The sequence below is a fragment of the Chenopodium quinoa genome, unplaced genomic scaffold, assembly GCF_001683475.1.
Source record: "Chenopodium quinoa cultivar QQ74 unplaced genomic scaffold, ASM168347v1, whole genome shotgun sequence".
Classification (NCBI taxonomy): Eukaryota; Viridiplantae; Streptophyta; class Magnoliopsida; order Caryophyllales; family Amaranthaceae; genus Chenopodium; species Chenopodium quinoa.
The window spans coordinates 3,281,588-3,353,035 of NW_018743021.1; the positions used below are offsets into that span (position 1 = coordinate 3,281,588).

Below are 71,448 nucleotides of genomic sequence, written 5' to 3' on the forward strand. Positions count from 1 at the left end.
GAGACGGCCAGGTACATGTAAAGTACTTCTTTGGGCAAAGGGCTGACCAGCCTCGGCAAGGAATGCAAGTGAACTTTCAATTTCTGGAAGGCCGCCTCAGCATCCGACCCCCATTCAAACCTTGCTTTCTTCTTAATTGCCTGGAAAAAGTATAGGCATTTGTCGCCTGATCGGCTTAGAAATCTTTCCAAGGCCGCCAGACAACCTGTTAACTTCTGAACCTCTCGGATGGTACGAGGCGACTGCATGTCGATGACCGCCTGCACCTTCTCAGGGTTCGCCTCTATTCCTCTCTGATTGATAAGAAATCCGAGAAATTTCCCAGACTTAACTCCAAAGACACATTTCTTGGGATTGAGCATGACATGGTGCCGCCTGAGTGTGGCGAAATCTTCTCGGAGGTCCGACAAATGATCTTTCTGCAGTTTAGACTTGACAATCATATCATAAATATATGCCTCGACGTTCCTCCCAGTCTGATCAAAGAACATAGTGTTTATCATTCGCTGGAAGGTGGCCGGGGCATTCTTCAGACCAAACGACATGACCGTGTAACAGTATAACCCTTGATCAGTGACGAAGGCCGTCTTCTCCTGATCTTTCTTCCATAAAGGAATTTGGTGGAAACCAGAGTAAGCGTCCATAAAGCTCATTAGAGCATGACCGGCTGTTGAGTCAACCAGATTATCAATTTTAGGCAGAGGGTAACTGTCCTTGGGGCACGCCTTGTTCAAGTCTGTGTAGTCTACACACATTCGCCAGGTACCATTCGGCTTTTTAACAAGCACTACATTTGCAACCCAGTCTGGGAAGTAACATTGCCGAATGAACCCTGCGTCAAGTAATTTCTTAACTTCGGCGGATGCTGCCTGACTTCTTTCTTCGCCATGGTTCCGCTTCTTCTGTCTTACCGGCTTCTTTTTCGGATCCACGACCAGTTTATGTACCGCCAGATCAGGACTAATGCTTGGAATTTCATGGACTTCGAATGAAAAGATGTCCTTGTATTATTTCAATAGTTTGTGAAAGTCGTCACCCAGGACCCTTAGAGCAGTCGTCCCAACTTTGACTGTTCTGTCAGGTCGCGAGTCATCTAAGATCAGGTCCGTATGCTCACCAGCTGGCTGAGGGCGGAATTCATCCGACCTCTCCTCTGCCAATGATTGCTATTTTATGTCTTTTCTTGCGGCCCCCGTCTGGGATGCCTTTCTCTTTTTGCCGCCTTCTTCTTGAGCAGGCGCACTCTCCTTGACATTGTCGAGGTCTATTTTTCCACCACTCGATCCAGCGGCCATAACAGTGGGCTTGACATCCGAGAGATAACACTCTCGGGCCATCCTCTGATCTCCCCTTAGGGACCCGACTGTTCCATTATCCCTCTCAAACTTGAGCAACATAAGAGATGGGATTATAACAGCCTTGGAATTATTCAGGGTTGGTCGTCCCAGAATCATGTTGTAGGCCGAGAGTTCTTCTACTACCAGGAACCGGACTACCATGTGTCGTCCTTCCCCTTTTTCACCCAGGCGGATGGGTAAATCCACTCGTCCCACTGGGTGGACTCCTCCTCCTCCAAACCCTACTAAAGGGTGGGATGCCGGATGTATGCAATCAGTCTGATATTTTAGTTTCGACAGACATTTGCTACTGATGAGATCTGAGGAGCTTCCGGTATCTATGAGGATTCGGCCAACTCTCTGGTTGGCCACTTTACATTCAATAACGATAAGGTCGTCATGCGGCCCTCTTACCCCTCCTAGATCTTCTTCAGTGATGACAATCTTAGGAAATGAATATTTGGAGGGCCGTTCTTGGTGAACGGAATTTACATCTAGCCGTCTGATATTGTCTTTGTTGCCCCTAATAGTGGGGACGCCTCCTGAGAAGCTGCCTGCAATGGTGTAGACGACTGCATCATCTGTATCAGAGCTGTCGACCTGTTGACTCTTTTTGGCCGACTGCTTTTTCGAGGAAGAGTTCCCCGTGGATTTCTTGACATAAGAGTCAAGATCACCTTGCTCAGCCAGGCGGTCCAGATACCGCATAAGACTGATGCATTCGTTGGTGTGATGACCAACATCTTCATGATAATCACATAATTTTTCTTGGTTCCTGTTGCTTACAGAACCCTTCATGGGGACCGGCTTCTCAATTGAGATCTGTCCCTTGATTTCCTTTAGGATAGCTTGGCTGTCCTTGCTAAACACATACTTTGGGGAGTATGGTTTGAATTCTTTTTTCTTCTTCTGGGCCGACTGTTTAGAGGAATCAGCCGCCCAGACCTCTTTTCTTTTCTTCTCATCCTTGTTCGACAACTGTTTCTGTCGCCCTTCTTTTTTGTCGAACCTTTTCCCGTCCGACTGTTTTGTACTGCAAAGATCAGTCGCCTGTATATAGGCTTATGCTTCAATCAAGGCCTCTTGAAGAGTCGCCACCCTCTTTCGGACCAAATCAAATTTGAATGTCGATCCGTCTTTGAGGCCTCTGAAAAAGTCAGTATAGGCTACCTCATCCGGTAACCCTTGAATCTGTATTCTCATCAGGTTAAACCGCCTGATGTAAGACCGAAGCCCCTCCTTCTCGCCCTGCTGAATTGTTCCTAAATCAAGGGTCGTCTTTTTTGCAGGGATGTTCATGGCAAAGTTGGAGGTGAATAAGTAAGCAAGCGTCCTGAAGTTATTCACACAACCAGTCGGCAGGTTTCCGAACCATTGTTGTGCGATTCCTTTGAGAGTCGCTGGGAAACACTTGCACCAAGTGGGATCATCCAACCCTTGAAGGTACATCAGGTTGGTGAATGCCATCAAATGGTCTTCTGGGTTAGTAGTGCCGTCATAGGCGCCTACTAATACATTTTTCACTTTGGCCGGCTGAGCGGCTTCAGCAATTTCCTTGGAGAAGGCCGACGGCTGTTCCCCAAGTCTAAGCAACCGTAGCTTCCAGTCCATAGGTTGGACATTCTTTGCTGCATGCCCACCAAAAAGAGGTGGCTGCAAAAAATATTGTTGTTGCGGTACAAATGGTAAGTTTGGTACCGCCTGGTCACTATGAAAGCCGGACTGACGGGAGGTACCGCCTGACTGACTCTCATGATGCGACTGAGTATGTCTCATCGAGGTATTGCGCAGACTGTCTTGGAAGTTTGAAGTAGAGGCCGACTCAGATAATCGGTCGTTCTTCTTCTGTTCTAGCAATAACCGAGCATCTGTGTATGTTTTCTTCGACCCGTCCGCCTGAATATGACGAACAGGTTTCCTCTTTCCTGGAGTAGGAAAACGGTATTTTGTGAAATCAAGGGCAGGCGGCTCCCACCTCCTAGAGTTAGGATGAGGGGTCGCCTCTCGCCCTTGAACTGGCTTCCTCTTCCCTGAAGTGGAAGGTTTCTTAGGCGACTGTTCCTTGGCCAGAGCAGGCTTCTTGTTGATCAACTCTTGAATTTCTCCCTTGAAGTCCCTCATGAAGGTCATGAGTTCGTTCCTTGTGATGGGAGCAGACCCATCAGTCGGTTGCTGCCGAACAGGCAGTGCGCCTGCTGGCTCACTTCCAGTTTGAAGATGTTCCCGTTCCCTCCTTTCGGTATAACGGGTACGTCGGGCCCTTAGGGTCCCGTCTAAGGCTGTGTGAGCTTCAACTTCAAATTCATTCTCAGTATCGTGGTCCGACTGCACTAGAGGGTCGTCCAGGGGACGTCTCTCTTCAGGAGCCGGTACAAACGTGGATGCCATCTCAGAAGTACTCTCCCCACAGACGGCGCCAAAATGTTTCGGGGTTTTCTGATGTCCTGCGGGAGAGTTACAATTCCGAGACTGGAACCAGACGCCTGTACCTGCAAAACAAACGGATGCTCCGGATGACTGGAGATCCGCCTCCGACGGTCAAGTTAGTACTTGCTTAAGGAGTAATTAATGCGGAAATTAAAGTGATTGAGTCTCTTTAGGTGAGAGTGTTTAATGTGAGAGTATTTATAACCTCGGGAAACGTGCCAATCCTAGGTTTAGGTTAACCTTGGGCTGATTGGGCTTCCCTCGGAAGTTGAGCCTAGGTGGCCGGCTTCTCCATTAGGCATGGAGTATGCCACGTGTCATGACATAATAGGTCCAGGGTGGACGAATAAGCGTGTGCCACGTGGCAGGCCCTGAGAGGTCCAACTGGGGGACACTTGGCAGGACCTGATTGGCCCATGTGGCGCATTCCGATTGGTGGGAGCAAAATCCCCTAATCAATATCCATGTGATTGACCGAGCCTCACTATGCTCTTATAGCCCATGAAACTGCGCTATCCAATCAATCTTACATGCTAGTCCATTATTAGAAATCATTTATGTCCAATTTAATGATTATGAACTAGGAACTTTAAATAATATATGGATTTCGTTCACCTGTGGGGTTTCATTCACCAGGTCATCAACCTGATGAGCCCATCAATCCATAATTATTTTGGACATTTTATTTAATATTGAAAACCATCATTAAATAAGAGAAATAATAAAATTTCTGATTTAACATAATTCTGCAAATGAGTGTATTACATATGTAACTTATTTTTCTCCAAAAATAAATACAACTTCTAATTACATCATTTGCCTCAATCCAGATTCACTAGCATGTTTCTCATGCTTTGGAAGTGGAAGGGGTTTAGTAAGTGGATCAACAATGTTCTCATCCGTATGAATTTTTCACATATTGACATCTCCTCTGTCAACGATCTCTCGAATGAGGTAATATTTCCTCTCTACATGTTTGGATTTGAAGTGTGACCTAGGCTCCTTTGACTGAGCAATGGCGCCATTATTATCACAATACAACTCGATTCCCTTTTGAGCACTTGGTATGATATCCAGCTCAGTTAGGAACTTCTTAATCCAAACTGCTTCCTTAGTTGCTTCAACAGCAGCTAAATATTCTGATTCTGTTGTAGAGTCTGCGACAATGCTTTGCTTCGAACTCTTCCAGCTCACTGCTCCTCCATTCAGACAGAAAATGTATCCAGATTGTGATCTGAAATCATCTCTATCTGTTTGGAAACTCGCATTAGTATAACCTTTGACAACCAACTCATATTCGCCACCATATACTAGAAACATTACTTTAGTCCTTCTCAAGTACTTAAGGATGTTCTTGGAAGCTGTTCAGTGTGCTTCTCCTGGATTTTCCTGAAACCTGCTACACATACTCAGAGCATATGCAACATTCGGCCTCGTACATATCATGGCATACATGATTGACCCTATTGCCGAAGCATAAGGTTTATCAACAATACGTCTCATCTCTTCTGGCGTGTTAGGGCATTAAGATTTACTGAGCGTAATGCCATGAGACATGGGGAGAAATCCTCTCTTAGAGTCTTTCATGGAATACCTATCAAGAACCTTATCAATATAAGTTTCTTGACTTAATCCAATCATCCTTCGAGATCTGTCTCGATGTATCTTGATCCCCAATATGTATTCAGCCTCTCCTAAGTCCTTCATGGAAAAACAACTCTTCAACCATTCCTTGACTGACTCAAGCATTGGTATGTCATTTCCCATGAGTAGTATGTCATCTACATACAAGACTAAGAAAACAATGCTGCTCCCACTAGACTTCTTGTATACACAAGGTTCCTCTTCACTTTTGACAAAATCAAACTGTTTGATTGCTTTATCAAAATGAAGATTCCAACTCCTGGATGCTTGCTTTAATCCATAAATGGATTTCTGAAGTTTGCATACCTTTCTAGGATTTTCTGGATCTTCAAAACCCTCAGGTTGTATCATATACACTTCCTCCGTCAAGAATCCATTCAAGAAGTCGGTTTTGACATCCATCTGCCAAATTTTGTAATAAAAAAAATGCAGCAATCGCTAGAAGAATCCAAATGGACTTAAGCATGGCTACTGGGGAAAAGGTTTCATCATAGTCAATACCATGAATCTGTCTGTATCCTTTTGCAACCAGTCTTGCTTTATGGATGTAGGCATTTCCATCCTTGTCTGTTTTAATTTAATTTTTAAACCCATTTGCAACCAATAGGTTTTACCCCATCAGGCAAGTCAACTAGGGTCGGCACTTCATTTTCAGACATTGATTCCATTTCGGACTTCATGGACTCAAGCCATTTATCTGAGTTGGGGCTCGCCAAAGATTGCTTGTAGGTTGTGGGTTCTTCATTCTCCAATAAGAAGATTTCAGATCCTCAGTTATCAGAACCTCAACAAACTGTTTGTTTCTGATTCTGGCAGACCTACGTGGGGTAGGAGCAACAATAGAAATATTCTCTCCAACTCCTTGAAGATTTTCGCATGAACTAGGTTCAAGTGGGACGATAGGAGTCTCGCTAGTCGAATTAGCTTGCTCCGACGCATGATTAATCGACTCATGCGCCCTCGCCTCTGATGTGGTGTTATCCACATCCATTTGTTGCTCGTCTCGAATTTATTCGAGAACCACTTTACTCCCACTTGTCTTTCTAGATAGGAATTCCTTTTCTAGAAAGACACCATCGCGAGCAACAAACACTTTGTTATCTTCGCGATTGTAGAAGTAATACCCTTTTGTTTCTTTTGGATAGCCCACAAAGAAACACTTGTCTGATTTAGGTTGTAGTTTATCACCTTGTAAACGTTTTACATAGGCTTCACATCCCCAAATCTTGAGAAAAGACAACTTTGGAGCTCTTCCATTCCACATCTCATATGGAGTCTTTTCAACTGCTTTGGACGGGCTTCTGTTTAGTATTCTAGTAGCTGCTTCTAATGCATACCCCCAAAATGATATGTGAAGATCAGTAAAGCTCATCATGGACCTCACCATATCAAGTAAAGTCCTGTTCCTCCTTTCTGACACACCATTCAACTATGGCGTTCCTGGAGGAGTTAACTGTGAAAGTATTCCACAATTAATCAGATGTTCATCAAATTCTTGGGTTAAATATTCACCACCATGATCTGATCGTAATGCTTTAATCGTTTTCCCAAGTTGGTTTTGTACCTCATTCTGGAATTCTTTGAACTTTTCAAAGGATTCCGATTTGTTCTTCATTAAGTAGACATAACCATATCTACTTAAATCATCAGTAAAAGTAATGAAGTAGTTAAACCCACCCCTTGCTTTTGAACTCATTGGTCCACACACATCCGTATGTATGAGTCCCAAAAGGTCATTAGCTCTTTCACCTATACCCGTGAAGGGTGACTTAGTCATTTTCCCAAGCAAGCATGACTCACAATTTTCAAATGATTCATAATCAAATGAAGAGAGAAGTCCATCCTTATGTAATTTCTGGATGCACTTTTAGTTGATGTGACCAAGCCTACAATGTCATAGGTAAGTTGGGTTTGAACCATCTGTTTTTGGCCTTTTATGATCAATATTGTAGACATGGGTTGTATATTCTAATACATACAAACCGTTAATTAATTTGGCGTTAGCATATAACATATTTTCTTTCGAAATAAAACAACACTTGTCTCTTATTTCAAATGAAAATCCTTTAGAATCTAAAACAGGAACTGAAATAATGTTTTTGGTTATTGGTGGTACATAATAACAGTTATTAAGCACCAAAATAAGTCCAGAGGGAAGTCTTAAATGATAGCTTCCAATAGCAAGTGCAGCAACTTTTGCTCCATTTCCTACTCGAAGCGTTACTTCCCCTTTTGCTAACTTCTTACTTTCTTTCAAGCCCTGCACGTTATTAACGATATGAGCACCACATCCGGTATCAAATACCCAAGTGGAAGATGAAGTAAGATTAATTTCTACAACGAAAACATCAAGTAACTCTTTACCTTCTGTTTTCATTGGTGTATAGTGGGGACACCCTGGTGTATGGCATGGCCAACTACCGCAAAATAAGCATTTGCTTCCTCTCCTCTTCAGGAACTCTTCAGCATGGTTAAGCAACAGATTGATCAATGTCACCGAAGATCCCTCATCATTATGAGTGAGCTTGACAATGTCAAAATCATCATGGAGTGAGAACAAAATAATATCATGAGCAGAGTCATCATCGATCGGTTTCCCAAGGACATCCATTTGATTGAACATTCCAATCAATTCCCTTACATGGGCCCTTACTGACTGACCAGACATGAGTCTTTTAGCCATTATCTTACAATGAACATTGTAAGCCTCATACCTGACACTGTCAGTCCAGGAATAGTAAATCTGAGGGATCGAGTTAACGACCTCTCTTACATTTTGATCATTTATGCCTCCACTTCCTAATGCTCCAATGCCACCTTGACAGATGGCACGAAGACATTTGTACAATATGGTTAGCTCATAGTGCCTGAATCTTCTTTTCCAACAAGTTGGAATAGATTCTAAAATGAGCTCTCTGATTTTCTCTACAGCTGAAACAATTTTATCATGCCTTTCAGCTCCATACTTTTCTGTGTATTTGCTCTCAACAGGAATGTATAAACGAGATTCAAGCCCATGGCTTGTGAGAACATTTATCAACTCCTTTTCCCATTCCCTGAAGTTTCTGAGATTCAGCCTTAAGTTAAGTTTCTTTGGTAAAATTGTGTTGTTGTATAAGTTATTCATCTACAAACAAAAACAAACGAGGCAAAATTCAATAATTATGTTTAATAAACTTTTAAAGTACCATTAGCGATTATAAAACTGGTAACTTTAAAACATTCATTCAATCTTTAATTGATCCCTCTATTGAATAGAATGATTCCAAGATCCTTTATTTGTGCAATAATTGACCGGACTGAGGCCCTACCATCAAACATTGCATTTTCAAGGTGAGTAAACTCTTTACTGATTAAAACTCTTTGTAATTCTTGGTTGAATAATTACCCATCACATGTTTAATTATTACCCTTAGCTTCAAGGTTCTAAACTCTTTAGGTAACCTTGTTGAGTATAACCAATTAAAAGTGTAAAACGTGATTTACCCCCACTCCCCTAAGATATAGAATGACACCCAGCTGAGGCATGATCTGCCATAAATATCGAAGGTTTCATCGGGTTTTTAATTGGAAAAAACAACCTCAATATTACTAGGACCTAGATTCATTATGTTGTGATTATTTAGTGAACACTAGCGCATCATAAAACAACATAAATAAAATCTAACATGCATAATCTACTAATGCATAAATAAAGCATGACATAGTATGGCCCCTTAATCCTAAGAAAACTAATAAAGCAAAAGCTCCCACTTGAACCTTCATAGATCTCATCCATCTTGCTCCTTTGGGCCTCCACTCCATGGATTCTTGGATTAACTGCAACCTGTAATACTATTCTATTCTATCTACTACTTAAATAAAATAAAATAAATTACAAAAATACTTAACGGTACGCAGACCGTATTTAGATTACAAAAATACGAAACGATGCGCAGATCGTATTTAGAATCTATGGGCTATACTAGTCTATATAGCAATATATAACATCATATATTATAAAATTCCATATAATAAATCACTCATCATGCTTTCCTAAACTACAACATCGAATGTTCACAGTAAAGGAAACATGGCTCCTAAAATATCTCATATTTTAATTAATTACTGTAATTAGATAATATCATATATTATTCATAACCAATTATAAAATATCATATATTTTAATTTAGGTATGAGATAGAATCAAATCTTATTTTAATTATGGAAGATAAATCATATTTATTTTCCACGATTATCCTAACTTTTAGGAGATTCTATCCTAATTACTTGCCAATCACATATTTTAAATCAATTAATATCCTAAAATAATTATGGGATAATCACATTATTTAATCAATTATTATCCAAATAGAATCTTTTGCTCCATAATTATCCTATCTAAACAAAATTAACAACTTTAACTTTGTTAATTATCTTTTCAAAATCAAAACTTATCTTTTAATTTTTAATTTTGAAAACTGATTTTATTCAAAATAAAATAATTTTTTTTTTTGAAAAACCCGCGTCAGCCACCGAGGCGTGTCCAGCCGAAGCCGGCCACGGTGGCCGCACACCTTGCGGTGTGCGCTGCCCCTGAAGTGACGCGCGGGCAGCAGCAGCAGCACACACATCGGGGTGGTGCACTGCTGCGCTGCCCCTGTCTGACCCGTGCCCAGCCCACCCTCCCTCCTGGACCACCGCCGGTGCGACAGTCGCCGTGGCTTCGCCACCCAGCCGCGGCTGCCGCACCTTAATCCCTTCCTTTTCCTTTTTTTTTGATTGATTTTTAATTTAAAACAAAACATTTTTTTATTAAAATTAAAATTAATGTGGTCCATCTAATTTTAAAATTAAATCATATTCAATTTTAAAATTAGGGTTCTTCATGAATTTAATCCCAATTCAATTTAACTTTTAAATTAAATAGGTTGATCATGAAAAATTCATAATTTATCATGAAATCAATTAGATTAAATTTTTAAACATAAAACTTTCGAATTAAATCAAAATCAAAAACACAATTTCATAAATTGGGGTTAATGATTTCGAAAATTTCGAAATATTAAGGGGAGGGGTTTGAATTTTTCGAATATTATAGGGCTATTTCCGGATCAATTTAGGGCTAATATGGAGCAAATTAAACAACTTTAATGATTCTATATTGTTAAATCACATTTAATATAATAATTGACCCATAATTAAATTATTCTCCCTCCTAATTGAATTAAAATTTTGGATTAACAAAGGTTTAATACTCAATATATGTAATTGCAAGAGGCTAACTGATACCACTGTAGGGGATTATAGGTACTACGCGGCGGAAATAATCATGAATCATATTCATATAGCACCTAACCAAGGATCTCATGCATAACACATAAAGAGTAAGAATAATACCTTTGAAGCGTGATTCCACAAGTGATCGAGCAAGAACAATAAGGAGAACAAGAACCCCACGTGTGATTCCTCTACTTAGTCCACGAGCACGGATTAAACCTCCACTAATACTAGTTAGTTGTGACTGAACGCTTCAATCAACCTTCAACGGAGATCCGAGCCACGAACACACCACACCACCACCCATGCTCCACCACATGCGCCGCCCACAAGGGAGAGTCGTACGGACAGGGAGGAGAGAGAGAGAGGGCCGAGTAGAGAGAGAGAGAATTAGGGTTTTGGGATACTTGGTTGCTTGTGTGACAATTTACTGTATGTCAATTGTTATATCATGCAACCCTAGGCATGGTTTATATTTATAGATCATATCTAGAAATAAAACCATGTCAAGTCCAAAACCCATTAGACTCTTCCAACTATCCAAGCCCAATCATCAACATGGTATGCCATGAACTCATGAGGCCCAATGATATGAATTTTGATGGATATAACCTTCAATCGCAGTTGAAAGGTTTGGAATCTTGAGTCTCGGTCAAGAAACGCTAAGCAACACGAGCTTAAAACCTAAACTAGGCCAAGAATACACAAGCACAAGCTTACGTAAACCTTTATAAATTTCAATTTGACAAAAACTTGTTTTTATTAAGAGCCTAAATGCCATTATATAGGCTACAAATAAGTACTAAGATTTCTAATTACATTAGAAGTCCTAGATAAAATCAACTAGTCAAATTCCTAAACACACTTCTAATAAAGATAGAACTATTTAAAAGATAAAATTTCCTAAACTTAATCTTAAACTTAAAAACTAATCAAAATAAAAGATTAAAATAAGGAAATAAATCCTAACCGCTTAAAACAAGAAAAACCCTTTCAAGTGAAAGGTAAAAACTTGTAAGCAAAATCTAAAATAACAATTAAGCTACTAAATTACGAAGGTTCCAAGAGAGGTAGGATTTTTTCACTATTATTTCATATCATACTCCCCCTCTTGAAAAGAAACTTGACCTCAAGTTTCATCCTCAAAGCAAGGTACCAAATCGGACGAAGGAAGAGTAGCACAAACTTCATTCCCTAGAAGAACCTTGAATGTTTCATAGCCAACCTTCTCAACAATGTCAAACGGTCCCTCATCCATTGGTTCACCATTCTTGTGATCAATATGCATACGTTGAGCATTTAAGGACAACCACACTTTCGATCCCTCTTGCAGATTAGTTCCTTTGCGCATTTGGAGCAATTTGTCCCTTCGTTCTCTCTTATCGTTTGAACAATCAAGCACCTCCTGATGGCACGAGCTAAAACACACATGAGCAACGCCTCCTTTTTGTTCTTTAGGCATAGGTGGACGTATAGGAGGTAAGGGATGCAAGGCTAAACGCTTGTCTCCAATTAGAACCGAATAGACATTAGTCTTGCCATTGTGAAAAACGTGTCTATCACTTTGCCAAGGTCGTCCAAGAAGCAAAGAACATGCGGTCATTGGCACGGCATCGCACCAAATTTGATCCACATAGTCACCTACTTTAAAACCAATCAAAGCTTGTTTTTTAACCCACATACCATTGTCATCATTAAACCAACTCAATTTGTATGACTGAGGGTGCTTTCTTGTAGGTAATTGAAGCGAATCCACCATAGACAAAGCACAAGAATTTGTACAAGAGCCACTATCAATTATAAAAGAGCAAACTTTACCATTAATTAGGCACTTAGAATGGAAAAGATTAGACCTTTGCTCATCTTCTTTCTCATCAAGCGTGGCTAATAAAGACCTCCTTATAATCAAGCTCTTAGGCTCATTTTCTGCATAGCAAACCTGTTGATTTTCCCAAAAATAAGAATCCGTCACATCTTGCGATTTGTCTTTAACTAAGGCTTGTTGGTGTTGTTGTTCAAGCACATCCGATTCATCCACGTTTTGAGATAAAAATGTGTAGTATTCCTCCTTAGTAATAAGTGCCTTGTTTGGACATTGCTTAGCAAGATGCCCCATGCCCTGACACTTAAAACAAACAATTTGTTTCATCTTTTGTTGACTTTGAGGCAGAGAAGATTGCCCTTGCTTTAAGTGTGACACAAGTTTGTCATGCTTAGACGTGGCATCTAATGAACTTGGAGCAATATCATAATTTTCGGTTTGCGGCTTAATAGAAGGGTATGGTTTCTTTTGCTTCTCTAACTTGCAAGCAATCATACAAACATCATCAAAAGTAGTCAAGGGTAGTACTTCGACCTGATTACGTAGAGAAGTATTCAAACCAATCACAAATTTTGCAATCTTTTGTTCCTCTTCATCCTTGCAATCACAAGCAATATAAAGTCTTTCGAATTCTTTGATATAATTAGCAACCGACATATATCCTTGTGTCAAAGAATTTAATTTCAAATACAAGTCTTGCTTATAAGATCATGGAACAAATCGTTTTTTCATCTTAGTCTTTAAATCTGTCCAAGTAGAGAGTTGTGGCTTACCTTCTCTTTCACGGTTATTTTGCATGGAATCAAACCAAAGGGAAGCATACCTTGTGATCTTGAGGATAGCGTGATTGAAACGTTTGTGATCGTCCAGATTTTTGTGTGCAAATATACGTTCCATTCTCCTCTCCCAATCCAAGTATAAGTCTGGATCACCATCACCGTCAAAGCTAGGCAAATCAGCAAGCTTTATCTCCTCAACTGTGTGATTGCGTATGAGCGGAGGTGGTTCACGGTTATGTAGTTCTTGCTGGAGTAAAGCAGTAACTTCTTCCGACTTATCCAAACGAGCATTAATCTTCTTGAGCTCATCCAACAATGCCGCAAATTCAGCTTGATTCACCATGTTTAAGTTAATGATTAAACACACAAAACCAGTCCAGAAATTGATCGAAAGTACGAGGACCAAAACCCAATGAAAACACCTCGAAAAATTCTGAAATTTTGTATACTGCTAGCCCTATCTGTCTAAAATACTCGACCAAAAATTCAGAAAAAAAATCCCAGCCAAGTAATCGCAGTTTATTTTTTTCTCAACAATGGCAGATTAATTTGATTTTTGACCAGGTGTAAAGAACGAACCCAGTTTAATAGCTATGCTTCTCGAAAAATTCTCAAATTTTGCAGGTGAAAACTAGACAAAAAATTAACCAATTTGAAAAAAAAGAATCACCTCAAAATCTTTAGAAACGAAGGAGAACCGAGTCAATCAATATGACATTCGAAACTGAGTTTTCTGACACAAATTGTCAAACTCGTCCCTCGTCATCCCAGCAACCACACCAATTTGATATGAATTTTGATGGATATAACCTTCAATCGCAGTTGAAAGGTTTAGAATCTTGAGTCTCGGTCAAGAAACGCTAAGCAACACGAGCTTAAAACCTAAACTAGGCCAAGAATACACAAGCACAAGCTTACGTAAACCTTTATAAATTTCAATTTGACAAAAACTTGTTTTTATTAAGAGCCTAAATGCCATTATATAGGCTACAAATAAGTACTAAGATTTCTAATTACATTAGAAGTCCTAGATAAAATCAACTAGTCAAATTCCTAAACACACTTCTAATAAAGATAGAACTATTTAAAAGATAAAATTTCCTAAACTTAATCTTAAACTTAAAAACTAATCAAAATAAAAGATTAAAATAAGGAAATAAATCCTAACCGCTTAAAACAAGAAAATCCCTTTCAAGTGAAAGGTAAAAACTTGTAAGCAAAATCTAAAATAACAATTAAGCTACTGAATTACGAAGGTTCCAAGAGAGGTAGGATTTTTTCACTATTATTTCATATCACCCAATAATGGGCCTCTAACTTGTTTAACCCAATACTCTTATGTGTGACCTTGTAGGATCCATTCTATAAGGCTTTGGGCCATTAAGATAGCCCAAAGATCAATTGTCATATCTAGCACCAAACATTGATGACCCTATAGAATGAATTTATTATCTCCATAATAGTGATCCTTGATATATCTAGTAATTGCACTTATCGAAGACATAACTCCTTCAATACCGTCCGAGAGTCCCATTGGGTGGGTGGAACCATCCAATTTTCATTTAAACGACCAATTTACCGGGTTACAACTTCCACCTATTTATTAATTAAGTCAAGCCTACCACGAACATTTATGACAACAAATAATGATCGTATATGGTTCCAAGCGGCATTATATGACCCCGAGATGTATCCCATAGAATTTTAAGACTTTTCGACACCGGGCCTTGAAACCTCGAAAATTTCTCAAAAGCGTGGATATTATTAGTCTTTAATTTTGGAATTTTTTGACTTTTTTTTCGCCTGGAAATAAAAATTACCGAAATGTTTACTATGGTCTCTTATATCCTCTGGGAGTCTAATAGGGTGGTTAGAACTATCCTATTTGCCTTTAAACGACCATTTTACCAGTTTATAACTTTGCACCGATTTAATTAACTCAAGCCTACCACGAACATTTATGCCATCAAATAATTATCATATATGATTTCAAACGACATTATATGACCCTTAGATGTATTCCCCTAGAATCTCGCAGGCTTTTCGATACCAGGCCCCGAAACCTCCAAAATTTCTCAAAAAGCGTGGATATTAGCCTTTATTTTTGGAATTTTTAGACTTTTTTCACCTGAAATAATAATTGTTGAAATGTTTACCATGATCCCTAATACCCTCGGGAGTTCAATTGGGTAGGTGGAACCATCCAATTTGCCTTTAAACGGTCTATTTACCGATTTATAACTTGCACTGATTTCATTAAATCAAGCCTACCACGAACATTTATGACAACATATAATGATCATATATGGTTCTAAACGTCATTATATGACCCCAGGATGTATTCCCTAACATCTCAAGGCTTTTCAACGCCGCGCCCGGAAACCTCCAAAATTTCTCAAAAAGCGTGGATATAAGCCTTCAATTTTGGAATTTTTTGACTTTTTTTCGCCAAAAATAAAAATTGTAGAAATTTTTACCATGGTCCCTAATACCCTCTTGAAGTCCAATTGGGTGGGTTGAACTATCCAATTTTCCTTTAAACGACCAATTTACGAATTTACAACTTGTACCAATTTCATTAAATCAAGCCTACCACGAACATTTATGACAATATATAATGATCATAAATGGCTCCAAACGACATTATATGACCCCGAGATGTATCCCCTAGGATTTCAAGACTTTTCGACACCAGGCTCGAATCCTCCAAAATTTTTCAAAAAGCGTGGATATTTAATTTTGTAATTTTGACTTTTTTTTACCCGAAAATAAAAATTGCCAAAATGTTTACCATGATCCCTAATACCGTCCGAAATTCCCATTGAGTAGGTGGAACCATCCAATTTGCATTTAAATGACCAATTTACTGGTTTACAACTTGCACTGATTTCATTAGCTCAAGCCTACCACGAACTTTTATGACAACAAATAGTGATCATATATGGTTCCAAACGGCATTATATGACCCCGAGATGTATCCTCTAGAATTTCAAGACTTTTCGACACTGGGCCCCGAAACCTCGAAAATTTCTCAAAGTGGATATTAGTATTCAATTTTGGAATTTTTTTACTTTTCTTCGCCCGAAAATAAAAATTGCCGAAATATTTACCATGGTCTCTAATACATTCCGGGAGTCCAGTTGAGTGTGTGGAACCATCCAATTTGTTGTTAAACGACCAATTTACCGGTTTACAACTTGTAGTGATTTCATCAATTCAAACCTACCACGAACATTTATGACAACAAATAATGATCATATATGGTTCCAAATGAAATTATATGACCTTGAGATGTATCCCATAAAATTTCAAGACTTTTTGATATCGGGTCCCGAAACCTCCAAAATTTCTCAAAAAGTGTGGATATTAGCCTTTAATTTTGGAATTTTTTTGACTTTTTTTTTTGCCCGGAAATAAAAATTGCCGAAATAATTACCATGGTCCTTAATATCCTACGGGAGTCCAATTGGGTGTGTGGAACCATCTAATTTGCTGTTAAACGATCAATTTACCGGTTTACAACTTGCACCGAGTTACCGGTTTACAACGACCAATTTAATTGACTTGCACCGAATTCGACTTGAACCGAAATTGAACCAAACCCGTAATAACCCGTCAAAACTCGAATTTAACCCGTCTTGTTACTAACCTAACCTGAATTCAACCCGACTCGTTCTTAACCCGACCCAAATTTAACTCAACCCGTTACAACGCGACTCGAAATCAACCCGACTTGTTATTGACCTGACCCAAATTCAACCTGACTTGTTATTGACCCGATCCAAATTTTACTAGACCTATTACTTACCCAACCCAAAAATTCAACCCGATCTGTTACTAACCCAACTCGAAATCAAAACGACTTGTTATTGACCCGACCTAAATTCAACCAAAATTGTTCCTGACCCGATTTCAAATCACGTTAAATGCAATTTAGATCACCTTATTATTGTTGATCAAAGCATTTTGTCTAGGGGAGACCAAGTCGGTCCAAGCCAGCAAAAGAAAGGAGCATCATCCTCAAATTTAAGAGTTAAATATAGTATATATTTGTTGTATGGTCAAAGGAGATAATTATCTTCCTAAATTATAGACTATAGTTCCTTAGTATATTGTCATATATATTATAGTCAAAGGAAATAATTAGTTTGATAAAATTGATAATTATCTATTTATAATTAGTTGAACCCGAATACGACCTGACTTGGAAATGACCCGACCTGATTATAACATGGAAATTATTGACTTGAACATAACCCTACTTGAATCCGAGAATGACCCGACTTGAAAATGACCCAACCTGATTATAACCCGTAAATTATTGACTTGAACCGAACCCGACTTGAACCCGAGAATGACCCGACTTGAAAATGACCCGACTTGATTATAATCTGCAAATTATTAACTTAAACCATACCCGACTCAAACCCGAGAATGTCCCGACCTGATTCTAACCCGCAAATTATTGACTTGAACCCGAGAATGACCCGACTTGAACCCGAGAATGACCCGACTTGAAAATGACCCGACCTGATTATAATCTGCAAATTATTAACTTAAACCATACCCGGCTCAAACCCGAGAATGTCCCGACCTGATTCTAACCCGCAAATTATTGACTTGAACCGAACCCGAGAATTAACCTAACCCGTTTTAACTAGTGAAAATCCGAATTAAACTCGGCATGTTGTTCACCCGACCCGAATGTAACCCGACTTGATATTAACCCGACCCAAACCCGATAAGAAGTATGACCCGACGTGACCCGACTCAAGCATGACCCAATCCAAACCCAACCCGCATAGGTTATGGAATTAATCCGAATTGACTCGATCCGAGTCGACCCAGCCCGCTCTTTTCCGACCCAAACCCGAACCGTTTACCTGAATTGACAGTTCTATATCCAATTATCCGCTGATATATCTGTTGGCGGTAAAACGAATATATCTGATTAAATTTGAAGGGTCTTTTTTTTCATTTTATCCAAAGATTAATTTCTACCTTTCTTTGATTCTGGAAAAGATTAATGTCTACCTCCTAATTAATGTAGTGGACAGATTTTTTTTTTTTGTTTTATTTAACCATCTAATTAATTAATTGAATTTAATTTATTAATGTATTAGTCAGATATTCAATTTTTTTGAGGAAAAATTTCAAAGTATAAGGGCCTGTTCTCTTCCGTTGAAATTCAGTTCAGTTCAATTCAGTTCAGCTCTGCTCAGCTCAGCTCAGCTCAGTTCAGTTCAGCTCAGCTCAGCTCAGTTCAGTTCAATTCAGTTCAGCTCTTAATTTACGTCTAATGATATTGCTAATGATATAAAACCAAATTTTATTCTTTTAAGCTCTTATTACAACAACGACAACAACAACAACAACAACAACAATAACAACAACAACAACAACAACAACAACAATAATAATAATAATAATAATAATATAATCAATAAGTAATAAATAATAATAATAATAATAATCATCAATAAATATTAATAATAATAATAATTATTATTATCAATAAATAATAATAATAATAATCATCAATAATAATAATAATAATAATAATAATTATTATTATTATTATGTACATTTGTATATACACATATGTATAGTAATAAATAATCAATAAATAATCAAAGATCACTAATTCGTAGTTAAAAATCACTAATTAATAAGTTCAGTTCAGTTCAGTTCAGTTCAGCTCAGTTCAGCTGAGTTCAGTCAATCGGAACAGGCCCTAACTTTTAAGTGTATTCGATGTTAAAATATCTTAAAAAAATAGAAATAAATAAAAAAAATAAAATTACAACTGTTTATTTGTCAATTCAGATAACAACAATAAATGATAAATGTGGTAAATAATAAGTTCTCAAATGTGCACCAATACTCTTATAGGGTTATATACATTTTTTTTTAATTATCTTGTGTAGTAATTATCCGGGATTTTTTCAATGATTAAGAAAATATAAATAGAGTTACATATATATAAAGTACTATAATTATATCTTTAAATCAGCTAAAAATTATTTTAATAAGGAGTGGTAAATATGGGGGAAGAAGATGACGTAATTGCCTCACACTCTCAACTTCATGTTAAACCCTTCTCCGATCTTGTTTCAGGTTTTGTTTCTCAACTATATATTTATAATTCTTTTGTTTCTATGTGTTATTCTATGATGATATTATTATGTATTTACGTAGTACTGTACTAATTTATTAGGGACTTTTGTTTTTAATAAGTGACACTTTTTTTTTGGTGTATTTCTTTAGGCCTGTTTTTTTCAAAAGTATTGTTTAATGAAGTTATAATTTACATTGATCATCAAATGAGCATAAATTTTAATTTCGGCTTATTTTGAGTTAATCTTATTCTCCATTTCTCCTTATGCGTTGTTTACAAAGGTGATTGTATCATTTAACGCAGAAATAAGATGATTCTATAGTGGCTGGCAGTTTTGGTACTAAATCACAACAATACGAGTTCATATGAAAAATTATACTTAAAATTACTAGGTTAAAACCAATGTATAATGCCTGAATAGTAAAGATATTCTAAAATCGTTTTAATTTAAGGATGTATGACGAGAAAAACACGCAATCGGTGTAATCAAGCTTATCTATTCCAAATCTTTTTTAGCATTTACCTACATTAGGATATGGGATGGGGCTGTATATGTTGTGGTCAAATTTCGAAAAACGGATAAATTTTTGTATATGCATTCTAGCTCAATTAGGTAATGTATTATTTTTGAATGTATGGCTTTAAAAACATGTATGAGTACTCTAATATGGGTTATATACATTTTGGTCAAACAACAAGATATCAAATGCTAAAAAAAAACATGCATCAATAAAAAATGTGGGTTACATACATTTTTCTATCTTGTGCTGTAATTGGTAAATATAGATTGGTTACAAATTTTTTAATACTACGTATATTTAAATCAGCTAATTAGTAGTATAGAGTTTTATTACGGATTAATCAGGAGTTTAGAGAGAAAATATGGGGGAAGAACACTCTCATTCTCATGATAAACCTTTCTCTGATCCTGTTTCTGGTATTATTTTTAGGAAAATTTGTTAGAAACTACCTTATAAATGACATTTTTTGTCAGAAACTACCTTATAATTTTTTTTTTTTGTGAGAACATACCATTTTAACAAAAATTTTTGCAAGAACATACCAGTCACCGGATTTTCAAGTTTGACCTCAAAAACACGGCGTTGACCAGTCATGTGTCGGGCACGTGACTTCATTAAACCCATTTCTTTTCTCTTTTCCTATTCTTTTCCCTCATCTTTCTCACGACTTAATAAGATGCTTGGTTCCCCCATATTTTCTTTTCTTCTTCAATCTTCTCAATTTCCTCACAAAGCCTTGTTCACCTGTGCGAATTGGCCACAAGTATTAACATACAGAAATCCCCAATTAGACCCTAATATAGTTAATTAGTTACACATTTATCAACCAACAACTACACTTACATTTTCAAAAACCAAAGTAACATACATACTCGAATAACCTGATATTTAGACTTGTTGTTTGTAATTTCTACAAAGATACAATTTCTGGAAGAAAGTTTAAGGTGAATGCTTTATTAAGAGGAGAGATAAATTGAGGAGAGAGAAGAAATTGGGTATCATAAAGGGGTAAGTCGTGAGAAAGATGAGGGAAAAAAATAGGAAAAGAGAAAAGAAATGGGTTTAATGAAGTCACGTGTCCGGCACATGACTGTTCAACGCCGTGTTTTTGAGGTCAACTTGAAAATCCGGTGACTGGTATGTCCTTGCAAAAAATGTTGTTAAAATGGTATGTTCTCACAAAAAAAAATTTATAAGGTAGTTTCTGACAAAAAAAAGTCATTTATAAGGTAATTTCTGACAAAAAAAGTCATTTATAAGGTAGTTTCTAACAAATTTTCCCTTATTGTTATACCATTAATTTTTACTTCTTCATGTTTTTCTATGATGTTATTAGAGATTAAATATCTTTTATGTTTTTCATATGATAATACTATTAAGGATTATACAGTATGTGTTTAATATTTTTAATTAGTGTTTAAAAAAGTTATGATTGTTAGAGATTATAAGTGCTCAAAGTTTTTCACATGACAATATTATTAAGGATATGCGTTTAATATTTTCTTTTTATTCAACCCAATATATAAAAAAGCAAGTATCTGAACATTTTAACCAACAAAGCTAGTTATCGACTGATATGGTTGTTATCAATCGAATGTTGTAGGAGAAGAAATCAATGACAGCCCGATAGAAGAGGTGAGGCTAACAGTCCCAATAACAGACGATACAACATTACCATGCTTAACATTCAGAACATGGGTACTTGGTATAGCCTCCTGCATCATCCTGTCATACGCGAACAAATTCTTCGGCTTCAGGGCAAATCCTCTATTTGTATCTTCAGTCACAGCTCAAATTGCCGTGGTACCAATAGGGAAATTAATGGCTGCAACATTACCTACAAGACAATACACCGTACCCTTCACAAGTTGGTCTTTTACGTTAAACCCGGGCCCTTTTAACCTAAAAGAAAATGTGTTGATAACTATGTTTGCGAGTTGTGGTTCTGGTGGTGTTTATGCTGATCATATCATCATTTCCGTTAAAGCTTATTATCATCAAGGTTTAAAGTTCGCTGCTGCCTTTTTCCTTGTTCTAACTGTTTGGGTCCAATTTAGTCCAATTGGGCCTAGGCATTAAATGATCCAATTAAAAGCCCAAGGTCAAGGTTCAACTCTCCAATTGTGCTAAAGTCAAAGGTTAGCCCTCAAAGCAAGCCAATTGGGCTAAAGCCCAACCTCTCCATGTATGAAGAGGTATAAAAGCCACCAATATTCATACATTCAGGTATTGATTCATTAATTCACAGATTCACATATTATTCATACATTCTCATATATTCTCATATATTCAAGCAAAGCCTCAAGCATCTAATTCTCTTGCATAGTGTTCTCTTTCTACACATTGTACTGACTTTAGCATCGGAGGGGCCTTCCTCGGCAACACCCCCGAGGCTAGTTTACGTGTGTTTACTGTGCAGGAAACCTTCGGCCCAACATAACTTGGACCGAATCCAGTCTTCTCCGTTTCAGCGGACCTTCGGCAAGGTCCCATTGTTTTCACCCGAAACAATTTGGCGCCGTCTGTGGGGAAGATTTTTAAAAATCTTTAAGCCAAATTTCTAACCGAGATCATCTTGCAATTATCTTAGTAGCAATGGCTAAGAACCGCATGAGCAAAAGCCTCCGTCAAGGAGCGGGCGAAAAGCCTAAAACCCCTACACCATCACCCTCGCCGGACCGGAACTCTCCCAAGGGTGCCAGCTCGGGGGGAGGATCATACAAGGAGGATTCCCTTTCTCCCGTAATTCATGACTCTCATTATAGGCCGAGTCACTCTCGGTCTAGCAGGGGTGAGTCCGATCATAGGACACATTCAGTGCCCCAAAGCCAACCATCGGCTGCGCGCCCTCATTCCCATACTCGGCCGAGGACCCCTTTGACGGGGCCCATCTCGGAAGAGGTGGCGAGAGCGCTGGCAGTGCTCATGGAGGCGATGAGGGCACAAAATATGCCACCACCTCGTGATCGAACTCCTCCGCATACCCGGCATCAGCGGAGGAAGTTAGACCATGATGGTGGGAAGCTTCCTTCCTTCCGGGAACTGGAAGAGTGGGAAGAGGATTCCTGGAAAAATGAAAAAGAGAGGAAAAAGAACCCTCAATTTTTAAAAGGATCCTCATCCTCAAGACCAGAAGCGCATAAGAGCAGCAGCTCAGCTTCTCGGCCAGAATCTACTCACCGAGAACCTGAGACTGTTCGCCGAAGCGTCCTTGACCGACTCGGCGGCAAGGAACCGAGCGTGCGCAGTCGCCTCTCGTTCCCTGCAGCCGAGGCCCAGACTTCCCAGCCAGGGACGAAAACCACTCCTACCTCTCTAAGAGGGCGGAGCGCGGTCCCTTCGGCCAGGAACAAGGGCAAGGCCGTTATGCTACCCGCCAGTTCACCATTCGAGCAATGGATACTGGAAGAGCGCGTACCCACGGTTAAAATACCGTCGCACATCACATATGACGGGACCTCGGATCCGAAGGATCACGTGGCCTCGTATGAGACTCATATGCATCTTTGCCCCAAATCCGAGGCGACTTGGTGCAAATATTTCCCAACCACTCTCAAGGGGGTCGCGCAATCGTGGATCTCCAAGGGAGTAAGGCAAGGCTCCATAACAGGGTGGGATGATCTGTCCTCCAAGTTCAGGAGCAAGTTTTCCACGGCAAACCGTCGAGAGAAGACTACTGCAGAGCTCATGAGTCTACAACAGGGGGAAACCGAAAGCCTCCGAGACTATCTGACCCGTTTCAGTAACGAGTCATCCAGCGTCTCTCAGCTGGACCAGGGGCTAGCAGTTTTTGCAATGCAGAATGGCCTTCAGCCCAGAAAGTTCCTAGACTTCATGGTCATGCATACCCCGCAGACCTTGGAGGAAGCTCTGAATGCCTCGGATAAGTTCATCCGAGCCGAAGAATGGAACAAAGCGAAAACCCAACCTCAATTTGGGGGAGGGAAACAAAGGCAAATACCCTTTTCTGAAGGCCAAGGCCATAAGGCAAAGGGAAAGTCAAAGGCCTCGGAGCAATCTTTGGCCAGCGACCCAAAGAAGGAAAGATATGCCTCATACACAGGCAGATACGAGTCCTACACTCCGCTCTCTCTTCCACGCGCCAAAATTTACAGCGTGACGAAGGAGGAGCAGAGTTACCGAAAGCCGAGACCACTCCCAGAGTGGTATCAGCGAAAAAATAAAAATCAGTGGTGCGAGTTCCACGAGTCTTCGGGACACAACACTGAGGAGTGTATCCAACTGAAGGACCAGATAGAGGACATGGTCCGGAAGGGATACTTGAAAAAATACATCGCGGATCACCGCGAGAAAAAAGAATCCGAGAAGTCAGCAAAGGACTCTCGGCAAGACCTCGACTTCCCCCGGAAAAACAGTAAAAAGCCGGAGGGGAAATTCCCTCCGATCAATGTTATCTCGGGAGGAATATACTCTCGGAGGGAGCACAAGCGACACCTTAGAGCTTTGACTCACCAGGTGAACAACGCTGACAATCAATCTCCCCAGTCGCCGGTGCCGAACATGACGTTCACAGCCGCCGACTGCCGGGGGATTACGTTCCCTCACGAGGATCCGTTGGTGATCATCGCCACGGTGGCCAACCACGACGTCAGTAAGGTCCTTGTTGACGGTGGCAGCGGAGCAAACATTCTGTTCCGAAAGGCCTACAATCAAATCAAGTTGAAGCCCAAGCATCTTACGCCGGTACCCTACCCGGTATCCGGGTTCAACGGGGCTTCAACTTATCCAGATAGGAAGGTGACACTTCCTGTCACCATCGGCTGCGATGAGGCAGCCAGGAACGTCATGATTGAATTTTTGGTAATTGACGCTCCTTCAGTGTACAACGTGATTTTGGGGAGACCTATAATTCACGAGATCCAAGGGGTCGTCTCAACTTATCATCAGCTGATGATTTACGTCTCAGACGCCGGCTTCCCCGAAAGGATACAGGGCAACCAAAAGGACGACCGAAGGTGCAACTACCTCAAACCATCCAATAGTCGCCCAGATGACAAGGATGAGGAGGAAAAAGAAAAAGAAAGAGAGCCGAGCACAAAAAAGCCGAAAGGCCTAAGTGCTTCGGCCCAAGGATCTGTACCCAGAGGTAAAGGGCCCGAAAGGGAAAAGGCTAGCTCTTCAGCTGAGCCGCAAGACTCAGAGAGCCAGCCGAAGAACAAAAAGACTGGGACACCTGCTGACATTGGCAGCAGGCCAGATTATGAAGAGTCCAGTCCATCAGCAATGGACATGGACCAACAGACTGAAACAGTTGAGTTGGCCGAAGGAGACGTTGAGAAATGTGTAACAATCGGGATGGACCTTGATCCGAACACCCGTTGTGAACTTATTCAGCTCCTTCGGGACAACAGAGATGTGTTTGCTTTCTCGGCAGCTGATATGCCCGGGATAAGTTCAGACCTCATCTCCCATAAGCTTAATGTTGACCCGACGTGTCGACCAGTTAAGCAAAAGAAGCGGAATTACTCCGCCAATAAGAACCGAGACATCGCAGCCGAGGTCAAAAAATTGTTGGAGGCAGGATTCATCGAACCTTGCCAATATCCAGAATGGCTGGCAAATGTGGTGATGGTTCAGAAGCCCAATGGTACCTGGAGGATGTGCGTTGACTTCACGGACCTAAATAAGGCTTGTCCAAAGGATTTCTACCCCTTGCCGAGGATCGATCAGCTAGTCGATTCGACAAGTGGCCATGCCTTGCTTAGTTTCATGGACGCATTCTCGGGGTATCATCAGATCTTTATGCACCCCGACGATCGAGCAAAGACAGCATTCGTCACGAACGCTGGGGTGTACAATTACAAAATGATGCCCTTCGGATTGAAAAATGCGGGGGCAACCTATCAAAGGCTGGTGGATCAAGTTTTTGCCGATCAAAAGGGCCGAAACATGGAAGTCTATGTTGACGATTCGATCGTCAAAAGCAAAAAACCAGAGGACCATGTAAAGGACCTGGCTGAAACTTTCGCCACCTTGAGAAAGCATCAAATGAAGCTGAATCCGAAGAAGTGTGTCTTCGGCGTGAATTCAGGGAAATTCCTTGGGTTCATAGTCAGCAAAAGGGGGATTGATGCCAATCCCTCTAAAGTCAAAGCGGCGCTCGACCTTCCTGAGCCGAAAACGAAGCGGGATGTTCAGCGGCTCACCGGAAGAATGACAACCCTCTCGAGGTTCATTTCCAGAGCTTCGGATAAGGGGTTACCTTTCTTCAAAGCCCTGAAACTCCCGAAAACAAAAGAGCTCGTTTGGGAGGAAGAGCAAAAAGATGCCTTTAAACAGCTTCGGGAGCATCTGGCTCAACTCCCAACGCTGGCTAGCCCAGCTGAAGGAGAAACTTTGTACCTATATGTGGCCGTTAGCCCAGCCACCATCAGTGCAGTATTGCTGAAGGAAGAAAGTAAAAGTCAGCAACCGATCTACTTCGTCAGTCATACACTGACGGATGCCGAGACTCGCTATCCTCTACTAGAGAAAGTCGCTTTCGCGGTAGTAGTAGCTGCTCGGAAGCTGAGGCCTTATTTTGATTGCCATCAGATAGTGGTCTTAACTGATCAGCCGTTGGAAAAAGTTCTCGGCAAGGTTGAAAAATCTGGTAGGCTAGCCAAGTGGGCTTTTGAGCTCACCGAATTCAGCATCAACTACCGTCCGAGGGCTGCCATTAAGGCTCAAGCTCTAGCGGATTTCTTGGCCGAATGCTCATACCAAGAAGCGCTAGACAGTGAAAAGAAAGTTTGGACCGTGTTTACGGATGGATCTTCCACCGAAAACGGTTCGGGGGCAGGAGTAGTGATAACTTCTCCCGAAGGCAAATCCTTTGAGTATGCACTAAAGTTTTCTTTTAAGGCCTCGAACAATGAAGCCGAGTATGAGGCAGCAATCGCCGGCCTAGAATGGTGCATCTCCCTGGAAGCCGATCATGTCTGCCTAAAAACAGACTCTCAGCTAGTTGCATATCAGATCAGTGGCAGCTACGAGGCCAAAGAGCCCTCCATGATAGCTTATCTTGCCAAGATCAAATCAGTCATTGCAGAGCTGAAAACTTTTGAGGTTCAGCTGATCCCAAGGGGTCAGAATACTCAAGCCAATGCACTCTCCAAACTTGCCAGTTCATCTCTTACTGAGCTGAACAGATCTGTATATGTAGAAGTGCGTCGAGAGAGAAGTGTCGACGAAGCACCTGAAGTGTGCTGCGCTGACCCAGAGCCTAGTTGGATGGACCCCATCCTAGCTTTCAAGCTTCGGGGAGAAACTCCCGAAGATAAAGCTTTGGCCTCCAAGATGAAGAGAACCAGCTCTAGGTTCATTGTCTTCAGGGGGGAACTTCTGAAAAAGTCCTTCTCAGCCCCATTGCTGAAATGCGTGGGACCAACAGATGCAGATTATATCCTACGGGAGATTCACCTCGGCATCTGTGGGAACCACATTGGGGGAAGAACCTTAGCCCACAAGGCATTGAGGGCTGGATATTACTGGCCCACCATGATCGCAGATGCTAAGGAGCTGGTTCGGAAATGCGAAAAATGTCAAAAATACGCTCCAGTTATCCATCAGCCAGCAAGGGATCTTCAGCCGATCCTTAATCCACTCCCGTTTGCCCAATGAGGACTGGATATACTGGGACCATTTCCAGAGGCTGTGTACCAGAAAAAATGGCTGATAGTTGGTGTCGACTACTTCAGTAAATTGATCGAGGCCGAAGCAGCCTCGAACATTACAGAGCAAACTGTCAGAAAATTTATCTGGCAGAATATCATCACTCGATTTGGCATCCCGAGAGTATTTGTCTTCGATCATGGGAGGCAATTTGATAACTTACTGCTGAAGCGGTATACAGATCAGTTCGGCATCAAACTGGCATATTCAGCGGTATGCCACCCGCAAAGTAACGGACAAGCCGAAGCTGCAAATAAACAGATCTTAAATGCCCTCAAGAAGAGGGTGGAAGATCAAAAGTCCAAGTGGCTGGAGGAGCTCCCTGGAACCCTTTGGTCCCTTCGGACAACTGAAAAAGAGGCAACGGGCCACTCACCTTTTGAACTGGTGTATGGTGCCGAAGCCGTCCTTCCAGTGGAAATTGGCTTTGAGAGCCTTCGAGTGCACCACTTCTCGGCTGAGAATGAGCGACTGATGAGGGAATCTCTCGATTTCCTCGACGAAGTAAGAGACTCAGCCCGAGACAGAATGGCCGCCTATAAGCAGAGAATCAGCAAATTTTATAACCGAAGGGTCCATGCAAGGCCTCTCAAAATTGGAGACCTTGTCCTTCGGAATGCTGCTGCAGTTCAGAAAAGCCGAATCCATGGGAAACTCTCAGCTGCATGGGAAGGACCTTATGAAATCTATGATGAGCTTCAGCCAGGGACATACCGACTTCGGCAGTTGGATGGAACTGAGTTGAAAAATCACTGGAACGCTGATGTACTGAAAAAATATCATGTGTAAACCCTTCGGGGCAGAACAATCTTTGTAAGTACATTTTGAACTAATAAAAGGCCTTGGAGCCGCCATTTATATAAATGTTTACAACTTTTTATCCTTTCAAAATTTTCTTTGTTCTATCTACTCTTTAAGGGTTTTTTATTCAGCCTCGTCTGAAACCTTCGCCTTCGGGTAACTGGGTTTCAGATTGCTGACAAAACTCGTCTTTTTAAAGAACACTGGTCTTTCAGCTGAAGTCAAACTTCAGTAAGACTTGTTCTCCAAAGACATGAGTCCATGGACAATTCTGGGATATTGCCTTAACTGAGCCTTGTATCCCAGAGAGCCATTATCCGAAACATTGCCTTAAGTTGGCCCTGTGTTTCGGGTATCCATTTTTCAAAGATAGACAAAAAATCAAGGATAACAGCAACAATTGAAAATTGTTTAATCAGCCTCGTCTAAAACCTTCGCTTTCGGGTAACTGGGTTTCAGATTGCTGACAAAACTCGTCTTTTTAAAGAACACTGGTCTTTCAGCTGAAGTCTAACTTCAGTAAGACTTGTTCTCCAAAGATGAGTCCATGGACAATTCTGGGATATTGCCTTAACTGAGCCTTGTATCCCAGAAAGTCATTATCCGAAACATTGCCTTCAGTTGGCCCTGCGTTTCGGATATCCGTCTTTTTAAAGAACACTGGCCTTTCAGCTGAAATCCAACTTCAGTAAGACTTGTTCTCCAAAGACATGAGTCCATGGACAATTCTGGGATATTGCCTTAATTGAGCCTTGTATCCCAGAAAGCCATTATCCGAAGCATTGCCTTCAGTTGGCCCTGTGTTTCGGATATGCGACTTTTAAAGAACACAGGTCTTTCGGCTGAAGTCCAACTTCAGTAAGATTTGCTCTCCAAAGTCATGAGTCCATGGACAATTCTGGGATATTGCCTTAACTGAGCCTTGTATCCCAGAAAGCTATTATCCGAAGCATTGCCTTCAGTTGGCCCTGTGTTTCAGCTGAAGTCAATCTTCAGTAATACTTGTATTCCAGAAGCACTGCCTTCAGTTGGCCCTGTGTTTCGGATTCCCATTTTAAAGAAGTGAAGAAATTGTTTATTCAGCTGAAGCCATACTTCAATTTCTGGGAGGGCAAGAAGCACTATCAGTGCAAGTTTATGTTCGGCAGAATGAAAGAAACAGTAAAGCATTCAAAAACAAAGCAGCTGAAGAAAAGAGCATCAAATTAATAATTTATGCTCAGAAATTGAGCTACAAGTTCAATTAAACTGTATCGGCAGCCGCCCACAAGCGGAAAATAACAGCTGCCGAAATACGTACATAAGCAAAAAAATAAACTGTTGTACGACAAGGCAAGCTGAAGCAAAAAAAAACAAGGCAAAAAATTCAGAAAGCGGCAAGTCTAAAGTTAAGCGCATGATGAACCGCAAGATTCTGAAGACGACTGCCCGAGTTCCTATGCTTCAGCCCGAGGATCAGACTGATCAGCGTTGTTGAGCCCCATGGTGGCCTCAGCCCCAGCAGCAGAAGAAGCAGGCTTTGCACTCTGCCGAGCCTCCCTTTCCCTCTGTTCAGCCTCCAACTCCATTCTCTCAGCTTCCTCTTCGGCTTCCTCAGCCTTAAGAATTTCAGCTTCGACTGGAGTTGCATACTTCATATGAGGGTCTTCGGGATTCTGGACCCATTCAGCACATTTGGACCAGTCCAGCTTCGGCTCAGCATGAAGGCAGACTCTTCGGCATACTCTGAACCCGTTTCTGAAACCCATTTCATATTCTTCCTGGGTATAGACACGGACTTTGAGTAGAGCCTCAGCATCAGCCAGCTTCTTCTGGGTCTCCTCCAAGTCTTCCTTGGATTTCTTCAGCTCATCGGCGAGCTTGGAGGAGGAACCTTTCAGCTCATTCAGCTCCTGCTGAACTTGGGAAGCCTTTGTCTGAGCCTGGGCCACTTCAACTTTTTTGGCCATCAGTTGATCCTCAGCCTCATGGAGTTTAGCTCTCTAAGCTTCAGCAGCAGCAGCAGCCTCTGAGAGTTGGACATCCCTGGCCTGGAGCAGCTCTTCAGCAGCCATTCGGCTGGCTTCAAGAGCTTCTAGTCGTTGCTGCACTTCAGCTTGTGCAGCAGCTCCTTCCTGAATACGGCTCTCAACGGCAGCCTTGAATTTGGAGACGTCCACTCCCATGTGCTCCTGGAGGAATTTTTCCCCTTCCATCAGTGGGGGAAAAACTTCCTTCTCCATAGCGTCGCAGAAAGTTTTGAGGGCTTCAGCAGCTTTTTTCTCGTACTCCTCACCCTTCTGTTGCTTCTCTTCAGCTGCTGCTTGCTTCAGCTTAGCAAGCTTTAATTCATCCTCAGCTACCTTCTTGTCGTGCTCGGCAGCATCTACCCTATCTTGTAGGGTATCTATCAGCTCTACAGTGAGAGTCTGATTGTGCACGAACTGAAAACAGGAGCACGAGTGTTAAAAAAATAAAAGTAAATAAAAATAGAGCTGAATTTTAGAGGAAATAAAGGCAAGGAAAATCACCTGCATCATCAGCAGTTGGTTAGACCTGGCTGGGTCAGGAACTGATCTGCTGGATTCGCCCATCCCAGCAGTGGCCTTCAGCGACCAGATTCTTGCCCTATCTACTTCGGACATGCCAGCAAAATCGTCGAAGTAGGCTGCAGCACCTTCACGGTTCTGACCCCATATGAGGTCCCAGATGTGATATGGGATTGGAATTCGGGGGGCCGAGAAACCCATTTCTCCAGATTGCAGAGTCTGGAAAGAAGGAAAGGATGACGATGGAGCTTCTTTAGCTTTGGATGGCTCAGCATCATCCTTCTCAGAAGAGTCAATTACTATGACCTCTTCTTCTTCAGGGGTGAGGACGAAAGCCTCAACCTCTCTTGCAATGTCTGCCGTGAAACCCTCAGCACTGGGCATCACGGCATCCTTATTTTTGTGCTCAACAGCACTCTCCTGAATTTCTTCTTGGACCCCTCCCTTAGATTCGGGAGTTCTCTGATCCACCTCCATCTCAAGAGGTGGCGGAGGGGTCTTTTGAGGTGATTGGGGTGGTGGCCGGGGAACCCTCGGCGATCCATTGCCTTCCTCGGGTTCCCTTATTTCAACGCCGATGGTCATCGGCCTCCGCTGAAAGTCGTGAGGGTCGATGATGGCCATTCTTCGGCGCCTTTTCTGAAGAGGCTGCTCGTCCATGTCTGAGTCTGAAGACTCTTCTTGTATTTGGTCTTCGGGACGAACAGGGGCTTTCCCTTCTCTGTGTCTGTTACTCTCTTCAGACTGTAACAGACAGGGGGGAGGAAGAATGTGAGTAAAAAAAAAAAAAAAAAAGCAGAAAGACAAAGTTAAGTCTGAAAGCTCACCGAGGTCTTCAGCAAAGCCTCGTCTTCTTCAGCTGCCCTAGCTGCAGCTTCTTCTTCAGCAGCTCTGGAGGACCCTTCTCCTCCTTCGCAAGCTTCGAGAACCCGTGCAACCTCTTCGGCTGTACGGGCAGCTTCAGCTTCTTCGTCCAGCAGCTGAAACCAGGGGTCTCTCTTCTTCCACCAAGGCTACTGCCTCTGATACAGAGCAACAACCTCAATTTGGAAGTGGGAAGAGTCTAGATGAACTTCCCTATGCCTCGGTTCAGTGATAGACGGGGCCCGATCAGTTACAACTCGTTCTCGGTTGACACCAAGACGAGCGTAGTTAATGCCAACGTTGGTCTCGTCCCGCTCTGAAAAAGAAAAGGGGAAAGGTCAGTTCAGATAGGTTGGCACAGCATAAAAAAAGCGAAGTGAGAGAAGAAAAAGAGATAATTAAAAAGCCTCGGCCCCAGCCGAAGAAGCTTACCATCCTTAAAATTTCGGCTGAGGCCAACAACTGCTAGCATGTTCTCTTGGAAAACATAATGCGTATCGGGGAGCCAAGTCTCCGGGATATGCTGCATTCGGCCGCTGCCCCCCCGGTTCGGCAGCTTGCCGAAGATATGTTGTTGATCAAGGTTCGGATCCGGCCCGTTATCTGCGGGGGGACCTAGACTTCCCATGTCGGGATCAGGCTCAGCAAGGTACCGGGGAGCGCTGAAGACGCAAGGGTGGCCCGGATCTGTGGGTGCCCTAACCCAAATCCATTGACCTCTCCAGTCCTTGTCTGAAGAGTCGTTCGGCCACATGGTTAGGTACTGGGGCCGGGACTCAATCCGGTACCACCCAGAACCATGGCTTCCGTGCCCACTTTGAATATTTGGCACTAGCCGATGAAGCTTTTTGAAGCAGTGCAGGTTCGGCACATACTTGAAGAACTTGCAGACCCATAAAGTATGTCATCACCCTTCGGATGCTGGTGGGAGTTAACTGACATAAGGAGATATTGTAATGGATCAGCAAGTCTCGGACGAATACGTCCAAAGGGAACCTCAGCCCGTACTGAAGCTGTCTTGTGTACACCCCCACATACCCCGGGGGTGGACGATGGATTCTATCGGATGCCGCGGGCATTCGGCACCAATACCCATCAGCTTCAAAAATGCCGTAATGCAACTCAATTTGCTCGGAAAACCGATATTGTTCGGCATTCTCCACCCACCATGAGTAGGGGCGGTTCTTTATCATGGCCGAAGCTACTTCGGCATTCTCCCACTCTGAAAACCCGGGAGGATATCCCAAAGGACAGCGGGAACTTCATCGTCCCGTCCAGAAGCGCTCGGCCCCTCCGTTCTCTGAGGAGGAGCCGAGGAAATTGGAGTCGCCCTAATCCCTTCAGCAGGGTCAGACTCTGGCCTTTGTCCATTCCAGGTCCCAATCCTGTTCCTAGGATCGGGAATTGGCCTTGCTCTTCTTGGAGCACGGGCTCTACCTCTAACTCCTCTTGCCATTGATTATTTCGAAGAAAAAAGCTCGAAAAAAAAGGGAAGGAGTTCGAATTCGAAGAAAAATAAACTGAAATCAAAGGAATTTACCTTAATCTGAAGCGAAAGTTGCCGATTTACGAGTTCGTAGTGGCAAGTCTCAGTTTCTAAGCTTAATGCTCGGGGAATTTGCGAAGTTTTGATGCGGGTTCTTGGTTTCTCTCGAGAATTCTGGGTTTGTGTTGGTGAATAAGTGAGGAGAGATGACGCGCCTCTGTTTATATCTCCAGGAATGGGATACGAGGAGTCCGCGTTTCAATTTCTCTTAAATACCCCACTAAGTAACCGTTAAACACACGACCTTGCGATTAAACTGCCCATTATCCGTCCAACTTCCACCATCATCCGCCTTAACCGTTGTTATCTCATTAATTACGGTTTAAATTCAAATTTTTGGATTAATTAAATCATTTACTTCCCTCCTTTTCTGAATTAAATCAAACCCGACCCGTCATCCTTCCAAATCGGGTCTGGGGGGCAAGTTGTTTGGGTCCAATTTAGTCCAATTGGGCCTAGGCATTAAATGATCCAATTAAAAGCCCAAGATCAAGGTTCAACTCTCCAATTGTGCTAAAGTCAAAGGTCAGCCCACAAAGCAAGCCAATTGGGCTAAGGCCCAACCTCTCCATGTATGAAGAGGTATAAAAGCCATCAATATTCATACATTCAGATTCATTCACAAATTTACATATTCACTCATAGATTCTCATATATTCTCATATATTCAATCAAAGCCTCAAGCAATTAATTCTCTTGCATAGTGTTCTCTTTCTACACATTGTACTGACTTTAGCATCGGAGGGGCCTTCCTCGGCAACACCCCCGAGGCTAGTTTACGTGTGTTTACTGTGCAGGAAACCTTCGGCCCAACATAACTTGGACCGAATCCAGTCTTCTCCGTTTCAGCGGACCTTCGGCAAGGTCCTATTGTTTTCACCCGAAACAATGACTATTCTCATAACATAAGGAATTTTGGAATACTTTTTATACGGAGTAGAATTTATGCTTTCTTGCACCCAAATTAAAATAAAATAACATTAAATAAAATGTTTGTTCCTAGGGAAACATTAAAATAAAGGATTTGAGGAAGAAGAATCGGTGCTTATTAGATTTAACATTAAACAAATTTAAGTTCATGATCACGTTGCATCTCAAAATATATATAATTAAGTATAAATAAAATCGATAATGGATAGGAATAAATGGAATCATTTTCTGTAAAAATTAGATTAAATCAATCCTAATTAATTAATACATCATCTGTTTATTTCTATTGTTACACTTTGATTTTCATGGCGTCTAATGCATATTTATAACCACGAATATATACTCGGTATGATTTGATTAAAATTTTTACAGACAAATCCAATAACACTATTTCTCATGATATGATGATTTGATCTTCATAGTAGTGTATTTGTCTAAGTTATAAAATGTTGCCCATCAAACTTAAGATGTAACCATAGAAATTAAGGAAACGGAGGGGGTAACTCATTATTATAAGTAGTCATGTATTGTAGTTTATCATCTAATTGGATCATTCGTATTAAATTGAATTACTTTAAACTTATTTGAAAATTTATTAAACACATTTATAAAGTAATATATTCAAATTTGGCACCATACCATTTACAAAACCTTCTGGATAATTGTTGTTTTGTAATTTATATTTCAGTAAATAGATAGTATGTACTTGTTAAATTTGTCTTAATTATTATTTATTTTTGAAGTATCAACTTTCTAACAATATCACACTATTTACATTTTCTTATATTAATCACATTTTTTTCTTACATTCATCTATTTTCTTAATATTTTTGCAATAGTAAATGTAAGATTAAATTGGGGGGAAAAAAAAAATACTCCATATTACATCTAATCATCTATTTTCTTAATATTTATGCAAATAGTTAAAGTAGGTGATTTCTTCATACAACATGTGTTCTATAGACCTCTCGCTCGTGGTCCTTGAGGTGCCCCTTTTTGGTTCATAAGCTCGTTCCTCGTGGATCTTGCTTTTGGATTACTTATTTAATTTTTTTGGTTTATCATTATTATTATTTTTATTAAGTAAAGTATTTCTTTTCCCTTGTAATTTATTACAATTTTATTATAAGTACATTTTAAAGAATATAATATGGCCTTCTATCAAATAATAATAATAATAATAATAATAATATGGCCATATGGGGCAATATTTAGAATTTTCATGTGCTTTATGTGTTTGACACATTAACCCAATCGACAAATATCTATGCATTACTTAACACTTGTAAATAATTAATTCAAAAGATCGGTGATCGCAATTCTAAAATCATAGAGATTCCAATTCGATCCGAATCTATATTTATTCAAAACAGCCAATTTTGAGATTCTATTTGATCTCATATTAAACATTAAGCACATATTTTTACTATTGAAACTTTATTAAAACATATTTTTCCTAAACTTATATTGATAAAAAATAAGTAAAAATAAGATGATAAATAGAACATTTGCTAACCAAATGGATAAAAATAATTATGTAAATTTATTTATTACTGTAAAAAATAATGTTAAATTATAAAAATCTAAAAGTAAAAATTTCTCTATATAGGTTGTACTCCATAATAAGTAGTAAAACTCATGCAGTCATGCCCTTTAAGCCAATTTAAGGCAATGGGTTCAATTCACCTCATCATCTAATATCTACTTTGATCTATTTTTTTATATTTGACCATAGTTTGACCTTTTTTTGTACATTAAATTCTAAGGTAGGTAGATTCCTTATGATAATTTTATCATCAAATAAAATGTAGGTAGATTCCTTATGATAACTTTATCATCAAATTATAGATATCTAACTATTAATAGAGGAAATAAAAGAATAAGATTTAATTTGATTTAATCTGATTATTTCTTAAATAAGTAAATTTGAATCAATTTAAATGAGTTAAAATGAACATAGCACATTTTGCTTAGATGATTCAAGAAATCAAAATATTGGCTTGATTAGTCATAAACTCATAAGCATAGTCCCTAATCTTATCCATTGTATTGTCCAAAAGAATTCCAAATGTAGGAATTGAATATTGGCTAAGACAACAGACAATCAAACGTGGCTCACTGTCATCTCACCCAAATCTACCCTTCCTATTGTAATTATAACCGACGTCGTTATGACATGCAACCAACACCGTCAAACTCCCCATCTTCCCAACTCACACTTCTTTAACGGAAAATATCTTCTTCATCCTTTTTTTTTAATTTTTAATTTTTAATTTTTTTTATTTATGTAATCAACTTAACATAAATACAAAGTGAATTCTTAATCAATTACTAAATTTAAAAAAATCGTACATATATTTTTTAATCTAAATTTTTTTACTTTTGATGAATTACGGGTAAGGTCATTCACCTTTCTAATTTATAGTGAACTAAAATTATATTTATTGGTTAAAATATTATTTTTCACTTGATTTTTATAAGTAACTAGTGTGTACGTGGTTCGAGCATTACATTGCGTTGCTACTTTTATTAAACCCGGTGATAATATGTATTTAAAGATTAATATTTATGGTGTTATTTTTTTTAATCAGATCTTGTGATTTGCAAAAATGTACATTTATTTTTATGTTTAATACATAGTTGATGATTGGTTTAGATGATTAACCTGTATTTAAATAACCATTCACGTCCAGTTCACTTCACCTTAAAAAAATTAATATTAAGTAAAAATAATTTCTGTTCAGTAATATTCAGTAACTATATAGAAGAAATATAATAGAAAACTAGTAAAAATAATTTCACTTTAGCAAAAATGAGGTAAAGTGAACGTGACCTAGGATTGAGTAGGTGATGTGGCGTTATAAAAGGAGGACTACGCCACACATAAATAATTTTAGAAATGCCTATTTGAAGTTTTGAACACAACACGACCCATGCCCAACTCTAGTATTGTTTGTCCGAAATGGCAACACATAATAACACCTCCGTTATCCATCCACCGTTAATCTTAACTGTATCCAAACTTGTTTTTTTTTATGAAAAAAGGTTGAACGTAGTACTAGTGCAACCCAAAACGTACGGGGGTAGGTGGGAACCAAGGCAACACCCTTTACACTCACTCTTTCTCTCTCTATCTCTCTATCTTATTCCAATCAAATCCTTTTATTTCTTTTATTTTCCGTACCAATTCATCTTTTCTGGGTCTATATAAACCCCTGTTTAGTTTCACCCTAAAATAACAGATTAACATATCTTTCCATTTCTCTCATATATATTTTCAGTTCAAATTCTCTCTATTTTTTCCAGAAATTAAACTTGATTTTATGGCCGCTAATTCGAGTTGCCGTGGAGTTACCACCTTTGGAAAACGATTCCTCACTCAAATCGTTTCTCACCCAACTCGCCCCCTTTCTGCTGCTGCTCCTGCTTCTAGGTATATTTTTATATTCTTTTCATATCAATTTTATACTGTCATTGTTTAATTTTCATCCTTTTTCGTTTCTTTTTCCATGATCACTCTGTTTTTTTGTGGGATTTTGATTTTTTGTACATTGGTTTTGATGAGCATATTGTTTTTAAAAACTCTTTTTTATGACTATTTTTGAACTCCTTGCATAAAATGACCATTTTTAAACTAATTTTTATTTTGGGTGTATCATTGTTGAAGGTTGAGGATGTAATGATGAATGTATTATGTATGATCATTTTTTTTTCAATAATTTTGTGGAATTTTCTCTATATTTTGGGTTTTTTTTGGAAAAAAATAAAATAAAGTTACGTGGTAGTTTTATTTTTTGTAAAATGTTATGATGTTGGTAAGTGATTGTTGCCTTGCTGCCAAAAAAAAAAATAAATAAAATTTGTTGCCTTCTTGGGTTAAAATATGGTCATTTGTGTTATCTTATGTTTTCTGTCCATTTCTTCGGGGTTAATGGTAATATGTGTGAAAATGACCTATATTGTTAGATTATCACTTTTATCATTATTCCCTCCGTCCTCAAATAATTATCCTGTTAAGCTCCAATACACGAGCAAGCATATTAATAAACCAAAATAGGGATTATAGGCTTTCCTTATTGTCCTGTAATTTGTTGATTTCGGTTAATACATAAATATTCCGTACTATTATAAATGTCAATTAGCTTAGTTGAGTAACCTAAAACATAAAATTGAATTTGTTTGCGTAGTTGCCTTTTGACCTTTTGTGACTCACTATACACGGAAAATACATACTTGAACTAGTAATATTGAGATGCCTATAATTATGTAAGTTTCCGGGTTTCTGACACTAGGAAAGTTTTCTAAGAATAAGCAACTGTCAGTGGTAAGTTTATTTTAGATGTTTTTATAGATTTTTTGGGAAATTACTTCAGCTTCAATTCATGGTCATATTTAGAAAATTCACTGCATAAAGTGTTGTCTTGTTTCAAAAATTACTGGTGGAAAATAAAGTACTAGTATCAAATATTGGTAATTTTGTGAATGGTTAATAATTTACTATTTCTAGAATAAGTTAATCAAGTTGTATAATATAGAAAGGAATCCTAATTCTAGTCTTTTTTTTCTAAAATAATATGGAGTTTAATTGAATTATTGACAATAAACATGTTGACAAATGCATGATACCTTAAAATCGGTGGGCAGATTTATGAGAATATACCTGATTTAGAAATTAGATTAACTAAACAAATTGTTTTGAATTGACTTTTCTTGTAGCTGTTTTGGTCTTAATTTGTAATATAAAAAGAGGAGGTTTGATCATAATAGTCCGTACATGCTAATGTCATGAACAATTGTAGTCATGTGGATGGTTCGTGCGCGAAAATTAGCCATAATTTAAGCTTTTATGTCATTTTCATGATTCTAGTGTTGCATTTTAGTGGTCAAGCCTAACTATATTGGATTCTTCTTTAATTTGGAGATTTAGTGTGGGTTAAAATATATTATCGTCTTTTTGAACGAGTTGCGAGGATAGGTAAGGTGTTGCTATATGCTTACCTTAAAGAAGCAAGGTGATAGCAATATTTGGTTGCAACTAATTGCAATTGTGTGTTTAACACGTATTTAGATGGGCCAAATGACCAACTAATTTGTGTGTTGGATGATACCGAGAAATTTGTAGCATGTTATTCACAAATTTGGTGTGAATAGGTAGTATACGGCTTGTCATTAAGTTAGTTGGTTGGTTTCTTTCGTAGGTGGTTCATTAATTTTGAAGCCTTTAGCTTAATACTCGTAATATAATCATCCTTCTTTAAAATTTATCTTTGCAAATAATTTGCGTATTGATCATGGAAAAGGATATGGCGGATTACCCTTGACTAAGCTAGTTGCAAATACCCGAAGAACTACAGTATTGGACATGAAGCTTCATTAGGTTACAATAAGTTAATAGCGGTACATTTTTTCTTTGTAAAGTCATTAGATAAAAAGGTTGATTATCTTACCTAGAATCCAGCACAATTGCGTTGATGTCAAGATCAGATATATGTGGGTCTTGTCTGTTTTCTGTAAAAACAAAGTAATGCTTAAGCATGAAATATGCCAAATGAATAATTAATTGCCAAAGTAGTTGGCCGGTTGATTGTCAATTTCCTTAGATGTGTGTGCAGTGTGCCCATCATCAGTCATAGTGCATCTTGCATAGTTGCTCTTGCTCATCATATTTTATTCGAAGTTGGTTATTCTCTATGTCATAGACACATGGGTCGTCTCAGCTGCTGTTGCGGTCTCTGTATCTTGTTACATACGATGTACGTTGTAATTAGTATGCCTCTCGTTCAAGTTAATTAATTATGAGTACTAAATAGTGTGTTGTGGTTTGTATGTGATCTCAAATTTGATTTACTCGTGAAAATTAGGTTGTTTACTTGCTATGGCCTGTTATGTGTCCTTGACTATCATATACAAGGAGGGATTGAGAGGATATTCCGTTGATGTGCTTGCTCAAGTTTTTTCTTGTCAAATTCGGATGTGTCAATGAGTTGGTGATGGGTAGGAGACTAGGAAAACATATTAGTTTAGTTCAATCAGGGAAGAAGATTATATCACATTGACCGTCAAATGATTACGTGTTGATGAGTTCATGGAGTAAGACTAGGAACAGGAAAACATAATTTCATAATTTGTCCTCTAAAAGATTGATTGGCTATTTTGTTCAATTTTATTGACATTACAATTGTTTTAGTTGGCCACTTGGTTGATTAAAGTTGTGACAGAAACGTTTATGCTCAACATAACGTATGATTTAATTTGCAGGAGGTCTCTTCATGCTTCAGTGTATGACAAGAACGTCGATGATCATGTCCGCCCAGCTGTGGTGCCAGATGATATGATTCAGCCTCAATCAGATAAGTACTGGTCTCCAAATCCTAGCACCGGGGTTTTTGGACCTGCTGCTGAGAATAACGCAGCTGCAGACCGTGGTTTCCACTCTTCGCCCTCAAATGCTGGCTACGAGTCTGTGCTGGAGCAGAAGACCTTTTTCCGTCCTCTTGAGGACCTGGAGAAACCCCAGCATCCTTGATACCTTAAAGAAGATTAAGCCGCCCTAGTTAATTACTACATATACATACATAAGTGAAACTAGAGGCAGGCTAGTAGTTATAATATAATTGAGTCGTAGTTTATGCTAGTAAAAAAAAACTCTGCTCTATAATAATTACTCGATCGTGTTCATAGAGTTCGTGGGCGATTAGTCGCTTGGAAGATCAGTGCTTAAAAGTTGTGATATGCTATCCTGCTCTGATGATTTTGTATTTTGGTTACGGGTGTGATGTATTTTGTTCAGATACAGTATCATCTTACTTGTATGAATATCAGAGCGTTTATGTATACAAAAATATCTTCTTTGTAATTTATTTAGGCGAAATTTTCTTTTTGAAATCTAAATGCTAAGTAAACAAATAAGCCAAATGAGATAATGATAAGAATCTTTATCACATGACTGTCCTTTTCTATTAGGTTCTTCTTGAGTATTGTAAGATTGATACAAGGAGAGGGAGCGATGTGATGTGCGATACACTATGTACATGATTAAAGTCATTTAAGATATCACTTAACTATATTCTTCGTTATCCTATTTTACTCGGGTTTTATTTTATACGGAGTTGAGGGCCGGGATATAATCCTGACTCGAAATCCATCGCTACATACATGTAGTTTCTCTTTGTGGAGACATCTAATCATGAACAAACAAGGGATAGCAATATTGAACAAACATAAAATGATTTTGTGGGCAAGGTAGGATATACAGGCCTACAGCTAACAAATGTCCCACTAAAGAGATAATTTTGTGGTACCAAAAGGGTTTTTGGACCGTCTTCTATGCTGGAAGATAGTGAATTAATACTATTATTGATGATGAGTAGTCAATTTTTATTGGCTCTTCCAAATTTTATGGATAAGCAATTCATAATGTTTCAAGTTAGGAGTAAAACTATTTATGTCTGATATGAACTGACATGACTTAATTAAATTAAATTATGTTTCTTATGAATTAATTTTATTTTTTCCCCATTTTCCAATGATAAAATCAGCTTAGCTATCATCAATACAAATGAATCATAGGTTTACAAGTTACAACATGGGTGTAATAGTGTATATATTGGCCTGGTTATGAAGTGCCTTGGATTTGGATTACGTCGTCGAACTATAATATCGTTCATTCTTGCAAGTTGCAACATTATTTGACTTTGATATTAGAATTGAGATATGTGAATACTGAATACTACCTCCCTTCCTTAATACTACGTACTTACTTCTTTCTTTAATGATGGCCGTAATATTTAGTTTAGTGTAGAATTGTCAATAGTGTAATCAACATTACTCCGTATTAATAAATAAAGGTATTAAGGGTTTGTTTTGTCCAGTTTAATTTAGTTTTAATAAGTTCCATTAATTTCCTTCTTTTAAAAACAATTCATTTCAGCTCTATTCAGTTCAGTTCAGCCTCAATCATTTCAGTTCAGTAAATCAAAACAGATCTTAATTAATTACGATATCCAAAATATCTTGCAATACACTTGTACGCTTGCTAAAAATTGTAAGCAAAAAGTAACAGTTGGCATGATCTGAGCTCCCTAGTCAGACTGTTATCCAATTCTCAGACTTTAGGGTACAGTATTTTTTATTTTTTTAAGTACATGAAAATTACGAGGACAATATTACTGTGGATAAGATAAACTTTTTTAGACCCACATTCAAAAAGATCCGAATCTTTATTAATTATTCCAACCTCTTTTTTGGACTTTATATCTTTTTACTGTTTTGGAAATATTTGTTTAAGGATAAATTAATGATTTTTATTTGGTACTCGTATATCGGTGGATCCGTGGATGTGTCTAGAAAATATATACGAAGTATATATATACATAGTATACTAGTATACTGTATAAGATTGTGAATCTTGAAATAAGATTAATTTCATCGGATAATTCTATAATAAGGATATGTTTTTTTCAGTTTAATTTCAGTTCAATTCAGCTCAATAAATTTTTTAATTTTCTTCTCTCGTAAACAATTCAATTTAGTTCAGTTCAACTCAGCTCAATTCAGTAAATGAGAACAAACCCTAAGTGTTGGTTTGTTTCACCTTACTTGATTCCATTCAGAGAAAATAAGTTCAATAAATTCATTTAAGTTTATAAAAAATAAGTTGCAATACAGTTACTTAAAAATCTCATGCAACAAATTTATCATCAAAATATCAAATAAGTGTAACTTTTAAAAAGAATTCCAATTGAAAGTCCAAAACCTTCTTTATGCCATCTAGCTCAATTAATAATAATCTATTAACTAACTAACTAACTCATTCAAAAACTTAAGCGGATGGTTGAGTCTCAAAAATATGTTTTTCATTCAAAAATTTAAGCGGATGGTTGAGTCTCAAAAATATGTTTTTTACTCCAGCTATTATTATCATTTTATGTCTTACTTACGCACAGCATGCTCCATTGCAGCGTTATCCTAATCTAAAAGGGCTTCCCATACAGTTGGAAAGGAATCTCGAACTCATTTTTTGGTCTTAGCATTTCATTCATTCATACTGTATTCTTCTGAAGAGACAAGGATGTACAAGTTGCTCCAAGTTGAAGTGTGGAACTTATTCTCAATCAATATAGTGGTAAACAGCGTACTTTCTTTGTTTCTAAAATATGCCTCAATTTTCTTTTACTTAGTCCATTTAGACTTGCAGTATAGTATTAGTGACTAGGGGTGACAATTCAGGTCAACAGGTTAGGCTTGGGTCGATTTCGGATTATGCAGAGAAACTATTAAAAATAGTGTAAAACTTAGGGCATGTTTTCTTCCGTTGAAATTCAATTCAGTTCAGTTCAGTTCAACTCTTAATTTACGTCTAATGATATTGCTAATGATATAAAGCCAAATTTCATTCTTTTAAGCTCTTATTATAACGACGACAACAACAACAAAAACAACAATAATAATAATAATAAAAATATTAATAATAATAATAATAATAATAATAATAATAAGTAATAAATAATAATAATAATAATAATAATAATAATAATAATAATAATAATAATCAATAAATAATAATAATAATAATAATAATAATAATAATAATAACAATAATAATTGAAATAATAATACTAATAATAATAATCAATAAATAATAATAATAATAATCATCAATAAATAATAATAATAATAATAATAATAATAATAATAATAATAATAATAACAATAATAATAATAATAATACTAATAATAATAATCAATAAATAATAATAATAATAATAATCAATATTAATAATAATAATAATAATATTAATAATAATAATATGTACATTTGTATATACACACATGTATAGTAATAAATAATCAATAAATAATCAAAGATCACTAATCCGTAGTTAAAAATAACTAATTAATAAGTTCAGTTCAACTCAGCTCACTTCAGTTCAGTTCAGTTCAACTGAGTTCAGTCAATCGGAACAGGCCCTTAATATTAGTATGAAATATGACATTTGAGTCAAATCGGGTCGAATTTGGGTTCGATTCGGGTCGGATTCGAGTCGTGTTATTGATTCGAGTCAGGGATTGCCAACCCTATTAGTGACTAGTGACTTAGGGCCTATTCTCATTGACTGAACTGAACTGAACTGAACTGAATTGAGCTGAACTGAATATTTTATAAGAGAAGGAAATTAGGAGCTGAACTGAACTGAACTGAGCTGAGCTGAACTGCACTGAACTAAGCTAAACTGAATTGAATTGAATTTCAACGTAAGAGAACAGACCCTTAATGAGTATACCTTATTCGCTAACTTTTCATTGCGTTCTTAGCATAGCGCATCCCATATACGAATTATCCACGACTTTTTGAATTTTGAAAGGTATATATGAATACGAGTACTAGATTTACAAATTATTTTATACGAATTCTTCATGATTTCTTTTTCAAATTATGTAAGCACCAAGCTCGTTATCACAAGTTATAGTAGTTGTCAATGGAAAGTGCAAGGAAATTGCAGATTTGTTAACTGGTAAATGCTGTTGTCTTTAATTGAAGATTGGTCCATTTTAGTAGTGTAAAGAAATAATACATTCCATTCATTAGTTGAATTTGAATGGTTATAAATGGGAAAATATGGGACTGTCTTTAATTAATTGTTACCTTCTTAATACGGAGTATAATTCTACAGCATCATTTATTTATTTTTATAATGGTAAAAAAAAGTAAACATTAGAAAACTCTTCTAACAAGGGAAATTTCTAATGCCTTGGAAGAAAGGATGGAAAATAAAGAAGATTTGTTACATAAAAACTATATTATACTATCACTAATTAAATGACCAACATTTTGCTATTCAGTCCGCTGCTTGATTTGCCTCCTAAAAGATATGACGAATGCTCTGGTTATCAAAATTGCTAAGAGAACAAATGTCTTTAACAAAATTGCTAACAATATAATTCTCCAGCATGATGCCAACATTTTAGACATGATCTTGAAACGTTGAAATTGTTCCTCATGAATCACGACTTAACTTTATTTATAAAGCACTGTAGATAATTGGGGAATAGATTGTCTGCCACTCGTTGACCATCAAAAATAAAATTGGCCAAATCAATATACTTTTCCTTGTAAAAATAATCCTATTTGCGAATAATTTTGTCATAAATTCCAAATTTAATTCTATTTTTAAATGAAAATGATGGATTTAAAGTTTAAACAACTGACAAATTGTTCACAAATCCCTGGTATTTGGGCCACTCAGGCAAGGTGGGCTACTAGGCTTTGATCTCCCAAATCGAGGACCACATATATTTTCCCAATATAAAGTTTCTTTTAGTCCTTTTTTTTTTGGGTGAAAGAGAGGGGCAAGCCCCAAAACAAAGGAACAAGCTAAAACAAAAATAAAAGCAAAACCAAAACAACTAGAACAAAGCACACATCCTAAGGCACTCTACCAGCCGGAACCATCCTTGCCTGCATCATCCCACTCAATCCTCCAATAACACGGCAAAAAATCCTTCGAGACCGCTTCAAAGTGAACAAACTTCTCATTCAACGTCACGCCATAGTTTGCTAACCAATCTGCCGCTCGATTAGCTTCCCTATAACAGTGAGAGATGGTAACCTTCCATTCCCTTTCGAAAACAAGAGCTTGAGGAAACTATACAATCTTGGGTGACGTGCACAAAATAGTCCTTTGAGTCTAGGCTGAAAACGTTGGCAGTAAATAATCCTTCAGCCAACACGGAGTTTGAGGAAACTAGGAAAGGCATCAGAGGATTGTACACGATCTAATCTATACCTATTTCCAAGAGGCTGTTTCTGCAAATATATTCCGTCAAGCACCATCATTCTAAGGTGATCATACAATTACAGTGATGAGCACCATAGTGTCCCCGTAAACTCCTAAAGCAACTGCAATTCTGAAACATAACATGCACATAACACATTGAAAACAAATTAAGGGCAGAAATGTCACGCATAGTCGAATACTATTTCCTAGTTGGTAAAGACATTGAGAGCAAGCATCACCAATTTACCTGAATCGCCATCCGAATGCCCCTTTGTTACATCTGCGAGTCAACAGGAAGGCCAGGAACGCATGGTTGATTCAAGTAATGTTCCATCTGCAAGTCAGCTAGGCTTCAGATGGGTAAGATTAAAAACCAAATTATGCAATCAGCATGATTTGCCTGAGTAAGATTAGAAACTAGAATGAGTACAATTATGAATTCATAATTCTACAGATATTGTTGTAAAGGAAGAAGAACAACTGATCACATACAAAAATAAAAGAAATCACGAAAAAAGGTACCTTGAAATAAGCAAGTGGGGTTGGGGATTGAATAGTTGATGTTAAGGCTTGCCTGGCCTAATTTATCACTGTGCCTGTGATTTGTTTCTTCTGCATTTTGGGACTTATAATGGGGTTGGGGATTGAATAGTTGATGTTAGGTTAATTTTTGGATCAAGTGAGGCCGTACAGTTATAAAGATAGTCATGCGGAGTTTCTCCTCAACAGGCTTCAGAATCGGAATCTAAAATCATCAGAGCATCATATTGGTTGAAGGTGCATCAGTGCAATCTGCAACATCTCCCTGGACTTCCTATCAGGAGTACATCCAGTCAACTCCATTTGTTCATACAGTTCAGGAACCTGATTCAGAAATCACGTCATTAGATCAATTAAACAATAAACAAGAAATAAAAAATGTAACTTTAATGTGAGAGTGAAGTAAATCTTTGTAAAGAAATGTATAATATATTTTCCAATGAACCCTCTTTTGTCCAAAACAACCACAATATCTGCTCAAGTATCTTACCATGTGAGCAAGTTAACAAATTGAGATTTACAAGCATAGAAAAACTTTAGGGTGTCTGAAGAACACGTGATTGGAGATTCTCAATAGTACAACTGTACAAGTACATATGGATTAGGTTTCCACTTTACAACAGTAATAAGTTACATCTTGATCTTTCTCATATTCACTTAATGATACGATTATTAAAAATTCCACAAAAAGATTACACTGATATGGTGAATATGCAAAAGATACATGGATTTTTAAGGTGCATTAGCAACATCCCTTGATGATGACCCCCAGTCAAATGAGGCCTATAATTTAGAAATGGAGGGAGTGTGATAAAAGAATAAGGTTGTCAATCAAACTCAAAACATACCCTGTTGAACTTTTTAGCCCTGATCAAAGCTTTCATTAGAGTGGTGTATGAAACGACATCAGGATTAATGCCCTGCGATAAAGACATATATTGAAAATTCAGTTGTGAAATGCATGGCAAGGCAAGGTGAAAGAGCTTAATTCTTCAGTAGCATATTTTCCAGTATGAAGTAATGTCACTTACACTTTCAATGATATGGTCATATACAGAGAGTGCCTCAAGATATCTTCCAGCAATACCAAATGCGTTGATCAAAATATTGAGCATGATTAGGTTCGGTTCAATACCTTCAGCTTCCATGATTTGCAGAACCTTCACAGTCTCTTCACATAATCCCTAAGACATATAAATAAGAAATAAACCCTCTCAACCAATATTAGTGATGTCAAGTCGTGCAACCATTTTTTCAAACAGGAAAAAGTGACAAAAACATGCAGCACTTTCACCAGATCACTAAACAAGGGATGAGAGTCATTCACATAGCAATATAAACTCTAATTTCATGACTATGCAACCAATTTGATCTCATTCAAACTCTTGTGAAGACATCTTTCCAAGAATCAACAATTACAACTGGCAATATGTACAAACATGAAAATAAAGGGAGGCTAAAGTAATATACATGTGCAAATTGGCACTGCTTAGTGATTCACACTCACACCCTACCTATCAAAACATAACATCTTGAGCTATTGATGTCTTCCACGACTTAGTTAAGAATCTCTAGAGAAATGCTGTGATTTCCCAGACAGATTTCCTTACTGCTCTTTGCTTAAACCCACCACTTATGAATTTTCAAAAGGCCATAAAATTTGTAGCCAACCAAACTGATGGAATACCTATTTTCCCCCTGGTTATATAATCTTCAGTTCCCCACAGCCAATGTAAAGCCATCTAATTGCTATAAGTTGTTTTCCCTTGTAGCATATAGTTCTCCCACTTCCATCCCATTAGGACTTCCTCTCCATTTACTAATCATACCCTTTCCATCCTCCGACTTTCTCCAATTTTTCCTCTGAGGGTACATAGTGTTCCAAGAAAAATTTCTACAGCATTATACTAGGGAAATACAAGGAATTCATCTTATTTTTACATTCAACATTGGAATAATATTATTTAATACGAGTATAAAAGATAGGATTAAGGACAGAATTTCTTTACCACCTTTTAATGAAGTTGTATCAGTTACAAGAACCAAGAAGAATATGCCTTTAAATCCCAAAAGAACGCCACAAGACCGTACAATACATGCATCAATATATCAGACAATAAGAAAAATTGAGATGTTAATGCAAGTAGTTATACCTGTTGAGCATATGCATTAGCCATAACAGAATAAATATTTGATGACATCTGAACACCTTCAGCTCTCAAAGCAGATATGCATTCTTCTGCACCCTGATACCTCCCGTACTGTCCATATATGTCAACTAGAACGGCATATACAGCTCCACTCTTTTTGTAACCTCGACGGTTCATTTTCTCAAGATTTTCCTTCAACAAATCCCACTTTCCGTGATCTCCTAGCTGACTGATCAAAATAGTAAATATCTTAGGATCAGGATACAGTCCTTGATTTTGCATATCAGTAAACAAACTAAGTGCCTTCATATAATCCCCAGCCTTGCAATGCCATTTGATCAAAGAATTCCACGTCATTATATCCGGCACTACTCCTTCCCTAAGCATCTTTCCGAACACTTCCATGGCTTCATCTAGCTCACCATACTTCCCAAATGTATCAATAATGCTATTATACATCCGCCTATCCACAGGCACACCCATCTCACTTATCTCCCCTACGATTTCCATTGCCTTCTTCCACATCCCATTATCTCTATACAACTCAATTACCCTACTATACACAAACGAATTCAATCGATAACCCCTCTTCTTCATATCCCCAATAATCCTCCAAGTATCAGTCAACCTCCTAGCACTAACGTAATAATCCAACAAAATCTCAAACGTCTCTTGATTTCGACGAATACCCAACTCCTCCATTACCCTTAAAGCTCTATTAGCAAGCTCATACAACCCTTTTCTCAAAAACCCTTTAATCAAAACATTGAAAACCCCAACACCAGGTTTGAACCCAAGATATATCATTTCTTGGAAAATCATTTCAACTTCAAGGGTTCTACCAACACTTCCTAAAGCCTCAATTAAACATGAATAGCAAAAAAGATTAGGGTACATACCCATTGCTTGCATTTCAGAAATACATGACATAGCCTTATCTACACACCCAATTTTACAATAATTACTGATTTTTTCACTGTACAACTCTAAAGATTGTTCTTTTACAACTGGGTATTTCATAATTGAATTGTTATCACTATTGGACAAGTTACTATTTGAGGTTTTCATGGTTTCAGTATGATAAATTGAAAAGCAAGAACAAGTGTATATGTTTCGTTTGTTGGAGTTGTAAAGGGAATTTGGATAAAACGAAGAAATGAGATATGAAATGGGATACCTGGTGATTATTATAGGGATCGTTGAGAAGGCTATGCAACAGCTCCATTGTTTATGAACAAATTAATCCCAACTTCAATCTTCTTCAAGTCCGCAACTTCAATTTCGGAGTAAGCTTAACCAGAAGTCGCCCCGGGAGATATTACTGATTTTTTTTGTTTTTTTTGGTCATTTTCTTATGGACCATGTTGTCCATGTATTACATGACCCTGAGAATACACCAATAACACCCTACCTTCAATTCAATTTTGTATTTTTTTTAAAATGGGTTTGAAAGCGTGGGTTGTGAGTTGTGAACTTTAAGTTTGAATAAATTTATCATTTTATATCTAAAAAGGAAATTTTTGTTTCAATTTTTAGAAAGTTTTTCAAAATTAGCACCAAACTCTTGGATTGTTATCTTTATTTTAAAATGATTTTCTATTTCCACACCCAAAATAAGTGTTTGAAGGGAAGAGGGTGAGGGTGAGGGTGAGGGTGAGGGTGGGGTTGGGGTGAAGGGATGAAACAGAATTACATATAATTTAAGTCATTTGTATTGGATTTAACTTGCCATTCGCTAAAAATTATACCTCAAAAGTCAAAACAGCTTGCACCTTGCGGTGCATCTAGGCATCTAACGCATGGGCATAGCCTACGTCATGTGCTTCTTAGAGTAAGAAGCCCCTACTATACGACGGCGGGCATATGCCTCATCTCTGGCAAGATTCTAACTCAAAGAGACAAAGATACCAATCAATTTGATCATGTGACATATAAAAAAGATAAAATAATTTTCAAGTCGAGTCAATTACTCAATTCTGATAATTTGATCACGGGCCTTTACTACTTTAATCTGGGCTCCAAAGAATTTCCATAGCCCAACTAAAACCAAAGAGAAAAAAAAAAGTGGGAAAAAAGAAAATGAAATGTAAAGAGGAAGGAGAAAGTAGGGTTTGTGAGAGGCAGAACATAAAACCCGAGTTTTGCTTCCTCCCCCAAATTTTTGCAGAGAGAGACGACTACACCACCATTTTCATCACTATCAATCGTCGGATCTCTCTCTCAGGTACTCCTTTTTTATTTATTTGGAAATAATCACTCTTAATTTCTTGATGTTTTGATTTGATTTATTAATTACTGCACTTACCTTTCTTTTTAATTAATAATTATTCTGTATTCTTTTTTAAAATTAGTGGAATTTTCATGCTGTATCTAGTATATATAACCAGTTATTAGGGATCTGGGCTTTTAATTTGGTTGATTCTAATTCGGAAATGTGAGTTGGGTATTAGGTTGAAGAAATTAGAGGATTTTTGTTGATTTTATACCTCAAAATGTTAATTTTTGTGGTAATTGTGAGTATTATTTTTAAATTAGAGGAAATTAATCGAATTAGGGTATTCAAGTAGAGATTTTGGTGGGTTTTAATGGGTTGATGCTGTTTTTATTGATATTGGGTTCTTTATGGTATTAATTGAAATGAGGGTGCTGTTCTACTTTGATGATAGATGAGTGAGATTACCATCACCATTGATGCTTGATGGTCCAATTTGCTCTCTATTGATGTTGGGGGGCGGGAACGAGGTTGAGGATGTTCTGGTTAGTGCTATTTGAGTGTGCTCATATTGTTAGTTTGTGTAGTTGATGCCGCTTAATGAATTTGATTCAAATGTAGTATCTTTCCTTACTTTTTTGTACCCTTTAAGGAATTAAGAGAAAATAATGTTTGGGATAAGTGATAATCTTTGTACATTCAATGAAAAATAGTTGTTTTAGCTTTTGCCCTGTTTGCTACTCAATTGGCTTGTATGTGTAGTGGGGTTTTGATGTGAATATGGTCTTGAATGATGCTATACTTGTCTATTTTCGTGGATATATAAATGTGGAAGGTATTGTTGTCTTTGAATTCTGACTGAAATTGTTGTTATGGTATTGCCAACACAATGTATGCTAAATTTCTCGTGGTGAAGTGGGGAGGTTCTCTGCGGATACTTAGATATTGCTACAGAATTTTATACTTTATCTGTGACTTACTGAGCCCTTGTTCGATTATGCAGGTAAGCCATGGTGAGACATAATAATGTTGTGCCTAATGGCCATTTCAAGAAGCACTGGCAAAACTATGTCAAGACTTGGTTCAATCAGCCTGCTCATAAAACTAGAAGAAGAGTGGGTAGGTTTACTTGCACTTATATTGTGGGTGTGATCTGTGTCTGATTCCTGCTCCCCCCTCCATATAAAAGATTTTTACTCACTGTATTATGTTTGCATTTTTCAGCCCGCCAAAAGAAGGCCGTGAAGGTTTTTCCTCGTCCTACTGCTGGACCTCTTCGTCCTGTCGTTCATGGCCAGACTTTGAAGTACAACATGAAGCTCAGAGCCGGGAAAGGATTTTCCCTTGAGGAGCTTGAGGTGAGTGAGTGGTGTCCTCAATCTATACTGATCATGAGGTTTGATTAGGGTCCACCTTTATCTAGGATAGCTATGCCTATGCATCCTGGTTTGCGTACCAGCATCTGTCCTTAGTAGGATATGATTTTAGGTCATCGACGTGCAGTCTTTTCCCTGTTGGACCAGCCTCGCATGGTCAACTAGTCTTTTAGTTTATTAGCTGTTTGCTCATTGCCATTGATTAGATATTTACCTTTCTGACCGACTTGTTTAAATGCTGGCTCTATGGAAACTGATATATTTTATTGCTTGATATAGTTATTTAGCAATAAGGGCGATTAAGTTTTCTGTAGAATAAGACTAGAAGTCTGTCCTCACTGTTGAATATGGTATTGATCTACATGATGATCACTTGGCCACTCTAATGTGATGATTTACCATCTACATGATTCAGGCAGCAGGTATTCCTAAAAAACTTGCCCCAACAATAGGCATAGCTGTTGATCACAGGCGCAAGAATCGTTCTCTTGAATCTCTTCAATCTAATACCCAAAGGTTGAAGACCTACAAAGCCAAGTTGGTTGTATTCCCAAGAAAGGCCCACAAAACCAAGGTAATTAGCATCTTTGTAAGCTTATATTAAGCTTTTATCTTCAATGCGTCAAATAATTGTTTAATAATTAATATATGATCTTATATCTGCAGGCTGGTGATTCTTCTCCTGAGGAGTTGGCAACCGCAACTCAAGTCCGAGGTGAGATCTTGCCAATTGTACGTGAGACTCCAGCTGTGGAGCTTCTCAAGGTTACCGATGAGATGAAGTCCTTCAATGCTTATGCCAAGCTTCGATTGGAAAGGACCAATAAGCGCCACATGGGAGTCCGGTTGAAGAGGGCTGCTGAAGCTGAGAAGGAAGACAAGAAGTAGAACACAGTATTCAAGCTATTCGGTTGATATATTTTTTCACTCTGTTCATTTGTATTTGCTCCAGCTTTGGTTTTTTTTTTTTTTATTTTGCGCATACATTTTTGATGATCTTGCTTTCACAGCTACTGTATTGAAATTATTTGGTGATTTAACTAATTATAGGATCGGATGTGTTTCATGTGATGTTGAGCAAACATTAATATTGAATAGATTTTTTGAATTTTCTATCTTTTTTTATTCTCTATTGTGTTACAACTTTCATTATTCAGGTTATCTTCTGCTATGAATTGAAGCTTATGTGATCAGCGACTCAGCGTAATGGTTATGAGTACAAATTGTTTAAACTCTAAAAAGTCTGCCATATTTTTTGACTGAAATCATGATATCTTGGTAAGTATTGAAACTATATCATGATCACTCCCATCACATTTGGTTGTGATCAAGCTAACAATTCAATCATTTGATGGTTTTTTCCGATCATAAACTCAATTTGTTTAGAGTTTTGAAATTTACAGTAATTGTATTGCTCTTGGACAGAAAATATAGGCTGGCATCAAACTGAAATTCGATATAATCTTAAACTAAAAAAGAAATCTAAAAGATAGAGAACATGAAGTGTGACAGTATGATTAATCTTATAAAATCTTTATTGATCTTGCTCACATATGTAATATTGTACGATACAGAAGCAATAGTATAAAAATCCAATCACCAGACATGGCAACTGAAAAATGATGGGTAGTATTATAAGAAGTTTGTTTACACGCTAGCAGTATATCACAACAGCAGGTTTAACATTTTTTGTAGTTAAATCATCCTTAGTATTTGTGTGTTTGAGGTTTTATCAAAACATGTCTTCCTGACAACAGGTGTGATCGGGGCAACAAGTTGTACAAGGCCAAGCGCAATTGCTGGAGTTCGTGCAGGGGCCATAGCCACAACCATATACTTGATGATGCAGAAATTCATATTCTTGTGGTGGAAGAGTTGCTGGAACCTCTACATCATAGTAATTGGGTGTTGGTGCTATAAAATCATTATCTGCTTCGTCACCAGTAGATGGAGGCAGAGATGGGGGTTGTGATGGTGAGAAAGGAGGGAACGGTAATGGATCAGATAATGTAATTGGTGGCATATAGAAGGATTCGTCATTACAACACCTTTGGTTTGCACAACACGTTGTGCAAAGCCCATTACACTCACTGGAGTCGCTGCAACTGTAGCCACAACCACGAATTTGGTATGGTAGTACATCATCGAAACCGTCACTAGGTGGTGATGCTGGTGCTGGTGCTTCTACACTTGGTAACGGAATAAAAGTCTGTTGAGCAGGTGCAGGTGATGATAATGTTGGTATAAAGAAGGACTCATCGTTACAACATGTTTGGTTTGCACAGCAGATTGTGCAAGGCCAATCACAGTCATTGGAGTCAGTGCAATTGTGGCCACAACCATGGATTTGGTACGGTGGTGCATCGAATCCATCACTAGGTGCTGGTGCTGGTGCTGGTTCTTCTACTAATGGAGTCCATATCACTGGAGCGGGAGCAGGTGATGGTAATAATGGTATAAAGGACTCGTCGTTACAACATGTGTGGTTTGCACAGCAGGTTGTGCAAGGCCAGTCACACTCGTAGGAGTCGCTGCACTGTTGGCCACACCTGTGAAATTGGTATGGTGGTATTTCTACGCCATCAGCAGGTGCCGCTGTTGGAGCAGATACTGGTTCTCCCACGCTTGGTGATGGAGCAAGTGTCGGGAATGGATCTGAAATAATGTAGGGCTGCTCATCATAACAGCAGGTATGGTTTGCACAACAGACTGTGCAGGGCCATTGACAGTCATTGAAGTCCCTACATTCGGAGCCACAATCATGGATTTGGTATGGTGGTATACCATCAGTAGGTTCTGATGCTGGTGCTGGTGCTGGTGACGATGTCTCAGGGGAAGGCCTCACAGGAGGGTGGCAATTACGACGGTGCTTAATGTGCTTACGCCTTGCTTCTGCTGTATATGGAGACAGAGCTGCAGTATGAACTACATTAGTAACATATGCAATTATAACAAGACATGTACAAATCATGAGAGATTGAGACAGAGAAACACTTACAAGACGCGAAAATCACAAGGATAACAACCAGAATAGATAACTTGACTGAAGTTCCCCCCATGGTGATGAAGGTATGCTGATATTAATCATGTTTCTCTCAATCTATGAACTATATATATTGTGGTGTTGAACCGCCTCGGACGAATAATACTAGGATTACTTAGCTAGGCCACATTCAATCAATTGACTTTCCAAATCAAGTGAGAATGAAGTAAAGCTAATTAATATACTCCTCCACATGATCCATTGGATTAAGGGTGAAGTGTTGACCACTGAAAAAGAAACTAAAGGGGTGGCACAGATCAAAGTTATAGAGACTGAAATTTCGCAAATAATACTAAAGAATTTAAGAACATAGAAAGTTTAGTGTTTGAGTGAAATTTGCGAAACAATCGCAGAAAATATTTCATTGATGTTATGTAACGTTAATAAATGAACTTACCCAACAGATTAAAGGCATATAACATACCGCAATGCAAGAACACTACAAAGAAAATTAAATTCCTCTTGATATAGAATTGTTATTGTCATCTACAATTTACACAACACAATTATACATAGAGTCCCAAATTAAAGAATGAAAAAAAAAAGAAAAAAAAGGGAGAGAGAGAGAGCAAGGAATAGCCTAAGTGTTTTGAGTTCTCCTCCCGATTTCAAGAGATCTTGGGATCGATTCTCATCACTTGCCCTTGTAGGCAATGCATTCACACACTAAAATTTTCAAGTGTTTTAGTAGTCAATGTGTTTTAGATTGCACCTCATTACTTCGATCAGGTTAAAATTGTTGGATCCGCCATTGGTTTTGCACGCACATTGATTTGGATGTACTAATAAGTGACAAAGATACATACTCACTTGACACTTAACAACTCACAAGCAATCTTATGTTGGTAGGAAGATCGACTTCTTCGTCGAGTAATTATAATGCATGGATTAGAACTATTTTGTCTGGAAGGACCTTATAAGTTTAAAGTGCTCTAAACTCTAAAAGAACCTTATAAGTTTATTTTGTTGTTTAGAAGGACCTTAAGATCGGATTCCGGTGATTGACTTTCTTACTCCGACATTGACCTGTCACGTGACTAAAAAAAATGGTGAATCGCTAAACATCGCCCGCAAATTACCATATAAAGCCCACAAATATGACTTGGTGTGACCATTATGCCCATTTTTTAAAATTGAAATAATCTCGGTTTAAAAAATGTGGAGCCGTACTGGCTCGCCGGGGGAGACCGGAGGGCAGGCCGGAGATGCGGGGGACGCCGGAGGTACGTCGTCGTCGACGGAAAACGAGGTAAGTCACCGTTAAAATTCACGGTTTACCGTCGGAGTGGCTCCGGCGCCTAGGATGGACGCCCAAACCGTAGCCTGGACGTCCAAGCCAGACGCCAGAACCACCAGAGTGGCGTCCAGCCCAGACGCCCAGACCACCAGACTGGCGTCCTGGCCAGGCGCCTCTCTACTGGCTGAGGCGGCCCTGCCAGGCGCCAGTCCAGTGGCTGTGGCAGCCCTGGCAGACGCCACCCTTATATATTATTTTTTTTTTCTTTTTTGATTTTGTTGTTGTTTTTTATTTATTTATTTTTTTTTTAAAAAAAAATCGAAAATGATTTTTTAAAAAAATTCTAAATGGGTTTTTTTTAAATTAATTTTGAAAATTCGAAATAGGTTTTTTTAAAATTAAGTTTGAAAATTCGAAATGGTATATTTTTAAATTTAGTTTGAAAATTCGAATTGGGTTTTTATAAAAATTAAGTTTGATTATACATAATTATGCTTTTTTTTTGTGTTAATTCTGTGTAAATATAGAAATTAAATGTATTATCCGTTAAATGTATTTATTGTAATATATAATTGATGCAGGATTATGGTGGAGACGGAAATGATTACAGTGGGATATTTGGACATGATGGTCCATTCGAAGAAGCTCAACATGCGATTGATTGGGCAAAACAGGTTGCAATTGCAGCTGGATTTTGCTTGGTAGTAGTAACTCATAAATCTCAACGGGATTGTAGAATGGATGGCATTTTGAGATGTGACCGTTATCGCAAAAGAGAAGAAAGAGATTTTCGTACAACCACTCGGTTTGATACAAAGCGGAAAGGTTGTGGGTGTGAGTTCAGAGTAAAGGTTCGACAACTACGGAGTCGTGACGGTTGGGAAGTGATTGGTTACTCTAAATGGGGGTATCACAACCATGAGATGATAGTATATGAAGAGGGTCATCGACAGCTGAGCGGCTTAAGTCCTGCTGTGAAACTAGTTGTGAAAGAAATGAGTGATGCTCAAGTCAAGCCTGCTAAAATATTAGCATCTGTGTTAGAGAAATTTCCAGAAGACCATCCAAACCGAAGACACATCTACAACGTCAGACAGCAACTCAGGTTTGAACGGTCAGAGGGAAGGAACCCTATACAACAGCTGCTACACCAGGCACAATCACGTGGTTACCTGTTCTGGTTTGATTCTGATGAAGATACAGCGGAGGTGACTCATCTTTTCCTTGTGCATCCTGATTGTGCTGATATGATCAAGTCTTGGCCATTTGTGATTTTGATCGACTCAACGTACAAGACAAACAAGTACAAGTTCCCACTGGTTGAGATCATGGGGATGACTCCAACGAACCAGAACTTTCTGATTGGTCATGCAATCATCAAGGATAAGACGGCTCCAAGTTATTATTGGGTGTTGGAGAAGCTGAGAAACTACATCGGGCCTAATGTTCATCCAGCAGCCATCGTCAGCGACTGTGAGGGAGGTCTCTTTGCCCCCATAGCAGATTTGTTTCCAGAATCGAACCACTTATTGTGCACATGGCACATCAACAACTGCGTGAAAGTGAAAGCCTACAACCTTTTCAACAAGAATTTGGAAATGGCAGAGAGATTGGTGAATGGTAAGTGGCGGAAGATCCTACAGGCTACCACAGAGGAAGCATATGAGCGAGCATTGGCTAACTTCAGGGATTCGTACCAGTGGTGTCCGACACTGGTGGACTATGTGATGCAGCAATGGGTCCCTCCTAGGGAAAAGTTTGTCAAATATTGGACAAACCAGGTACTTCATTTCGGGAACACTACAACATGTAGAGTTGAGAGCGCTCATAGAGCTACCAAGGACTGGATTGATTCATCGACCGCTGCTTTGGATACACTGTTCGATAGACTTAACAAGTCAATTGAAACTCAGAAGAACGGCATCAGGAACTCTCTAGAGGACTCCAGACGACGACATGGTACGATGTATAGCCATTTTATATTTAAGATTCTCCATTGTCGTGTGTCGCACTACTGCTTGGGGTTGATTCTCACTGAGCTGAACAGGATGAGGGACTTGGCTGACGAAGTGTATGCTCGGTGTGGGTGTGCTATTTCAGTAACTCATGGATTACCTTGCGCATGCACCATTCACCGCGTTATTACAGAAGAAAGGGCGTCGTTACATGTTGATCAGGTCCATTCATTCTGGAGGACGCTTGTTATTGGTGAGCATGCAGACACTCAAACGGCCGACCGTGAACAGGAGGAGTTGGAGCAGTTTCGTTCGATGTACGACCGAGTGTCCTCCAGCCATCCTTCTATTATTCGTGACGCTACTCATGTACTTCATGACATGTTCCACACGTCTACCTTAGATTATGAGGAACCCGAAGGAGTTGACCGTCCTCGAGGTCGACAACGGCGGAACAGGAGTGCGTTTGAGTATATCCGTGGTCTTGGTCGTGCTCGTGCTCGTGGTCGGACATCGTCATCTAGTCGTAGTCAATCTTCATCGTCTGTGAATATGCCCCTGAGAACTGGTACGTTTTGGTTGTTTACATTGCACATAGTTTTAAAGTGTTACTCCTGCCTTCTTAACTGTCTATAATTATATGGTGAATAGGAAGAAACGATGTTGATCAGTTTCCGTACAAGGAAAGGATACCTGCGATCATCATGCCGTACTTGGAAGGGTGGAATGATGTAGTCGGAGATGGTAACTGCGGATTCCGGGTCGTGGCTGATGTTTTTCAAATGGGCGAAGACAACTACGGTTTGGTGCGTCAGTTGATGTACAGCGAAATTGCCTCTAACCGAAATGTTTATCGTCATGTGTACCAGGATGACTTGGATGGCGCTCTGCGGCGTATCCGGTGGGGAGGTGGACCTTGCGGCCAAAATCATTATTTTGACGCGCCCCTAGATCTGTTTTCCGTTGCAAACATTTACAAATGCGCAGTCATGCATTTTGGCCTGGGAGTGCATAGTCAAGCTTATTATCCTTGTACCACGGTTCTCCCTTGGCGGTCGCGTGAGACTGTCACCACATCGGTCAGAGAGCTAGCTATTGCGTTTCTTGGGTCGTCATACAGACATTTCATCCGACTAGACATGTCATCCGATTTTCCAGTGCCACCGATTATACCTCGGTGGTACAACATTCGCACAGCGAGCGTAGAGGGTTGGGATGCGCTATATCATGACCGGATCCACGAATGGAACACCCTAGCTGCATTTTAGTTTTTCATGTTTACATTCTTCCTATGTAATCTTATTTGTACGTTGCTCTTTTAATGAGAACATTAATCTTTTATATTGTATTGCTTACTGCATTCTATATGTTGCATGGGTAAGTTGCGCTGATCCACGAACGGTTATATCAAAATTTAAAAACAGCAATGATAATATGTTTAAGTTGGAAGCTAAAAGAACAATCTAAAATGTTACAAACTTACAACATAATGTCCAATTTAATAAATTAAAACGATAATATTTAAAGTGCTCTATAAATAAAATGACAAAACCATCAGTAATCCCTCCTCGACGACGACTCCCACTGCGCAAGGGTCTGTTCCAGACTATCAACAACAGCTCTCACTGTTGCACTCATGTTGTCCTTCTCAAGAGAGAGTTTCTGTACGTCCTGCATTATCTTTCCCATTCACTGCATACAACAAAAAACAAAAGATGAAATACAATAACAACATATAAAACTTAATTAAAAGACAACAATAAATATAATATGAGACATACCGCTTCCATGGCAGTAGGCGGTGGCACATAATCATCATCGCTGTGGTCGAGATCTGCGATCAACCTCGGGTGCGAATACCGGTTGAACCATTCCATGTAGTAATGGTCACACATGGGAGGAACCCCAGAGGGAGGCCGCTGCAACTCCGCAGTCCATAAGCGGGCCACCATCGGAAACTGGTCCCACGTCCCGGTCATGATATCCGGCCATTGCACGACGTAGTCCCTCGACGATGCAGGTCGGATCGCCTTCATCGGGCATGCCGGGGGAGGAGGGACAACTTGGACAAATCCAAGCTGGCGAAGACAACGCTGGGGCATGTACGCCTCGACGATCTCACGATACTGAATGAGTCCCGTGTACAGGGTCCTGGGTACCCTAACACTAGGGAGCCAAAAGGCATCCAGTTCACTTGCACATAGTTTTAAAATTTAATAACATGAATATAATATGTGCAAATAATAAAATGTAGAAACAATTTATAAACGTTACCTCTAAGGGGGACAGCCTGTCCAGCAATAACCGTATCGATCGGAGGCGGTCAACGGACTTCTTCTCCGAGCGCGGACTCCACGCACAAGCACGCGGCATCCCCTCATCAATAGGAACCGGGTCACGATGTGGTCGCAATGCAGGAAAGTACTCGTATATCCAGGTCTGCAATAGAGTCAGACACCCAGTGATACCTGCCGCGTCAGCCCGACTCGCAAATCCTAGTTGGCGATACAAATACGCCAACGTAGCCGATCCCCAGGAAAACTGTCCTACATTGTCGGGGTCACACGCCTCTACTATGTCGCGTGGCCAGAGCTTGTTTCCGCCGCTCTTATCCGGAAACAAGGTACATCCGAGGAGTAGAAAAACAAAGCACTCAGCTGTGCGTCGTGCGTCCTACGTGCACTGGGGTACAAACACCGCTGCAACACGGATGCGATCTTCACACTTCCGTGTTCCCAAACACCTAGCGCCTCGGTGTACAGTGCAGCCCTGTCCACCGCCAACAACTCCGCCAGCAAATCTGCCTGATCCGCATCAGCCACAGCACAAAGTCGTTTACCCTCAACACGAATCCCAGAATGGCCTCGACGTCATGTAACATGATCGTCATCTCACCGAACGGAAGGTGGAAAGAGTTTGTATCCGGCTGCCATCGCTCAATGAAAGCCGTGATCAGCGTACTGTCAATCTTATCGTGCATGGTGGCAGGAACGTGATTCACCCCAGTGCCCTCCAGTCGCTCGAACATCTCGCTCTCCGCCGGCCAAGCCTCAGCCCATGTACGCAAAAAGCTTCAAGTCTTTTCCCGGGTATGACATTTCAACAACCCCGTAATTGAAGGCCTCTTCTGGTCCTCCCAAATACGGGCAACTATGTGTCCTAGAAAGCTAGGAATCACACTCCCATCAACAGGCCCACCGGGCACCTCACTCCTAACAACCCAAGAATCATTACCGGCCCTCGACCGTTTCCTGCTTGCCCCAGATACAGTGGACGCAGATGATGTGCCAGATCTACTAACAAACCTACCACCCCTACCCTTACGCACCTCCACCATATGTGTCTCGTACATGTCATCAACCCTCTGACTGAATGGACCGTAATCATCATACGGTCCACTGCCATCGTCCACATCCTCATCCTCATCTGCGCCCTCCTCCTGCTCCTCCTCCTGGTCACCCTCCTTAGCATCATCATCGTCATCGTCATCCTCATCCCGACGGTGGATCCGTTCTCTACGAGCTAAGGCCGAAATACCACGGGATCTGACATGTCTATGCCCCGACCTCTCCACTGAATAGCTTCTACTAAGAAGCTCTACATTCTTCCCCGCACCATGACGACCCAGTGAATTATACACAAAATTTTAAAATATATAAACATACAAAAATTTATACGAAAAATAGCTACCACTACCCAAATCAAATAAACTAAAAACATACTAACAAATTAAAATAATAAAGAAATTAACAAAACACTTAAATAAAAATAATAGAATAAAAAATACACTTAGAAAGGAAATAAAACCAACACAGAAGAATACATATAAACATAAATAATTCATTCCCAATTAAAATAAATTAACTAACCAAAAACAATATCAATAATAAAATTTAAAATAAATTTACTAACCAAAAACAATATCAAAGTCACAAAAAAAATATAAAAACAAATCAAAATAGAGAATAAAAATAAAAATGTACAAAAAAAACAAACAAATAATTGTAAACAAAATATAAACATAGAAAAAATACAACAAAATTGAAAAAATTTATAAAAATAAACAACAAAATATAAAAACAATTCAAAAAGATATTACACAAAAAAAAATAAAAAAAAATAAAAACAATATTTTAAAACAAATATATAAAAAAAAAAAGAAAAAAAGGGGGGGGGCGCCTTGGCTGGACGCCCAGCCAGCGGTGGTGGCGCCAGATGCAGACGCCGCCACCAGTGGGCTGGCGCCTGGGCTGGACGCCACAGCCACGGCTGCGGCGCCTTGAATAAACGCCACAACCGTGGCTATGGCGTCCAGCCCAGGCGCCAGCCTACTGGTGGCGGCGTCTGCAGCTGGCGCCACCACCGCTGGCTGGGCGTCCAGCCAGGGCGCCCCACCTCCGTCACGGCGGTTTTCCCTTTTTTTTTTTTTTTTTTTTTTTTTACAAATTGTACCTTGCCTCCTTGGGACCTCCTTCCCTCCGCCGCCGCCGCCAATTCCTTGCCTTGCCGCCTCGACATTGCCGTTTGAAATTTTTTTTTTAGAGAGGTTGAAAGAAGATGAGCGATGAGAGTGTGAGTGTTTTTTTTTTAGGTCAAGGGCAATGTTGTCAAACCAAGTGAATTTTGTGGGCTTTATGTAGTAATTTGTGGGCGATATTTAACAAATCCCAAAAAATGACCCTTTTTTTTGACAATATATATATATTTTTTTTCACGTTGACCTCCATTTCAATCTTAATTAGAAATGAAGTAAAGCTAGCTAATTAATTGAATAAAATTAATTATTCACATGATCATATAAACATTGTTGTCGTATGAAGTTAATTAAAAATGAAGAATTCTAAAGGCAGAAGATTGAGTGGCCTATTATATGAAGAACATAAACTTGGAAGAGTTGTTTACCAGAGAAGGTTTTGTTAGAAAGCATCTTTCTAGAAAGATATATTCGTTTAGGCTTGTTTTTCAAAGGTTAAGCACATAGAACAAGCTAATTATGGAGCTGTTTGAAATTAATTAAGAAGTTATCACGATGAAACTGTTGCATCCCTACTTTTATTTTGCATCCGAATATTTTATATATCACAAATAATACCCTAAGTTACAATTCTTACAAATAATGAAAATCGAAGGTAGTACATTGTACACGTGTATAATTTACCATCATATGGAATAAAATTAGAAAAACAAATCAAACAAACATACATAGACAACATAATGTGATAGTGTGATGGTGGAGGATGCCAGGATGGCTGAATAGGTTAGATCTTCCCTCTCAATTTCAAGAGATCCTAGGATCGATTCTCATCTTATAAATTATTTTGTATAGGTAATTAAACTCATTACCGAGTTTTATTCGTATGGAAGTTCTGGCCAGTCATAGCAACAAGTCCCATTCCAGCAACAAACTGTACAAGGCCAATCGCAGTCATTTGAGTCAGTACAATTGTATTTACAACCGTGGGGCTTATACGCTGGTACGTCTACTGATGGCGTTCCTACATTGTAGGGATCATATGGTGTTGGATATTCGGATGGTGTTCCGACATTGTAAGGATCATATGGTGGTGGTGGTGTTATTATTTCATCATCTTGTTCTTCTTCGGGTGGTGGAGGAGATGGTGCATCTAATAGTGGTTGGTCAGGATAAGTTGATGATTGTGGTGGGGCAGACGACAACGATGGTGGTGTACCGCCATTAGGGGCTGGTGTCGGTGTTGGTGCTAGAGATGGTGGGGATGGCAGAGGGGAATACTTCACATGATGGTGGCCTTTGTTAATGTGATGCCCTTGCTTTTGTCTTGCTTCTGCTATAAATGGAGAAAGAACTGCATGCAACACCAAAAATAAAAAGGTTATAATTTCGTGTTATTTATCCTAATATGAACAATTTAATTATAACAAAAAAACTTTATAATTAGAATTGCTCAATTTTTTGATATCGTTGCATTTGTACAGGGTTAATTTATTACACACGATTATATAAACTGTGCATTGTGCTGGCTAACAATTAATTTGATTGGTCGAGAGAGAAAATTCATACGTATGATTTAAATAAAAGGAGATGTACACGGTGCATCCAATTAATTAAAAGAGGAAGGAGGCACTACTTACATGATGTGAAAGCTACAAGGATGACTACTAGAAAAGATAGCTTGACAAAAGCTCCTTGATCCATGGTTTGTTTGATGCATGCAATTGGGTATTGTAAGGCCATGTAATCCGTTAGTTACTTATACACTGATAAAGAGCCTTCTCGGTTGAGTAAATGATGACTTAATGCATGGGTGGCTCCGATCTTATTGTTTGACTTTTTGAAAGTCAACTTTTGATAAATTTGACAATAAATGTTCAAGGATAAAATTGTTCACAAACCTCACGTGAAATCTTGTTAGATACATTGCAATTAAAATTGAATTTTCAAATGTTTTTTTTTTTAGTGAATTTCTTGGTCGCATTTACGATTAATGAAAATATAGTGAATTTCAAGCAACTATTAACTAACATTAGGAGGTAATAAAAGGAGTTAAATAAAATAAATTTATCACTAATAATATCCATAATATATGAAATCATGGATATTCCTTTTTACAGCAAGTGCTATCAGCACAACAAACCATGCAAGGCCAATCACAGTCTCTTCTATATTTGCAAGGGTAACCACATAAACGTACACGAAAAGGTGTGAATTGATATCCTGGCGGCAAAACTATTGATGGTACTCCCACCTCCGGTCGTGATGGTTCAGCTTCCGTTGGGCCAGTGTTGGTGGAGGCGAAAGTGGCATCGATGGTGTGGATGGTGGAGAAGCCGGTAATGGTATCGATATTGGCGGTGGTGTAGTTGATGATGCACCTGGACTATCACAATGATGATGTTGTTTACTATGAACCATGACTCTTCTATGCTTGGCTTCGATTTTGAATGGAGCAAAACCTATGGTAAAATGAAAAAAGGGACAAATTGAATTTTGAGTATGCTTGAACCATCTCAAACGTAACAATAATAATCATTACACTCACTCCATTGAGGAATCCGAAATAGTAGTTAGTTATCACAATGTCCCAATTCTATAGTTACAGCACGCAATATAATTTTACAAAAATACAAAATTAATATATTTATATGCATGAAAGTTCAAATATATAGAGAAATATCTATCACATACATGTAGGAAGTAATAAATTAGAGACTTACATAATACAGAAGCCAAAAGAACAACCAATAAAGCTAGCTTCACTGAACCTTGCAACATTGTGAATTTTTGATGTCTAAATTAAAGAGTAGATGATAAAGTGATATGCCTAGCTATTAGATTTAAAACTTCAATCCTCATTATATTTTATAATGTAGATCAGACTTAATTAGTACGGAGTACTTCGTTATTAAGTTGAATATTGGGTCAAATTAAGTTAAAGTAGACGTGAAAGTTCTTCAAAATCTATAAATTATGCATGTTACTAGAAATACTCATCAATGCTAGATTGCTAATTGTACTATAATTTACTAAATTTGTAAGCAAATGCACATGTTTCTTGGTTTTTGTGAGAATTGGGTCAAGGATCCAAGTACATACATCTCGAGATCAATCCATTTGAAGGTGCGTGGTAATTACAATAATTTACCGTACATGTACCCCAATTAAGCAAGAGAAGTACAAATAGCCATTATCTCGAATTGGAGGGAGTATATATAATATGTATACTCTGTAGTTACTAGTTACAATATGTATACTCTGTAGTTACTAGTTACGATAGATGGAATATACGGAGTAATACCTTACTCCGTAGTAAGGAACTACTCTAAGCTAGTTAGAATTTAAAAAGCCCCAAAACTTGACCATAAATTTAGGCATACTAATTGACTATACAAAAATAGTCAATGTTCAATAATCTCATACTCCCTCCGTCCCTAAATTACATTCCTAGTTTCCATTTTGGGTATTCTAAAATTACATTTCTCCTTTCCATTTTTACTAATTTTTTTCTTTTCCAAATATCCAAATCAACTCTTTTTTTCTGTTGTATAATTAATGTTTTCTCACTCTTACTGTCCTAATCTCACTCTTATTTTCTCTCTCCATCGTTTTTCTCAAGTTTATACTTCCCATAACTAACCTAATGAATATGATTGGTTCTTAATTTTCAATTAGAAGCATGTTATTGGTTTTTTTTTTTTTTTTTTTTTTTTTTTTTTTTTTTTTGGGGCAAAGGATTGATGACATGGAATCATTAATCTAATTTTGTGTTACTCAAATATATCATTTCGTGTTTTGTATTTCCCATTGAAATATTTCATTATTGTTATTTGTCTTATTCTTCCTCCTTAATTCCCGTGTAATTTTACAAATATAAATATAATTTAGGGATGGAAGGGATAACAAATTTTCACTCAAAAAATATAAATACTTCTATCATATTTAATATTTGGATTCAATTCAATTCATAATCCTTGAAATACAATGACAACATAAAATTTAAAATACTACAAATCCAATTGCTCTCCTAAGGCAAGCCAGGCTAGGATCGATCTTGTGGTTCAATCAATTAGCCTATGAATCTTAAAGCATAGTGATTAATTTTTTGAAACTCTTCAACATAGACAAGTAGTTACCAACCCATAAGTTGTCTGAGTAACTTTGTTTTAGCCTAGCTTTGGCCTTAACCAACCAAGTACCAAAATGGATATCAAAACGTTCCACCACATGATACAAATAAGAATCCTCACCATCATGTACTAATTCGAGGCAAACATCGTTGATGAGCTTAGCAACCTGTTTGTTGCTGCCTAAATAGTGCAGTATCACCCCTTCGTCGTGTAGAAGCTTCACGTCTTCAGTCGATTTAATGAGCTTGCCTAGAAAGAGAAGATATGTTGTCATGTCAGGATAGCATTCGTGGTGGCATTGTTCGTAAGCCACAATGTTCCTTAAGAAGCTGGCTGTGTGATTGTCGATTTGCAAGCTTGAAATCTTAAGTGTTCCTTTCTCGAACCTTACATCTAGAGGTTGGGTGTCACGTAGAACTCGTGTCACCTAGAATGGAAGAGATCAAGCAAGTGTTGAGCATTCCGAGGGTCAATAATTGATTTGATGCTTTGTTGTAGCAATTTAGCTTCTCTAGGCATAAATGGATTGAAGAAGCGGAGAGCAAGCTCTTCTAACGAGCTCTCCTCCATTAATTTTGTCCTAGTTTCGTCGAAGATCTTCTTGAGGACTATCATAGGGAGTTGATTCTCAAGGGCTATAAGGTCGAGGCGAACAGCAGGCAGCATCCATCGTTTGGAGAGGAGGAACGAAGACTTGAAACGATTTTGATTGAGGTCTTGAAAGAGGTCAACTATGAAGCACCCATCAAGAAGCATCATTGTAACAAACTCTTCTTTATTAAGTTCTACATCTTCAGAGTAACAACACCGAGCTTGATGTTCTAATGCCTCTAAACTAGTAACCAATTTATCCAATTCATCCCCAGCTTGTTCACCAAAGTTGATAAGGCGGTTCAAAGAGAACCACTTGAGCTTGCAAATTAGGCGAGCCATGATGGTAGGGACCTATGGATACAAAATGAGGCTCGTATGCTTTAGGCTCAATCTGTCGTAATTTTGCTGGGACGCGGTAGATGCTGGTACTGAAACTGGGCAGCATATAATCTTTCAGCTTCCGCTGCTGCATTGCCTTCAGTTTCTCCTCCAGAATGTCAGTCAAGTTCGCGCTGTTGCCTGCAACATAACGTTTATCAGGTAACAGAGGTTTTGAGCATAATTGCCTAGCATAGGCAGAGGAAAAGCTTATGAAATAGTGAAATTGTAGAGATTTAGATTTGTTCCTAAGCATTCTTTTTGACTTTTGATAGATATTATATTGTTGTGTGTTATACAAATGAGGGGAAATGAAACAGAGCTAATTTAAAGAGCAAATAAGATCAAAAGACTGAAATGAATGTAAAGGTGATTTAAGCCTTTTTTCTTGAATGGGGTTAAATTTTGATAACTCTAAGTCTCTAACTACATGTAGGACTTTGATGTAAATGTAGTACCAAATTTAGAAGGAGTAGAAGACTTTGTAGAAATAAATTAGACTTCAAAATTATTAAATGTCCTAATAAGACATGTTAGCAATAACTCGTTCTTGACTTAGGGATATGAATTGAACATGTACGCTAATTATTACTACTCCGTAGTCCGTACTCTATATCATAGTTTAAATTGACCTAAAGTGATGCTTTGACTTTATCAAGGGTCTGTTTAATTCAAGTTATCGAGCTTACTTTGTTCAATTGGTCTTGGCTGCACTCTAGTGCAGCTAAGATAGCTACAACAAGTGAAGCTCAAAACGCGCGGCCCAAAAAAAATGAACATTTAGTTGAAAAATATGAACATGAAAAAAATGAACATATAAAAACAAAAAATGAACACGTAAAAAAAATGAACATTTAATACTAAAAAGTGAACATGTTACAAGAAAATGATAATTTATTAAAAATGAATCTAATTATCATATAATCATAAATTTGCTAGACCACGACCTTATAAATGAAAATTTAGTTAGAAAAATGAACACATAAAAAAAAAAAAAGAATATTCAGTAATAAAAATGAACATTCAGTAATAAAAAGTGAACATGTCAAAAAAAAGAAATGAACATTTAGTATATTAGAAATGAACCTTTATCATACAATCATAAAATTGGGATCATATACATTGGAAATTCTCCAACTTAAAGGCAAATTCATTGTACATATCATATACTTCTTCATCACTTCTTAGTTGTTTCTTCACTAATTCAGAGTCTTTGTCTTCTACAAATACAATTAATCTATACTCACTAAAATATAACAAATAATCAGAATTTTCATAATCATCACAAAATATCTTCATAATAATTATTTAGAATGTTTGTAATATATATAATCATCAATACAATACTTAAAAATATAAATAATATTCACTCTATATGTCATATGTGTTCATAATCAATAACAGATATGCTCGTAAAGAATAACGAAACATATATATTCATAATAAATTGTTCAGATTTTCAACATAAATGTTCATATAGTTTAACTTTCAATGTATTATATTTTACTTTCAACCTAATAAAAATGAACATTTAGTATTAAAAAATGAACACTTATAAAGTGAATATGTAACAAAAAGTTATGAACATTTAGGATATTAAAATGAACATGATTTTCATAAAGGTTCAAATTCATTGTACATAATTATTAATGAAAAATAAAGATAAAATAAATTGTCGAAATATGTTCATTTTTTATGTATTTAATATTCATTTTCGGTGTACTAAATGCTCATTTTGTAAAAGATGTTCATTTTAAATTCCTACGTATTCAGTTTTTTTTTACAGAAATTATATTCAAGATCGATTGTAATTATTGAAACTCTAAAAAATTGATTATAAACCTTAAATCTAATCTTGATTCATCATAGAGAAAATAATTATTGATTTGTAACATGATTAGAAATCAAAAGAAAAAAATCAAAAGAGAGAGAAAAAGATAGGGGAGAGAGAAAATAACTACAAATTAAGCAATACAATTGATATTCATTAACAATTAAGCAATTTAATTGATATTCATCACAAACTCATAATAATTTCAAATAATCAAACAATAAATCATCATGCGTGATCAACGAAATCATACAAAATACAATTACAAATTGATAAAATCTAACCTCCATTGTTTTCTTTGACCTCAACTTTATCTCTCCTCCATTTTTTTCTTTCCTCTTTGATAAAGCCAAATGATTGAATCTGAAACTCATAGCACTACAAGAAATAAGCTATTTTGCGGCAGCCAAAATTTGTCGCAAAAATAGTAAAAACCGTCGCAAAAAATAATTGCGACAATGAACTGTCGTAAACCGTTTGTCGCAATCACAGTTGTCGCAAAATTTTATTTTTGCGACAGTTTGACTGTCGTAAACCTTTTTTAAGACGGTTTTACTAATTTCAGCGACAGTTTTATTTTTTGTCGTAATAATTAATCTGCGACAACTAAAAACCGTCGCAAACTACGACAGCCATGAAAACTGTCACAAACACCAACTTTAGCGACAGCTAAAAGCCGTCGCAAAAAATAAAATAAAAAAACAAAAAAAAAAACGTAACCCTCAACCCAGCCACATCCCTCCTTTAACCCTCACCCACAATAGCCCAGCCGCATAACCCGTAACCACGACCAACCTCCACCACAAACCACCTAGCGCCACCACACACTTTCCACCGCCACCCAAAACCACCAAATTAAGCCCAGAAAAACTCATAAACCCACAAACAACCCTAGATCTGAAATTAAACCAAAAAAAATCTAAAATCCAACAATTCCCCCCTTACACTAACCACCGACAACCCCCTAACCTTGCACCCAAAAAAATAAACATTAAGATCTAAAAGTTAAACCCCAAACAACAAAAAATCAAAGAAAAAACCCAACATAATAACCAAAGATAAATGAAAATATAAAACAAATACATAAAAATAACAAACATCAAACAAGAAATACAAATATACATCAAATAATAATAAAAAACCAAGAATAATAAAACAAACAAGTTAATGAAATAACAGAAGTTATCAAAAACGGTACAAAATTCAAACAAAAATACCACAAAAAATCAAACGAAAATAAATGACAAAATAACAAGATCTAACAAATTAAATAAAAATCAAATGAAGATGAACGAAAATAATTAACATACCTTTGAAACTTTCCTCTTCTTTGGGTTTTAAGGGTCAAATTCGACCATAAAAACTCCAGATCTGGAATTTTTATGGTCCAATTTGGCTAAAAAAACCTCACCATCACGGTATTGAACTTTAAAAATATGAATTTGACTAAAAAAACCCCTCAACATTAAGTAGAAAGAAGGAGGAGTACGAGAAAGAAAAG

General features: G+C 38.3%; 6 protein-coding genes across 8 annotated transcripts; 3 read left to right on the top strand and 3 right to left on the bottom strand.

Moving 5' to 3' along the window:
- The first annotated feature begins 19,306 nt into the window (after positions 1-19,306).
- Positions 19,307-29,448, top strand: LOC110730063 (oligopeptide transporter 1-like). The gene is made up of 3 exons (XM_021909839.1): positions 19,307-19,385; positions 21,511-21,947; positions 29,362-29,448. Exons 1-3 carry the CDS (start codon positions 19,313-19,315, stop codon positions 29,446-29,448), a joined length of 597 nt encoding a protein of 198 aa, XP_021765531.1. The 5' UTR covers positions 19,307-19,312.
- Positions 29,449-37,385: 7,937 nt separating this feature from the next.
- On the top strand, positions 37,386-41,191 carry LOC110730339 (late embryogenesis abundant protein At5g17165-like). The gene is made up of 2 exons (XM_021910141.1): positions 37,386-37,683; positions 40,509-41,191. The coding sequence occupies exons 1-2, from the start codon at positions 37,574-37,576 to the stop codon at positions 40,774-40,776; spliced, it is 378 nt and encodes a 125-aa protein (XP_021765833.1). The 5' UTR covers positions 37,386-37,573; the 3' UTR covers positions 40,777-41,191.
- A 4,316-nt stretch (positions 41,192-45,507) lies between these two features.
- Positions 45,508-50,328, bottom strand: LOC110730334 (pentatricopeptide repeat-containing protein At5g42310, mitochondrial-like). 3 transcript variants are annotated; one of them, XM_021910136.1, is made up of 7 exons: positions 48,721-50,328; positions 47,599-47,751; positions 47,416-47,487; positions 46,550-46,891; positions 46,275-46,427; positions 46,037-46,157; positions 45,508-45,942 (listed from the first exon to the last, which is right to left on the bottom strand). In XM_021910136.1, the coding sequence occupies exons 1-4, from the start codon at positions 49,783-49,785 to the stop codon at positions 46,790-46,792; spliced, it is 1,392 nt and encodes a 463-aa protein (XP_021765828.1). In that variant the 5' UTR covers positions 49,786-50,328; the 3' UTR covers positions 45,508-45,942; positions 46,037-46,157; positions 46,275-46,427; positions 46,550-46,789. The 3 variants fall into 3 exon arrangements, with proteins under 3 accessions (XP_021765828.1, XP_021765827.1, XP_021765826.1); XM_021910135.1 differs by having other exon boundaries at positions 45,508-46,157; positions 46,275-46,361; XM_021910134.1 differs by having other exon boundaries at positions 45,508-46,157.
- Positions 50,329-50,785: 457 nt separating this feature from the next.
- Positions 50,786-53,418, top strand: LOC110730337 (60S ribosomal protein L13-1-like). Its single transcript, XM_021910139.1, has 5 exons — positions 50,786-50,941; positions 51,933-52,048; positions 52,154-52,287; positions 52,721-52,879; positions 52,972-53,418. Exons 2-5 carry the CDS (start codon positions 51,940-51,942, stop codon positions 53,191-53,193), a joined length of 624 nt encoding a protein of 207 aa, XP_021765831.1. The 5' UTR covers positions 50,786-50,941; positions 51,933-51,939; the 3' UTR covers positions 53,194-53,418.
- Positions 53,419-53,817: 399 nt separating this feature from the next.
- Positions 53,818-55,379, bottom strand: LOC110730336. The gene is made up of 2 exons (XM_021910137.1): positions 55,304-55,379; positions 53,818-55,218 (listed from the first exon to the last, which is right to left on the bottom strand). Exons 1-2 carry the CDS (start codon positions 55,362-55,364, stop codon positions 54,038-54,040), a joined length of 1,242 nt encoding a protein of 413 aa, XP_021765829.1. The 5' UTR covers positions 55,365-55,379; the 3' UTR covers positions 53,818-54,037.
- A 7,805-nt stretch (positions 55,380-63,184) lies between these two features.
- LOC110730338 (leucine-rich repeat extensin-like protein 3) lies at positions 63,185-64,811 on the bottom strand. The gene is made up of 2 exons (XM_021910140.1): positions 64,652-64,811; positions 63,185-64,365 (listed from the first exon to the last, which is right to left on the bottom strand). The coding sequence occupies exons 1-2, from the start codon at positions 64,752-64,754 to the stop codon at positions 63,890-63,892; spliced, it is 579 nt and encodes a 192-aa protein (XP_021765832.1). The 5' UTR covers positions 64,755-64,811; the 3' UTR covers positions 63,185-63,889.
- Between the last annotated feature and the right edge of the window lie 6,637 nt (positions 64,812-71,448).

Bases quoted from the DNA above. Each gene is read 5' to 3' on its own strand.
- LOC110730063 (XM_021909839.1), top strand. From the start codon at position 19,313: ATGGGGGAAGAAGATGACGTAATTGCCTCACACTCTCAACTTCATGTT. The intron at 19,386-21,510 runs GTTTTGTTTCTC...CGAATGTTGTAG, and splicing joins CTTCTCCGATCTTGTTTCAG to GAGAAGAAATCAATGACAGC. The intron at 21,948-29,361 runs GTTTGGGTCCAA...CCTGTGTTTCAG, and splicing joins CCTTTTTCCTTGTTCTAACT to CTGAAGTCAATCTTCAGTAA.
- LOC110730339 (XM_021910141.1), top strand. From the start codon at position 37,574: ATGGCCGCTAATTCGAGTTGCCGTGGAGTTACCACCTTTGGAAAACGA. The intron at 37,684-40,508 runs GTATATTTTTAT...TTTAATTTGCAG, and splicing joins GCTGCTGCTCCTGCTTCTAG to GAGGTCTCTTCATGCTTCAG.
- LOC110730334 (XM_021910135.1), bottom strand. From the start codon at position 49,785: ATGAAAACCTCAAATAGTAACTTGTCCAATAGTGATAACAATTCAATT. The intron at 47,752-48,720 runs GTATAACTACTT...TATATGTCTTAG, and splicing joins CTAATGCATATGCTCAACAG to GGATTATGTGAAGAGACTGT. The intron at 47,488-47,598 runs GTAAGTGACATT...TCTTTATCGCAG, and splicing joins ATGACCATATCATTGAAAGT to GGCATTAATCCTGATGTCGT.
- LOC110730337 (XM_021910139.1), top strand. From the start codon at position 51,940: ATGGTGAGACATAATAATGTTGTGCCTAATGGCCATTTCAAGAAGCAC. The intron at 52,049-52,153 runs GTAGGTTTACTT...TGCATTTTTCAG, and splicing joins TAAAACTAGAAGAAGAGTGG to CCCGCCAAAAGAAGGCCGTG. The intron at 52,288-52,720 runs GTGAGTGAGTGG...TACATGATTCAG, and splicing joins TTTCCCTTGAGGAGCTTGAG to GCAGCAGGTATTCCTAAAAA.
- LOC110730336 (XM_021910137.1), bottom strand. From the start codon at position 55,364: ATGGGGGGAACTTCAGTCAAGTTATCTATTCTGGTTGTTATCCTTGTG. The intron at 55,219-55,303 runs GTAAGTGTTTCT...TTCATACTGCAG, and splicing joins CCTTGTGATTTTCGCGTCTT to CTCTGTCTCCATATACAGCA.
- LOC110730338 (XM_021910140.1), bottom strand. From the start codon at position 64,754: ATGGCCTTACAATACCCAATTGCATGCATCAAACAAACCATGGATCAA. The intron at 64,366-64,651 runs GTAAGTAGTGCC...TGTTGCATGCAG, and splicing joins CCTTGTAGCTTTCACATCAT to TTCTTTCTCCATTTATAGCA.